The sequence below is a fragment of the Moschus berezovskii genome, chromosome 7 (assembly GCF_049115385.1).
Source record: "Moschus berezovskii isolate FMDL1 chromosome 7, NW_MosBer_1.0, whole genome shotgun sequence".
NCBI classification, from domain to species: Eukaryota; Metazoa; Chordata; class Mammalia; order Artiodactyla; family Moschidae; genus Moschus; species Moschus berezovskii.
The window spans coordinates 108,504,914-108,559,464 of record NC_142466.1 but is presented as its reverse complement, the minus strand read 5'-3'; the positions used below and the strand labels follow the sequence as shown (position 1 = coordinate 108,559,464).

General features: G+C 39.6%; 1 long non-coding RNA gene across 2 annotated transcripts; it reads right to left on the bottom strand.

Moving 5' to 3' along the window:
• Positions 1-6,424: 6,424 nt before the first annotated feature.
• On the bottom strand, positions 6,425-52,190 carry LOC129557051 (uncharacterized). 2 transcript variants are annotated; one of them, XR_008686160.2, is made up of 3 exons: positions 52,085-52,190; positions 48,755-48,813; positions 6,425-7,714 (listed from the first exon to the last, which is right to left on the bottom strand). It is a non-coding gene; the product is annotated as an uncharacterized LOC129557051 (long non-coding RNA). The 2 variants fall into 2 exon arrangements; XR_008686159.2 differs by lacking the exon at positions 6,425-7,714 and adding an exon at positions 23,225-23,357.
• Between the last annotated feature and the right edge of the window lie 2,361 nt (positions 52,191-54,551).

The window sequence follows — 54,551 nt, the reverse complement described above, 5'->3', positions numbered from 1 at the left end:
ACTTCACTTTCACACATTGGAGAAGGAAGTGGCAACCCACTCCAGTGTTCTTGCCTGGAGAATCCCAGGGATGGGGGAGCCTGGTGGGCTTCCGTCTATGGGGTCACACAGAGTCGGACATGACTGAAGTGACTTAGCAGCAGCAGCAGCAGCAGCAGATAGACGGAGAAGGCAATGGCAAGCCACTCCAGTACTGTTGCCTAGAAAATCCCATGGATGGAGGAGCCTAGTAGGCTGCAGTCCGTGGGGTCGCTAAGGGTCGGACATGACTGAGCGACTTCACTTTCACTTTTCACTTTCACACATTGGAGAAGGAAATGGCAACCCACTCCAGTGTTCTTGCCTGGAGAATCCCAGGGACGGGGGAGCCTGGTGGGCTTCCATCTATGGGGTCACACAGAGTCGGACATGACTGAAGTGACTTAGCAGCAGCAGATAGAAGATTGGTGATGGACAGGGAGGCCTGGCATGCTGTGATTCATGGGGTCGCGGAGAGTCGGATGCGACTGAGCGACTGAACTGAACTGAACTTTAGCCTATTTAAACTTAGTCTGTCCAAGCCTGGTTGATGATTTTAAAGGAGTAGAGTTAGAATGTGTAATCCTAAGGTTATATAGGCTTCCCAGGTGGCGCTAGTGGTAAAGAACCCACCTGCCAACGCAGGAGACTTGAGATCCGGGTTCAATCGCTGAGTGGGGAAGACCCCCTGGAGAAGGTCATGGCAACCCACTCCAGTATTCTTGCCTTGAGAATTCCAGGGACAGAAGAGCCTGGCTGGCTACAGTCAATGGGGTCACAAAGAGTTGGACACAACTAAGTGACTAACACTTATTTCACTTTTAACATTCTTTAGGTATGGTAAAAGTATAAACTTCTTCCATGTAGCATAGCAGCATAGAAGTTTAGTAAAAACTCCGTCCGCTGATCTTACTTTTGGCAGTTTACATTGTTTTGGTTGCTTGTCTAAAGAGCTCTCCTGTCTCTTTGAACACCAATTCTACCAAGTTCAGGGCCTCTGATTTTTTTCAGTGGCAATTTAGTAGCATTAGTGATTTGAATATGTATATTTTTAAGGAGCAGTGTTTTTAGAGATAAACAAAACCCAAATTTGACTGTCATTTAATGACCATGAATAGTTTAAAAACCTTAACAAGAAAAGGATTTAAAATGTCTAGTTCAACCACATAGTTGGAACACATTTTTGGTTTGAACAAAATTCAGACCAAAATAACTGTAGCCGATTCCAACTGAAATGAAATTATACTGGTTCTAGTTCTATGTCCCAGAAAAGACAAGAACAGAGGCTGGGAGAATGTAGGTATTTAAGTTAACTTAGCAGTGTTCTCGGAGAAGGTAATGGCAAGCCACTCCAGTACTCTTGCCTAGAAAATCCCATGGATGGAGGAGCCTGGTAGGCTGTCCATGGGGTCACTCAGTCGGACACAACTGAGAGACCTCACTTTCACTTTTCACTTTCATGCATTGGAGAAAGAAATGGCAACCCACTCCAGTGTTCTTGCCTGGAGAATCCCAGGGACGGGGGAGCCTGGTGGGCTGCCGTCTGTGGGGTCGCACAGAGTCGGACATGACTGAAGTGACTTAGCAGCAGCAGCAGCAGCAGCATTCTTGCCTGGAGAATCCCAGGGATGGGGGAGCCTGGTGGGCTTCCGTCTATGGGGTCACACAGAGTCGGACACGACTGAAGTGACTTAGCAGCAGCAGCAGCAGAGCAATGAAACAAACTTTGGCAAGTTGATTGTTACACTGCACCCCAAATGCCTATATTTAAAAGTACATTTACATTTTTAAAAGTTGCAACATTTTCAATAATCAGGATTCTTAATTTGGATTGTGTCTAAGAAAAAAATCATATTTAGTTGAGATTTCTAAAAAAAAATCATGTTTAAAATGTGACACAAAAGCTATGCCTACAGAAAAAAGACTAAAAGATAGTGCATCAGACAATCAGTTATAACTACTTGTCTTTGAGAAGTGAAATGTGTTGACTTTTTAAAATCTACCTTTTTATATTGTTGACTTTCTATATTGAGCATTACTATTTCCACAGAGAAAAATGACTATTTTCTATTTTATAAATGAGTTAATCAATGATGAAAAACGTCACATGAAAATTTGAAAATTTTTAAAATAAAAATTATGAGTGATACAATCACTTTGGAAGATAGTTTGACATTTACTTACAACATTAAACATACTGTTAACCATACAATCCAGCAGTCACATTCCTGTTGTTTAGTCAAGTGAACTGAAAACATACTCATACAAAAACCTGCATGCAGATGTTCATAGCAGCTCTATTCCTAATTTCCAAAACTTCGCAGGTAAAGAACCCACCTGCCAATACAGGAGACATAAGAGATGTGGGTTTGATCCCTGGGTCAGGAAAATCCCCTGGAGGAGAGCATGGCAACCCACTCAAGTATTCTTGCCGAGAGAATCTCATTGACAGAGGAGCCTGGTAGGCTACAGTCCATTGGGTTGCAAAGAGCTGGACATGACTGAGGTGACTTAGCATAAATGCATGCACGCCAAAAGTTGGAAGCAACCAAGATGTCCATCTGTAGATGAATGGATAAATCTATTGTCCAGCCCATCCATACAGTGGAATATTTTTAAGTGCTAAGAAGAAATTAATTATCAAGTCATGAAAAGACATGGAGAAATTTAAATGCATTTTACTAAGTATAATAAAATAAGCCAGTCCGAAAAGGCTACATCCTGTAGGATTACAACTATATAACATTCTGGAAAAAGCAAAATTATGGAGGCAGTAAAAATGTCAGTGATTGCCAGAAGGGAGTGAGTTGGGGGGGGGTTCTCCCTTCCTGCAACAGAGGCAGGTCACAGAGGATTCTTATGGCAGTGAAACTATTCTGTAAAATAGTTCCTGTATAATGGTAGATACATGTATTACACATTTGTCAAAAAACCATAGAATGTACAACACCAAGGGTGAACCCTAATGTAAACTATGGACTTTGGGTGACTGTGATGTGTCAATATAGGTTCATCAGCTATAACAAATATACCAGTCTGGGGCAAGATGTTGACAGTGGGCAACTGTGCATGTGTTGGGCAGGAAGGATAAGGGAACGCTGTATTTTCTGCTCAGTTTTACTGTGTACCTAAAACTGTTTTAAAAAATAAAGTCTATTTAAAAAATAAAATTAGTGAGTCTACACACACACACACAAAAGTATTGGAAACATTCCAAGTGTCTGAATTCATGAAATAAACTAGTTTGTCATCACATCCCAGGGCTTCCCATCTTCTAGGCAGTCAAATATTTGTTGAACAAGTGAATTAGTTTATTTAGACAGATCTGCATTGAGAGAAATCACTAGAAATGTTGCTCAACTTTCTCCTTTGTTTGCAAATGCTTTAAACATGTGGTTTTTTTTTTTTTTCCCCCGCTTTGTGGAAAAGAAATACACATTAACTACCCATGCCCTTCCTTCAGATTACAAAGCTAGACCATAGACTTAGGGTGAGAGTAACTACATATTAGTTCACCTAATCGCAATCTGAAGACCTGCCCCAAAGCCCATGCTCTACTTGGCAGAGTCAACAGCATCATTTTTATGTCAATATTGGACATTCAATACTGAACAATAGGGGTCCACTTAGACACAGATTTCTTTTTTCAGTAAATACTACTACAGTGCTACATGATCTGATGTTGTCTGAATGTGGTTAATGTGTTATTTTTAAAAGATAGGTTTACTGTAAATCTTCAACCCTATTTAAAAAACTTTAAAAAGTAAAAAGTGATCCTCCAGAAATTGGGTAAATTTGAAGTTTCAAAAACAAACTTAGAATCAATTGATTCTACGAATTTGTGGTGCTAATGCCCAAAGAAACAGTTTAATTCTTGACCTTCCCCCCATCCCCTAATCCTGTTTGAAATTAGTAGAAAAAATGCCTTATCTACTTATCAGCTCAGGTGCTTAACCTACAGTCATTTTGTTACCCATTAAATGGTAACTTCGTAAAGGCCTTCAAATCCTAAGATACTGTGTCACTACAAATAAACTTCAAATGTACAAAGGTCCTAGGCAGATTGTCAGTTCAGGGCCTCATCTTGATGAACCACTGGTATAGTGTGTTTGTATGTTACAGGTGTGGTCCAGGGTAGAGCCAAGAGTTTACTAGAGTTCATTTCATTCTCAGCTGTTTTGCTAACTGGTACCCAAATGACTAATTAAAATGTTAATTATACTCATTTCCTTTCAAATGCCATACTTGATTTTGTTTTAATCCATAGTGTGCTAGGTTGAAGCACCAATGCTCATTCCTAAAGGCAGCTAAATTCTAAAGATTTCCAAATGTATCCCATGTAAATATAAATTATTTTTTCAAAATGTTTTTAAATTTGCTTTTTTTTAGATAGAGATTCATGACTCAGTTCAATTATTTATTTCAATGTACAATGTCAAAACCTTCTCCTCGGCTTCATGTGTGTGCATCTGTGTGTGTGTATGTAAATCAACTTGGTAGATTTATTGGAGCATGAGACAGAGACTGAGACTGAAATCGACTCCTCCCCTGGTATCAGTGGGTGATTATTTCTAGGACCCCCCAGACACCAAAATCCACAAATGCTCAAGTCCCTTATATAAAATGACATAATGTTTGCATGCAACCAAAGCACTATAGCTATGTATTATATAAGCATATACCCTTGTATGGGCTTCCCAGGTGGCTCAGTTGGTAAAGAATCCGTCTGCAATGCAAGAGATGCAGGCAGACTCGGGTTCAATCCTCTGGTCAGGAAGATCCCCGGGAGGAGGACATGCAACCCACTCTTGTATTCTCGGCTGGAGAATTCCATGGACAGAGGAGCCTGGCAGGTTACACTCCATAGGGTTGCAAAGAGTCGGACACGACAGAAGAGACAGTAGCAGCAGCATACTCTTGAATACTTTAAATCATCTATAACTTATACTACCTAATGCAATGTAAAATGCTATGTAAATAGTTGCCAGGACATACAGCAAATTCATTTTGCTTTTTGAAACTTTCTGGAAATTTTTTCCAGATATCTTCTATTCTAGGTTTGAATTCCAGTTGGTTGAATCCGTGAATTCAGAACCTATGGGTACAGAAGGCAACTGTATTTATTGAACACAAAAACATAAGTTATGTGCCAGGCAAATTTGAAAATATTAACTTGATTTTCACAAATGTCATGAAAGTGGAAGCCAAAAAGATAAAGGAAACTACTGAGTGACACATCTGATAAGTGAGGGAGCTCGAGTTTGGACCCAGGTCTGTCAGATTTCAAAGCCAATGCTCTTTATATTTAAAAAAAAAAAAAAGTACAATATTAAGTTAATTTAAACAAACTATAGTAGATGATCAGTCCTCAAGTTTACACAGCAAAGTATTGATAGATTTTGGTTTAGTATTATTTAATTTGCTAACCAATATTCTGTAGATGTCAATTTCAACATCTGAGACCTGGAAAAGTGTGTGTGTTAAGAATAGATCACATATTTCATGCTAAATTGCACTGACAATTTAAACGTCTTCCTCTTTAACCACGGCTTTTTCTTCAGTTAAAAGGAATTTCACGAAATACATTGTCATTTCAGAACAATTCATCTAAGAGAGTAAACAACAAGTAGATGAATTTAAAAGATCAGGAAAAGGCCAATAAAATTTGTTTCTTGTTATATTATTTCATACTATTAATGGCAATATAACTTAAGTGTGAGTTTAACTTTTACTGAGGAACAAAGGCTGTCAAGATAACCTAGATCTTTTGAGTTCAGGATCTCTACAAAATGCTTTGTTTGAGGATACAGTGAAGACTATAGGTTAAGCACATACATACGTACATTGTGAATGTCAAATTGGCTGGGTTTAAATTCCAGTTCTACCATTTACCAGCTACATGACCTGAGTTGTGAGGGCTGAAATTAACATATATAAAATATTCAGAATGGTTGCAGGTGCATGAACATTTCATGGAAGGTTTATTATTATTCCTTAATAGAAAGCGTTCATTCATTCTAATTTCACCTAGATCACTAATTTTTTATTTTCTCAATTTATTCCTTTATGATTTTTACCCATGAAAAATAAAATTAACACTTAAAAGCATTTTCTTTTTAAAGCAAATTGGTCTCTCTGTAAGCAGAAGCATTCAACAACCCCCAATTTTTGCTTATTACACAAACCATGATGTTCTAAAGATCTCATCTTTTTCCTAACATAACTGGCTTAGTCAATCAGAAACAAATGCAAATAGATAATTATATAGAATAGGAATAATATTACATAGTAGAGAGCAAACAAAGATACTTTTATTCCATGAGAAAAATAAATTTCAGGTTTTGAAATATTCTTACAAGCAAAGAATAAGATTTAAAAGGTATTCAGACACACATGGGGTCTTCTGACATGTATGAAATGATATTGAATAAGTGTTAATATTTTCGCTAATAAATACCTTTAAAATAGAATAAAATGTGTCAGGATATCAGGATTAATAGAAGGCAGTTTTCAGAGTCTAGTTTATATGACAATTTTTTTTTAAAACTCTAAAAAAATTTTTAAAGTAACATTCTATATGAATGAGACCAAATTAACATGAAGAAGATGAGCCCTCCACTCATTTTGGTAATTTAATTGTTCAGAAATCGTATCAGATAATTTTTAAGGTTTTATTTCATTGTGGATATAATATATTTGAAGTATTATCTCAAATACGGGAAGCATAAAACAGTTCATTGTGCAATTCAAAGAAACAGGACCAACTATTGAGGGGTCCTATATATTAAGCTCATCCCTAGATTCAATTACCCATTAAAATTATTTTGAGATCATTTGGACTTGGGAGACATTGTGAATGGTTATTTGCTATACAATGGAAAATATTGAGCAAAATTATTTGAACAGACTGTTAAAAATGACAAATGAATGACTTTCCTTCCATTTATTCTGCAGCAAACATCAAAAGAAACTATGTTCCCCGAGTACCTCGTTCTCATGCTTTGGATACAAAGTTTAAAATGATAAAATCCTTTTTTCGGGGGAATTTCACAGTTGGCTATGGAAGGTAAACACAAGAACAGATCATGGTAATGCAATGTTACAAGTGTGGATAAAGAGGGATGAGGAGAATTGTGTGGGAGTTGGGAATAATTACTTTTATTTAGAAAAGTCTAGCAAGACTACATGGAGAGGTCCTGGGTCCTGAAGAAAGAGTAAGAAGAAAGCAGACTGTCTCGTGCGGTTACTTTTAAAAATCTAGACAACTAAACAGCCTCTGGGAGGATGCTGGGAGGCAGTCAGAAAACAGTCCAAATAAACACAACTTGAAAAACAGTTCACCTTGGTTAACTGCTGAGTTAATTGATATGTAATTGAAAATCCATTTATATTGAGGGTGACCATATAAATGATTGTCCAGACTGGGACACTTTGAGAAAGAAAACTATCAAGCTGAAAAGCTGGTGCAAACTGAGACTGTCATAGGCAAATCAGCCATCTGGTCACACAGAAGTATTTAAAAGATTGTTTAAAGGCCACCGGAGTCCAGCAAGGCTCACGCAGGGCTCTGACCCCATTGTTGTTGTTCTTCTCTTTTGAGAGTCTTGGCTCTCCTCCTCTGTGTGTCACTGCAGTCTTCAAGCTGGCTTCTCTCGTGGTTGGAAGGTGGCTGCTAACCTGTACCTCATGGTTTTCCCTTCACAGGCAGGAAAAGAGAAAATGTGTTAGTTACTCACAACCTACCTAACAAAAAACTACCTTCCCCCCACCCCAGCCTCCCCACAGCTGGAATACCCTTGATGCCACTTGCATACTGGCTTCTATTATGGCAAAGAAGACCAGAATGGTTAAATTAGGACCCATTGAAGCTGGTAGTAATGATAATCACACTCAGACTGCATGGCAGCTATGTAATGGATGGGGAAAGTAGAACTGGAGAAGTAACCCTCATCCCCATTACACTGAATTTTCACAAAATAATGAGAGATTTCTAGGAAGTTTTAAATATGAAAGATCCTAGTTAAGCTCTTTCAGGTTTTTTGTTGTTGTTGTTGTTTATAATAACAGCTTTAAAATTTTATTTATTTGGCTGCATTGAGTCTTTGTTTTGGCATGCAAACTCTTACATGTGGCATGTGAACTCTTAGTTGCAGTATGTGGGATCTAGTTCCCAGATCAAACCCAGGCTCCCTGTATTGGGAGTGCAGAGTCTTCGCCACTGGACCACCAGAGAAAAAGTCCCTTAATAACAGTTTTATTGAAATATAGGCATTCCATAAAATTCACTCTTTTAAAGTATTCAATTCAGTGACTTGATGTATATTCACAAAGTTGTACAACCATCACCACCTAACTTCAGAACATTTTTGTCACTGCAAAGAAACCTCATACCCATTAGCAGTCATTCCCCAGCTCCCCTTCCCCCTAGCTCATTGCAGCCACTCATTGAATTTCTGTCTATAGATTTGCCTACACTGACATTTAATAAAAATGGAATTATACAATAGGTAACCTTTGGTTACTACCTTCTTTCACAGCATAATGTTTTCAAAGTTCATTCCTGTCATAGCATGTATCAGTACCTCATCACTTCTTTATAGCTGAATGATGTTCCATTGTATGTATATAGTACATTTTGTTTACCTATTCATCAGTTGAGTTGGACTTAGGTTGTTTTCATTCTTTGATTATTATGAATTATGCTGTTATGAATAGTCAGGTACAGATTTTTGTGTTTATTGTTATTTAGTTGTTAAGTCATGTTCAACTCTTTGCAACCCCATGGACTATATAGCCCACCAGGCTCCTCTGTCCATGGGATTTCCTAGGCAAGAATACTGGAGTGGGTTTCTATTTCCTTCTCCAGGGGATCTTCCCGACCCAGAGATCAAACCCCACATCTCCTTATATTTTTATTTCTCTTGGCTCTAAGTCTGCAAGTACTGAGTTGTATGGGAACTTTAATCTTTTGAGGAACCAACAGAGTGTTTTCTGAAGTGGCTGCATCATTGTACAATCCCACCAGCACTTAATGTGGGTTCCCATTGCACCACTCCTTCATCATGACTAGGATATTCCAGCACCTAGTATGTGTGAAGGGTATCTCATCATGGTTTTGATAGTATTTTCTTAATAGAAGAATGCTGAGCACCAAAAATTTGATGCTTTTGAACTGTGGTGTTGGAGAAGACTCTTGAGAGTCCCTTGGACTGCAAGGAGATCCACCCAGTCCATCCTAGAGGAGACCAGTCCTGGGTGTTCATTGGAAGGACTGATGCTAAAGCTGAAACTCCAATACTTTGGCCACCTCATGTGAAGAGTTGACTCATTAGAAAAGATCCTGATGCTGGGAGGGATTGAGGGCGGGAAGAGAAGGGGACGACAGAGGATGAGATGGCTGGATGGCATCATCGACTCAATGGACATGAGTTTGGGTGGACTCTGGGAATTGGTGATGGACAGGGAGGCCTAGCATGCTGTGATTCACGGGGTCGCAAAGAGTCGGACACGACTGAGTGACTGAACTGAACTGAACTGAATGGCTAATAATGTTGCCATGGTATGACATAACTCCCCAAAATTCATATGTTGAAATCCTAACTCCTAAAAGTGGGTGTTATTATTAAGAAGTAGGGTCTGTGAGAGGTCAGTAGGTTATGAGGGTGGAGTTTTCATAAATGCAGTTAGTGCTCTTATAAAATAGATCCTATAGGGATTTCTCTGACTGTCCAATGGGTAAGATTCTGTGCTTCCAATGTAGGGGGTGTGGGCTCAATCCTAGGTTGAGGAACTAAGATCCCACATGCTGTGTGGCCTGTCCACAAAAAAAAAAAAAAAGAGAGCCCACAATGCTCTCTAGCCTCTTCTAGCATCTTCTAGCAGATGTGAACACAGTCAGAAGGAACTAGTTATATGAACCTTGAAGAGGGTTCTCATCAGAATACAACCATGCTGGCACCTTGACTGTGGCCTCCTCAGCCACCAGAGCTGTGAGAAATAAATTTCTGTTATTTGTGAGCCCCTTAGTTTGTGGTATTTTGTTTTCACAACCCAAATGGACTGAGACAGATGTTGAGCACATTTTCATGTGCTTATTGCTCACTTGTATATATTCTTTAGAAAGATATTTATTAAAAACCTCTGCTGATTTAAAAAATTTAGTTTATATCATTTTATTATTGAAATTTAAGAGTTAATCAGGGCTTCCCAGGTGGCGCTAGTGGTAACCCATCTGCCAATGCATAAGACAAGAGACGCAGTTTCTATCCTTGGCTTGGGAAGATCCTCTGGAGAAGGGCATGGCAAACCACTCCAGTATTCTTGCCTGGAGAATCCCATGGACAGAGGAGCCTGGCAGGCTATAGTTCATAGTGTCACAGAGTTGAACAGAACTGAAGCGACTTAACACAAAGTTATTTATGTAGTCTAGCTACAAGTCCCCCATCAGATATTGATTTGCAAATATTTTTCCCATTTTGTGGGTTGTCTTTTTCCTTTTCCTGACAGTGTCCTTTGGAATACAACATTTTATATTTTAAATGCCCTATATATATATATTTTTTTTTTCTTTTGTCACTTGAGCTTTAGCATCTTATCAACAAAACCACTGCCTAACTCAAGGTCACAAAATTCACTCCTATGATTTCTTCTAAGAGTTTTATCATTTTGGCTCCTAAGTTTAGGTCTTTGATCCAGTTTGAATTAATATCTGAATACAGTGCTTGGCAGGCATCCAATGTCATTTTTTGCACATAGATATCCAGTTGTTTGGGCTTCCCTAGTGGCTCAGATGGTAAAGAAGCTGTGCAAAATGCAGAAGACCTGTTTTTGGTCCCTGGGTTGGGAAGATACCCTGGAAAAGGGAATGGCAATCCACTCCAGTATTCTTGCTTGGAGAATTCCATGGACAAAGGAGCCTGGAGGGCTAACAGTCCATGGGGTCACAGAGTCAGACACAACTGAGTGACTAATACACACACACACATTCAGTTTGGACACCATTTGTTTAAGAGACTAGTCTTTCCCCCATTGAATGGTCCTGGCACCCTTGTCAAAAATCAGTTGACCATAGATATATGGATTCATTTTTAAACTCTTAATTGTATTCCATTGATCTATATTTCTATCCTTTTGCCAGTATCATATGGTACTGTAGATTTGTAGTAAGTTTGAAATTGGGAAGTGTGAGTCACCAACTTTGTTCTTTCTTAAAGATTGTTTTGTTTTTTGTGGCTCTCTTGAGTTTCAACATGAATGTTAGGAACAGCTCATCAACTTCTGCCAAAAAGATGGCTGAGATTTTGACAGGTGAGGTACTAGATCAATTTGGATATAATTGCTATCTTAATCAAATGTCTTCTGATCCATGGACATGAGATAACTTTCCATTTATTTAGATCTTCTTTAAGTTCATTCAACAGGGCTTTCTAGTTTTTAGTGTACAGGTCTTATGTTTCTTTTGTCAAATTTATTCCAAGTATTTTGTTCTCTTTGATGCTATTATAAATGAAATTACTTTCTTAATTTTATTTATGGATTGTTCATTGCTAGTGTATACAAATAAAATTTGTTTTGTATGTTGATCATATTGAAGTCATCTCAAACTGGTTTGTTAGTTCTAATAGCTTCTTTGAGGATTCATTAAGATTTTCTATATATAATATCATGATTTTCCAAAAGAAATAACTGTATTCCTTTCTTTTCAATCTATCTTTTATTTCTTTTCCTTGCCTAATTGCCCCAGCTAGAATCTCCAGTATAATGTGACTATGAATGAATAGCAATGGCAGAATTAGATATTGTTGTCTTATTCCTGATTATAAAGGAAAAACTCTCAGTCATTCACCATTAATTACAATATTAGTTGTGAGTTTTATCTGGGTGAGGAAATTCCTTTCTTTTCACAGATGATTAAATATTTTTAGCATAAAAGTGTGTTGACACTGCTATATTAAAAATGGATAACCAACAAGGACCTACTGTATAGCACATAGAACTCTGCTCAGTGTTATGTGGCAGCCTGGATGGGAGGAGGGCTTGGCGGAGAATGGATACACATATGTGTATGGCTAAATCCCTTTGCTGTTCACTTAAATCTGTCACAACATTGTTAATTGGCTAGACCCCAATACAAAAGTTTAAAAAAATGGTTATAAAGGGCGTTGAATTTTACCACATACATTTTCTACTGAGATGATAATGTTGTTTCTGTCCTTTATTAATGTGATGTATAATATTTCTGATTTTTCAGATGTTAAAACAACCTTATATTCTTGGAGTAAATCCCACTTGTTCATAATGTATAATGAAGTGAAGTCGCTCAGTCATGTCCGACTCTTTGCAACCCCATGGACTGTAGCCTACCAGGCTTCTCAGTCCATGGATTTTCCAGGCAAGAGTACTGGAGTGGGTTGTCATTTCCTTCTCCAGGGGATCTTCCTGACCCAGGGATCGAACCTGGGTCTCCTGCATTGTAGGCAGATGCTTTACCCTCTGAGCCACCAGGGAAGCCCTCATAATGTGTAATCCCCTTTATATAGTGCTGGATTCAACTTACCAGTATTTTGTTGAAGATTTGTGTACTCACTTTCACAAGTGATACTGGTCTGTAGTTTTATTTTCTTGCATATCTTTGGTTTTGGAATCAGCAATATTGGCCTCATAGAATCGTTGGGAAGTAGTCCCTTCTGTTCTAAAATTTGGAAAGTTTTTGAGGGATTTGTGTTTATTCTTTTTTAAGTGTTCAGTAGAATTCACTATCAAAACCATTTGGGTTGGGGTTTTCCTTTGGGATGCTTTTAAAACCCTAAAAACACTACCAGAAATTACTAGAACTAATCAGTGAATATAGTAAAGTTGCAGGATATAAAATTAATACACAGAAATCCCTTGCATTCCTATACACTAATAATGAGAAGACAGAAAGATAAATTAAGGAAACAATCCCATTCACTATTGCAATGAAAAGAATAAAATACTTAGGAATAAATTTACCTAAAGAAACAAAAGACCTATATATAGAAAACTGTAAAACACTGATGAAAGAAATCAAAGATTACACAAATAGATGGAGAAATATACCATGATCATGGATCAGAAGAATCAATATCATAAAAATGAGTATACTACCCAAAGCAATCTATAGATTCAATGCAATCCCTAACAAGTTACCAACAGTATTTTTCACAGAACTAGAACAAATGATTTCACAATTTGTATGGAAACACAAAAAAACTCAAATAGCCAAAGCAATCTTGAGAAAGAAGAATGGAACTGGAGGAATCAACCTGCCTGACTTCAGATTATACTACAAAGTTACAGTCATCAAGAGACTATGGTACTGGCACAAAGACAGAAATATACATCAGTGGAACAAAATAGAAATCCCAAAGATAAATCCACACACCTAGACACCTTTTCTTTGACAAAGGAGGCAAAAATACACAATGGAGAAAAGACAATCTCTTTAACAAGTGGAGCTGGGCAAACTGGTCAACCACCTGTAAAAGAATGAAACGAGAACACTTTTTAACACCATACACAAAAATAAACTCAAAATGGATTAAAGATCTAAATGTAAGGCCAGAAACTATAAAACTCCTAGAGGAAAACATAGGCAGAACACTCTCTGACATAAATCACAGCAATAGCATATTAAAAAGCAGAGACATTACTTTGCCAACAAGGTCCGTCTAGTCAAGGCTATGGTTTTTCCCGTGGTCATATATGGATGTGAGAGTTGGACTGTGAAGAAAGCTGAGCGCCGAAGAATTGATGCTTTTGAACTGTGGTGCTGGAGAAGACTCTTGAGAGTCCCTTGGACTGCAAGGAGATCCAACCAGTCCATCCTAAAGGAGATCAATCCTGGGTGTTCATTGGAAGGACTTATGCTAAAGCTGAAACTGCAATACTTTGGCCACCTCATGTGACGAGTTGACTCACTGGAAAAGACTCTGATGCTGGGAGCGATTGGGGGTAGAAGGAGACGGGGACGACGGAGAATGAGGTGGCTGGATGGCATCACCGACTCGATGGACATGAGTTTGAGTGAACTCCGGGAGTTGGTGATGGACAGGGAGGCCTGGCGTGCTGTGGTTCATGGGGTCGCTAAGAGTTGGACACGACAAATGAGCGACTAAACTGAACTGAACTGATCCTCTATGACCCCCCTCCCAGAGTAATGGAAATAAAAGCAAATGTAAACAAATGGGACCTAGTTAAACTTAAAACTTTTTGCACAACGAAGGAAACTATGAGCAAGGTGAAAAGACAGCCTTCAGAATGGGAGAAAATAATAGCAAATGAAGCAACTGATAAAGGATTAATCTCAAAAATATACAAGCAGCTCATGCAGCTCAATTCCAGAAAAATAAATGACCCAATCAAAAAATGGGCCAAAGAACTAAACAGACATTTCTCCAAAGAAGACATACAGATGACTAACAAACACATGAAAAGATGCTCAAAATCACTCATTATCAGAGAAATGCAAATCAAAGCCACAATGAGGGATCATCTCATGCCAGTCAGAATGGCTGATATCAAAAAGTCTACAAACAATAAATGCTGGAGAGGGTGTGGAGAAAAGGGAACCCTCTTACACTGTTGGTGGGAATGCAAACTAGTACAGACACTATGGAGAACAGTGTGGAGATTCCTTAAAAAACTGGAAATAGAACTGCCATACGACCCAGCAATCCCACTGCTGGGCATACACACCGAAGAAAAGGAAAGGAAAGTCGCTCAGTCGTGTCTGACTCTGCAACCCCATGGACTGTAGCCTGCCAAACTCCTCTGTCCATGGGATTTTCCAGGCAAGAGCACTGGAGTGGGTTGCCATTTCCTTCTCCAGGGGATCTTCCTGACCCAGGGATTGAACCTGGGTCTCCCACATTGCAGGCAGATGCTTTACTGTCAAAGCCACCAGGGAGCAATACACACAAAGGAAACCAAAATTGAAAGAGACGTGCACCCCAATGTTCATCACAGCACTATTTTCGTTAGCTAGGACATGGAAGCAACCTAGATGTCCTTTGGGAGGAGAATGGATAAGAAAATCATGGTATGTATACACAATGGAATATTACCCAGCTATTAAAAAGAATGCATTTGAGTCAGTTCTAATGAGGTGGATGAAACTGGAGCCTATTATACAGAGTGAAGTAATTCAGAAAGAAAAACAACAATACAGCATATTAACACATATATATGGAATTTAGAAAGATGGAAATGATGACCCTGTATGCAAGAGACACAGATGCAAAGAACAGACTTTTGGACTCTGTGGGAGAAGGTGAGGGTGGGATGATTTGACAGAACAGTACTGAAACATGTATAATACCATATGTGAAATAGAGGACCAGTCCAAGTTCGATGCATGAATCAGGGCACTCAAAGCCAGACCACTGGGACAAACCAGAGGGATGGGATGGGGAGGGAGGTAGGAGGGGTTTCAGGATGGAGGAACACATGTACACCTGTGGCTGATTCATGTCAATGTATGTCAAAAACCATCACAATATTTTAAAGTAATTAGCCTCCAATTAAAATAAATTAATTAATTTTAAAATTACTATTTCAATGTCTTTACTTGTTATGGATATATTTAGATATTCTATCTCTTCTTGAATCAATTTCAGTAGTTTGTTTCTTTTTGGGAATTTCATCTAGGTTATCTAATTTGTTGACAAAGTGTTGTTAGTATTATTCCCTTGTAGTCCTTTTTATTTCTGTAAACTTGGTAGAAATGGCCCCATTTTCCTAGCTGACTTTAGTAACATTAATCCTCTTCTTTTCTCTTGGTTAGTCTAGCTGAAGCTTGTCAATTTTATCTTTTCAAAGTACCAGCTTCAGACTTTATTGATTTCTCTATTTTAAAATTCTCTATTCCCTTTATTTCCGCTTTAATTTTTATAATTTTCCTTATGCTTACATTGGGTTTAATTTTAGAAAATTTTTTATTTTGGTCACACTACACAGTCTGTGGGATCTCAATTCCCTGACCAGAGATTGAACCTGGGCCATGGCACTTCTAAGCAGTTTTAAGTTCTAAGCACTGAGTTCCAACCACTGGACCACCAGGGAATTTCCTTGTTTCCTCTGTTGTTGTTTTTTTTCCAATTTCTTAAGGTGGAAGCTTAAATGACTGATGTGTGATTTCTTCTTTTCTAATGCAGGTGTTTACAGCTATCAGTTTCTCTCTGCACTGCTCTAGCTGTGTCCCATAAGTCTGGGTGTGTTGTCGTTTGCTTCCACTCACTCAAGGTAAGCAAATAAGGTACATATGAAAATGTCAAAAACCTAAGTGTTTTTACCTAGATTTTGCCATTTTTCTTAAATAAAGTCTCCTCAGATAGTTGCAAATATTTGGGTAATTTTTATAGTTAGTTAAATTTGACCATTTTTGCTAGTGTTTACATTGCTTTTAGTGTTTCAAAAATATAAAATTTAATATTTTTATGTTCAGTTCAGTTCAGTCGCTTAGCTTGGAATATTTTACTAACCACTTAGAATATGTGGTACAATGGGGCTCAGGCTATGTCCTTACTTAACATTGACTAGGAAAGGGAAATTTTTACCAGTACTAATAACCTCCTATGTTACAGCACCATTCTCATATCCTTCTTAAGTCTATGCCATCACTCACCTTGACCAACTCATCTGGTCCATGGGCCTTGATTGACTCCATGATTTAGATCACTGGTTAACCTTGACTAGGGTACATACATTTATCAGTGGAACTGGAATACTGTCAGAGCATTATAAAATGTATACACCAGAAAGAGACAGGAAATAACCTAATATTCTAAAGGAGGAACAAAAGGAAAGTAATTGCATTAATGTTTGGCAATTCATAACTCTTCCAAGAGGTACTATTATTGTTAGGTCCTTAGGAAAAATAAATGAGAAGCAGCTTCAAAAATGTTATGCCTTTCTTTGATTTGCAATGGAATCCCCTCATTATTACCATTACGGTTGATGTTGGATACTTTGAGCCAAATTATCCCCAAGATTTTAGTGAAAATCTGGCTCCTATTGGATCACCCAACTGGCAGACTAATCACATTTACTGATTATTTCATTCAACAAATGATTATTGAGCACCTGTTAACATAATAGGCACTGTTATGAGTGATGGGGAAACAGCAGTGAGCATCACTAAGTTCCTGTTCTCTGGGTTTATATTCTTTTATAAAAAAAATTATTTATTTATTTGGCTGCACTGGGTCTTAAGTCACAGCATGCCAGATTTTTGATCTTTATTGTGTCATGTGCAATCTAATTCTCTGATGAAGGATCAAACCCAGCCACCTGCAGTGGGAGCATGGAGTCTTACTACTGGACCACCAGGAAAATCCCTTGGGAGCCTATATTCACATAAAGCCAGCAGACAATAAAGATAAACACATAGTGTAGTGTGAGAGAGAGAATATGCGTGCTGCCGTAGGAGAGGGCTTCTCTGAAGAAATGACAGTTGAGCAAAACCCAAACACAGCAAAGGAACAAGCCATGCAAATGTGTAAAGAAGGAGGGTTCCATTTAAGGGAAGTTCATGTGGAAAGGCCCTGTAGAGGAGCACATTTGACTTCTTGGAGGAAGAGCAGTTAAACCAGTGGTGCTAAGTAGAGTAACTGAAGGGAAGAAAGAGAGGAAATCGGTCCAAGTCATGGTCAGAGGCTGGGCAATCTAAGGTTCCAAAGGTCATAGCGAGGACTTTGGATTTTACTTTGAGTCGTGAAGTCACTGGAATATTATGAGCATGTGGGTGACAGGATTGACTCATAGTTTAAAAAGATCTCTCTGGCTATTGTATAAGGAAGAAACCATGCGGATATGAGTTAATCATCTACTTGGGAGACTATTAACATAGTTCAGGGGAAAAATGGTATGGATGGTGAGGGTATATTTATTTTTATTGCTTGCCTGTTTCATTAGAATATAGGATCCATGAAAACAAGAACAATGGAGGTGGAAAGAGTGAGCAGCCAGATTCAGGATATATTTTGAAGATGGTGCCAACAGGACTGGTGAATATAATAAAGCTAGATTCAGAATATGAAGAAAAGGAGAACAGTTGTGTCTGCTCTAAGATACAGAGCCTGAGTAACTGGGTGCATAGTGGTCCAGTTTTCTGGGCTGGTGATCACCAGAAGGAGGAGATTTGGAGAGGAAATTGAGAGTTTTGCTTGGATGTGTTACAAATAAGATATTTATTAGACATCTGTGGTAGATTAAAGATGACCATGAATCCTTTGCTTCTCTTCCCCTTTAAGAGTTACAACCTAATTCCCCTCTTCTTGAATCTGGACTGCTTTAGAGACTTGTTTGATCCATAAAAGGTAGAGAAAGTGGCATCTTGGAAAACCTTGGGTTAGGCCGTGAGAAACCTTGCAGTTTCTACCCATGCCTGTTACACACTCTGCTGCTGCTGCTAAGTCGCTTCAGTCGTGTCCGACTCTGTGCGACCCCATAGACGGCAGCCCACCAGGCTCCCCCGTCCCTGGGATTCTCCAGGCAAGAACACTGGAGTGGTTTGCCATTTCCTTCTCCAATGCATGAAAGTGAAAAGTGAAAGTGAAGGCGCTCAGTCGTGTCTGACTCTTCACGACCCAATGGACTGCAGCCCACCAGGCTCCTCCATCCAAAGGCATTTTCCAGGCAAGAGTACTGGAGTGGGTGCCATTGCCTTCTCCATTACACACTCTAAAGTGCCCCAATTCTCAATGTGAGAAATCTTTCTGCTTTCAGTCTGGAGACATGCTGGAGAGGCCACAGTAAGTTTGTCAGTTAATGGGCTCAGATAGATAAGCTCAGCTTTCTCAGCCATCACTGCCAGGGTGAAGCTATCTTTGACTCTCTGGACCTGGCCGTCTGCCAGTCGAATACCAGTGAACGATCTCTGTCAATATCAAAGTCCTTCCATAAAAAATGATGAGCTATAATAGAACGGTTGTTGTTTTATGCCACAATGTTTTTCGAAGGTTTGTTCAGTTCAGTTCAGTCGCTCAGTCGCCTCCAACTCTTTGTGACCCCATGAATCACAGCACACCAGGCCTCCCTGTCCATCACCAACTCCCAGAGTTCCCTCAAACCCAGCTCCATCGAGCGGTGATGCCATCCAGCCATCTCATTCTCTGTCGTCCCCTTCTCCTCCTGCCCCCAATCCCTCCCAGCATCAGAGTCTTTTCCAGTGAGTCAACTCGTCGCATGAGGTGGCCAAAGTATTGGAGTTTCAACTTCAGCATCAGTCCTTCCAATGAACACCCAGAACCGATCTCCTTTAGAATGGACTGGTTGGATCTCCTTGCAGTCCAAGGGACTCTCAAGAGTCTTCTCCAGCACCACAGTTCAAAAGCATCATTTCTTCGGCGCTCAGCTTTCTTCACAATCCAACTCACATCCATACATGACCACTGGAAAAACCATAGCCTTGACTAGACAGACCTTGGTTGGCAAAGTAATGTCTCTGCTTTTAAATATGCTATCTAGGTTGGTCATAACTTTCCTCCAAAGAGTAAGCGTCTTTTCATATCATGGCTGCATCACCATCTGCAGTGATTTTGCCGCCCAAAAAAATAAAGTCTGACACTGTTTCCACTGTTTTCCCATGTATTTCCCATGAAGTGATGGGACCAGATGCCATGATCTTAGTTTTCTGAATGTTGAGCTTTAAGCCAACTTTTTCACTCTCCTCTTGAACTTTCATCAAGAGGCTTTTTAGTTCCTCTTCACTTTCTGCCATAGGGTGGTGTCATCTGCATATCTGAGGTTACTGATATTTCTCCTGGCAATCTTGATTCCAGCTTGTGCTTCTTCCAGCCCAGTGTTCCTCATGATGTACTCTGCATATAAGTTAAATACGCAGGGTGACAACATACAGCCTTGACGTACTCCTTTTCCTATTTGGAACCAGTCTGTTCCATGTCCACTTCCAACTGTTGCTTCCTGACTTGCATACAGGTTTCTCAAGAGGTAGGTCAGGTAGTCTGGTATTCCCATCTCTTTCAGAATTTTCCACAGTTTATTGTGATCCACACAGTCAAAGGCTTTGGCATAGTCAACGAAGCAGAAATAGATATTTTTCTGGAACTCTCTTGCTTTCTCAATGATCCAACAGATGTTGGCAATTTGATCTCTGGTGCCTCTGCCTTTTCTAAAACCAGCTTGAACATCTGGAAGTTGACAGTTTACATATTGCTGAAGCCTGGCTTGGAGAATTTTGAGCATGACTTTACTAGCATGTGAGATGAGTACAATTGTGCGGGAGGTTGAGCATTCTTTGGCATTGCCTTTCTTTAGGATTGGAATGAAACCTGACCTTTTCCAGTCTTGTGGCCACTGCTGAGTTTTCCAAATTTGCTGGCATATTGAGTGCAGCACTTTCACAGCAGCATCTTTCAGGATTTGAAATAGCTCAACTGGAATTCCATCACCTCCACTAGCTTTGTTCGTAGTGATGCATTCTAAGGCTCACTTGACTTCACATTTCAGGATGTCTGGCTCTAGGTGAGTGATCACACCATCGTGATTGTCTTGGTCGTGAAGATCTTTTTTGTACAGTTCTTCTGTGTATTCTTGCCACCTCTTCTTAATATCTTCTCCTCTGTTAGGTCCATACCATTTCTGTCCTTTATCGAGCCCATCTTTGCATGAAATGTTCCCTTGGTATCTCTAATTTTCATGAAGATATCTCTTGTCTTTCCTATTCTGTTGTTTTCCTCTATTTCTTTGCATTGATCACTGAGGAAGGCTTTCTTATCTCTCCTTGCTATTTTTTGGAACTCTGCATTCAGATGCTTATATCTTTCCTATTCTCCTTTGCTTTTTGCTTCTCTTCTTTTCACAGCTATTTGTAAGCCCTCCTCAGACAGCCATTTTGCTTTTTTGCATTTCTTTTCTATGGGGATGTTCTTGATCCCTGTCTCCTGTACAATGTCACGAACCTCCATCCAGAGTTCATCAGGCACTCTATCTATCAGATCTAGTCCCTTAAATCTATTCCTCACTTCCACTGTATAATCATAAGGGATCTGATTTAGGTCATATCTGAATGGTCTAGTGGTTTTCCCTGCTTTCTTCAATTTCAGTCTGAGTTTGGCAAGAAGGAGTTCATGATCTGAGCCACAGTCAGCTCCTGGTCTTGTGTGTGCGACAGTTTGTTACAAAGCAGTAAATAACAGGAATAAAATTTAAGTGTTGAAAATATAAATCTGAGGGCCATCTCAATGTAAACAGACATTAAAGTCATGAAAGAAATAGTATAGTGTGTTCTTAATCTTTTCTATGCCATAGAACTCCTTGGTAATCTAGATTTTTATGAATTCTTTCTTTTAAAGAAAAGTTTTTAAATGCAAAATATAAATTGTAACAAAGGAAGTCATTTTGAAATACCATTCTATCCACAGACCCAAAAGATGAAAAAGTTATCGACATTAAAAGGATTGATAAAACAGACTGATAAAGTCATGAGTATTGATTTTTAAAAGAGGCCTGAGGACTGAACTCTGAGATACTCAGACTCAGACATTTAAAATTAGCAAAATAAATTAATCCAACAAGGAAAATTGAGATAGAAAAACTAGTGAGGTAGGAGGAAAATCAGAAGACTTTAGTGTTATAGAAGTCATATAAAGAAAAGGGTAAGGGATTTTCCAGGTGGTCCAGTGTTAAGAATCTGCCTTCCAAAGGAGGGAATGTGAGTTTGATCCCTGGCTGAGGAACTACGGTTTCACATGTGATAGGGTGCATCCAAAAAAAAAAAAAAGTTAAAAAAAGAAAGTGGTAAAAGGGAAAAACATGATTAATTATGATATATGAATATGAGTAATTGTGATTGGGCTTCCTTGGTGGGGCAGATGGTAAAGAATCCACCCTCAATGCAGGAGAACCAGGTTCCATTCCTGGGTCAAGACAACCCCTGGAGAAGGGAATGGCAACCGACTCCAGTATTCTTGCCTGGGAAATCCCAAGAAGAGCCTGGTGGGCTATAGTCCATGGGGTCACAAAGAGCTGGATCGACTGAGCAACTAACACTTTCACATTCAATTACGATTAATTATACCAACATTTGCAGAGGTTCAATAGAATAAGTCCTGAGAAATGACCATTAGATTTGTGACTAATTAGACCATTAGTCTAATTAGATCATTAGTGACCTTGACTGAGTGGTGCCACCTTTTCTGGAGAGGACATAGATGATACTCTGCTATAAAGCAGAGCAGAAAAACTGGGAACTACATAAAGGGGACATGCAGTCAAGGAAGATTTTGGGAATTTTTTCCCCCCAAGAAATAAAATACTGCAGCAAGTTTTTAGACTACCGCAAGTGATCTGGTAGAGAGTAGTGGAGCAACAGGAAAATGCTAAAGTGGAGGTGAGTGTTTGGGATCCAGGTGGCAAATGTCAGGATCGACCTTAATAAGTGCTTTGCTGTTGTTTTTTAGTCTTAAAGTTGTGTCTGACTCTTTGCTTCCCCGTGGACTGTAGATGTGAGACGCCTCTGTCCATGAGATTTTCCAGGTCAGAATACTGTAGTGGGTTGCCACTCCCTTTTCTAGGAGATCTTACTGAGCCACAGATCAAACCTGTGTCTCCTGCATTGGCAGACAGATTCTTTACCTGTGAGCCACAAGGGAAGCCCTAATAAGAGCTTGCTGCTGCTGCTGCTAAGTCGCTTCAGTCGTGTCCGACTCTGTGTGACCCCATAGATGGAAGCCCACCAGGATCCCCGGTCCCTGGGATTCTCCAAGCAAGAACACTGGAGTGGGTTGCCATTTCCTTCTCCAATGCATGAAAGTGAAAGTGAAAGCGAAGGCGCTCAGTCACGTCCGACTCTTAGTGACCGCATGGACTGCAGCCTACCAGGTTCCTCTGTCCATGGGATTTTTCAGGCAAGAGTAATGGAGTGGGTTGCCATTGACTTCTCCAATAAGAGCTTCAGTTCAGTTCAGTTCAGTTCAGTCGCTCAGTCGTGTCCGACTCTCCGCGACCCCATGAATCACAGCACGCCAGGCCTCCCTGTCCATCACCAACTCCCGGAGTTCACTCAAACTCATGTCCACAGAGTCGGTGATGCCATCCAGCCATCTCATTCTCTGTCGTCCCCTTCTCCCGCCCCCAACCTTTCCCAGCATCAGAGTCTTTTCCAGTGAGTCAACTCGCCGCATGAGGTTGCCAAAGTATTGCAGTTTCAGCTTTAGCATCAGTCCTTCCAATGAACACCCAGGATCGATTTCCCTTAGAATGGACTGGTTGGATCTCCTTGTGGTACAAGGGACTCTCAAGAGTCTTCTCCAACACCACAGTTCAAAAGCATCAATTCTTCGGCGATCAGCTTTGGTCTAGAAAAATGGAGCACCAGAAAACAAAAACAATTAATTTAAAATTTTTTTATGTTAATATTTTTTTAAAAACTCAAGATTGTCATCATAAGGAAAACCTAGAATTTGTTTGACTTCCTGAAATAATATAATTTATGATTCATTATTTCTCACTTTGAAAAATTATTTCTCACTTAATCAAATCTTGCTGCTCTCCAAATGTGAAATCAGGTATATCATCCACCAAGAATTCTTAGAACATGTGTGATATGGAAGACCCAGTTTGACCAAGTGTGATAACAGGAGTGTGATAAGGGGTGGACATTAGGAAGCTGAAGTGAAATGAGCACCTTTCAGTTTCATGTCTGTCCTGTGAAACTGGAAATAGTTTTACTGGCACTCCTTTGGGAGAAGCTTCATCCTGTTTAACTTTATAGCTCTATGCCCTGACTGCCTCATATCAAAGAAACAACAAATGGTAAAATTTGTCATCTTGTCTCCTAGCTTGAAAAATGATTTCAGCAAATATTAAGAAAAGGATAAGCTTGTAGAGGCCTAATGAATTGAGTTTGAAGATGGGAATTCTGAAAAATTTACCACAATTTTATGCTTGAGAATGTGGATAGTTAAAGAAGGCTCAAGATATTTATTTATATTTTGAAATAATTGATTTGGATCTTTTCCTTTTGTGGATGCACATGTGAAATTTTACTAGGCAAAACTCTTCTCTCAAACAAATCTCAGTTCCTTATAAGCAGAAACTAAAAGAGTCAACTTGAGAGTGTCTGAAGCTCATTCTGAAGCATACAAACTTTTTCAAGGGCTACCAGATATAGTTATGCTAAGGTGGTTCAGTTTTAATGTCCTTAATATTAATCCTCCATAGACAGTGAAAACTAATAGTGATTTTTACAAGGAGATCCAACTCAATTGTACTGAAGAATCTTTATGCTGTTTCAATGTCAACTTTGTCATCATTTTAGAGCGCTGAAATAGAAAAGTCTAAAGTAATGTGCTGCTCCAACCGGAACTTATTACCAAGTCTCCAGAGTTCTTGATATTTTTAATCATTCAAGCAGTTTTCACTGTCATTAAAAAAATTACAACCAAACAATGTTTTTTCAAGGAGTGCTGTAAAGGTTAATCAGTATTTATCTCCAGAGTATCACCAATTCTCTGTTTCTACTCCGATGTTTCTGAAGTCCCCAGCAAACTTTCGTTTCATTCTGACAGTGTGCAAGTAACAAAGGCTGTTCCACAGTTTTAAGTGATGATTTGAGAACAAGTTGGTTCTCACTGGAGCAAGTCTATCTAGTATCTAACCGGTGGCAGGCTGTGCTCTGGAAAGGAGAAATGAAAGAGAGAACATCCTGAAGGGTAAAAGAATGTGCACTTCTGAAAGGGGAACAGAGTGACGCAGTGAGCACCAGGCTACACATACTAAATCTGGTTACGTATATTTTTATGCCACCTGGTTTTCACGTACAATAAAAAAGAAAGACATATAGGGTATATTGCTTTCTTAGACAGTCACTAAATTAACAAAACCCAAAACCTACTACATCCCCAACCAAAGAAGGAAACTTTGTATGCACATGAGGGGTTTACTTTCAATATGAAGAGAGAACAGTATCATGTGACAGAATGCATGACCCTAAACCAGTGAAATTATTTTTCTAATTATAGCAGCAACCTGACTCAAAGTTCCATGTTTCTCTTTTTGCTTCTTTTTCTTATTGTTTAGGTCTCAGCTTACATATTACTTCTTCAGAGAGGCCTGCTTAGACCATCAAGTCTAAAGTCACTTGGTTTTCATTTTCTACCAAGTACTTATTACATCTGATTTTTAAAATATATCAATTTACCTTTTTACTTCTAGTCTACCCTACTTTAGAATGAAAACACTATTTCCTGAATGTAGGAACCTTGTCTGTCTACTGATATAACCTCAGAACCTAAAATTAAGCTCAACATGTCATAAATATTTATTGACTGAATGTATTAAGAATGAGCCTTGAAAAATGAATAAACTTTCCAATTTATTATGTAAACCCAGCATAATCCTCACACGACAACTAGAGTTAGCACATACAAAAATAATACTGGCCAGAAGAGATTAATTAGTGAAAACAGATGTGAAAATTCTAAATAAAACACTAGAATAACAAATACAACTACAAATTAATAGAACTAACCATGATCAAGTCGGGTTTCTCTCAAGGTTTTGGTACTTTACTTTAAAAAAAAAAAAACTATCAAAGTAAACAAAGATGTGACCTAATTTTTCATATTAGGATAGAAACATAGAAAATTACAAGTGAACATATTTTACAGATTCTTACTGCCAAATCTTGTTCCACTTTCTATATTTGCTCCATTACCCCTACCCCTCGACTTCCCTACTTTGGCCAGATACAATGACATTGCCAAGGCTAGTGAACACTTTATCCTCTTCATTTATCATAAATAAGACTTCTATGTTCTGTGGCAAAAGGAAAGATTGGTTCAATACAAAATCATAGTGCTAGACAGTGGTCAGATCACTTAAGGTGTAAATAACTTTTAATCTAAATTTTAATATAGATCTGAAAGTTCTAGTCAATGTTGCAACATGCAAAATAGGAATAAAGATATGATACTGGAAAAGGATCAGAAATAGTTTAAATTATCTGTTTAAAATACATATAAGGGTACAAATCACATACTTAGTAGTTCAAACAAGTTTATTTTTATCTAAATTTTCTAATCTTCTTTATTTTCTGTCTACTTAATGTTATCAACTGGTAGAGTTGAGTGAAAATTCCTATTATACTTTTTGCTTCTTTCCATTTTATTTTATATTTCTAATAGCTTTTTATTTATGCATTTTGTACAGTTATATAGAACGTGAAGTTCTAATGATCACATTTGAATATAAAACTAAATGTCTCACATTTATTATTTATCAATGGAGATACTTTTATCTCATTCACTTCAATTTTTAGACTGCTATATAGTTTTTAGTATATCAGTGACCCATAATTTATTACAACCAGTCACCCATAATCAAGGGTATATATCAGACCTTAGTTCTTGCTCTTCTCTTTGCCTGAAATGTTCTACACTCAGATACCTGTGTGGTTGACTCACTTCCTTCAGACTTTCTGGTAAAATGCCATTTTGTTAGAGATGCATTTTCTGACTGCTGTTCACTAAGATGGTGTACATATGTACACTTATGTGAACACACACATACTCACACACATACTATTACTCTTTAGTTCCTCTTTCAAACATACATATATGCACAGTAGAAACCATTTTATCCAATGAATTCAAGACTATCAGTGGATATTTAATAAAAAAAAGTCATACAATAGGAAATCATGAAAATATATATTTTTGAACATATTTTAACAATTGAATTTTATTTTCTTTGGGTAAAATTTATTAATTAGCATTTCAGGTTGTCTTTCTTGAATAAACTACATCCAAAGTACATTTTTTATGTTTTTCATTTAAAGCAAGCCTGTAATTTTTCAAACATTATTTATATCTAAGTAAATGAAGTCACACACTAGTAAAGTAATGCTCAAAATTCTCCAAGCCAGTTTTCAGCAATACGTGAACCGTCAACTTCCAGATGTTCAAGCTGGTTTTAGAAAAGGCAGAGGCACCAGAGATCAAATTGCCAACATCTGCTGGATCATCTAAAAAGCAAGAGAATTCCAGAAAAACATCTCTTTGTGCTTTATTGGCTATGCCAAAGCCTTTGACTGTGTGGATCACAACAAACTGTGGAAAATTCTGAAAGAGATGGGAATACCAGACCACCTGACCTGCCTCTTGAGAAACCTATATGCAGGTCAGGAAGCAACAGTTAGAAGTGGACATGGAACAACAGACTGGTTCCAAATAGGAAAAGGAGTACGTCAAGGCTGTATATTGTCACCCTGCTTATTTAACTTATATGCAGAGTACATCATGAGGAATGCTGGGCTGGAAGAAGCACAAGCTGGAATCAAGATTGCCAGGAGAAATATCAATAACCTCAGATATGCAGATGACACCACCCTTATGGCAGAAAGTGAAGAGGAACTAAAAAGCCTCTTGATGAAAGAGCAAGAGGAGAGTGAAAAAGTTGACTTAAAGCTCAACATTCAGAAAACTAAGATCATGGCATCTGGTCCCATCACTTCATGGGAAATAGATGGGAAAACAGTGGAAACAGTGTCAGACTTTATTTTTTTGGGCTCCAAAATCACTGCAGATGCTGATTGCAGCCATGAAATTAAAAGACGCTTACTCTTTGGAAGGAAAGTTATGACCAACCTAGATAGCATATTGAAAAACAGAGACATTACTTTGCCAACCAAGGTCTGTCTAGTCTAGACTATGGTTTTTCCAGTGGTCATGTATGGATGTGAGAGTTGGACTGTGAAGAAAGCTGATCGCCAAAGAATTAATTGATGCTTTTGAACTGTGGTGTTGGAGAATACTCTTGAGAGTCCTTTGGACTGCAAGGAGGTTCAACCAGTCCATCCTAAAGGAGATCAGTCCTGGAAACTCCAATACTTTAGCCACCTCATGCGAAGAGTTGACTTATTGGAAAAGACCCTGATGCTGGGAGGGATTGGGGGCAGGAGGAGAAGGGGACGACAGAGGATGAGATGGCTGGATGGCATCACCGACTTGATGGACATGAGTTTGAGTAAACTGTGCGAGTTGGTGATGGACAGGGAGGCCTGGCGTGCTGTGATTCATGGGTTCACAAAGAGTCAGACTCAACTGAGCGACTGAACTGAAATGAAGTTCAAACTTAACTTTGCAGCAATCTCATCACAAAATCCTTCTTGATTTTTCAGTTTCCCCCAATGATTTTTAGTTGTTTCTCCCATAGCTAATTTTTTTTAAAAAGATGTAACGTTTAGCAAGTCTTCACAAAGAATTTACATAAAATGATGGCTTCTTTTGCACTCAGTTTTTAATTAGCTTATATAATATTTAATTGAATTAGTTAAATATCATAATAGCCACAACTGAACTGGTATCAGTTCGGTTCAGTTGCTCAGTCATTTCCAACTCTTTGTGACCCCATGGACTGCAGCACACCAGGGTTTCCTGTCCTTCACCATCTCTGGGAGTTGCTTAAACTCATGTCCATTGAGTCAGTGATGCCATCCAACCATCTCATCCTCTTTTGCCCCCTTCTCTTCCTGCCTTCAATCTTTCCCAGCATCAGGATCTTTTCCAGTGAGTTGACTCTTCAAATCAGGTGGCCAAAATATTTGAGCTTCTATAAAAAGGCTTAAAATAAATACAACTGAGTTTTTGTAAGCATGTAACTTAACTGGTAGAAGCTGTCATGTGGATGCTGTAGGTATTCATTGTGTGCTTCACAGGAAGAGTGAAGAGTGTTGGTTAATCTTATGAGTCAGTTAAGTGGAGGCTTGTTTAAGAAAGCATCTATTTTGAGTGGAGGTATGTGTTTATGTGTGTATAAGTTACTATACAGAGAGAAACTTTGTGATTGGAAACTCAAGAAATTGCTCACAATAGTTGCCTCTGTGGAAGATGACTGGAGTAAGATTTGGGAGAGAATGGCATCTCACTGTAAAGTTTGAATTTTTTGCCATGTGCGTGTTTTCTTCATTAAAAACAGTTTTAGAAATTATCTGTGCTTATCACATTTCAGACTACTGTTTTTGTCTGTTAGGCATTCATTCTACCCCTTCTGGCCAGAGAGCCTGACTCCTTTGCCAGGTGAGGCAAATTAGAGAACTATGCCTTGTGATCAGTGACTGGTAAAAGGAAGAGCATGTGACCAAGGCCAGTGCAAGAGACATTAGGTTCTTCCTAATATTTTTTGCCCTAATGGAAGCATCTTCCTGGTGAAGAAACTATAAGAAGAGAGTTCTGCTTCTACTTAGGAGGTCAGTTCAGTTCAGTTGCTCAGTCGTGTCCAACTCTTTGCAACCCCATGAATCACAGCACGCTTAGGAGGTAGAAAGGCTCAAAAAATTAGTTTCTGTTTTGGTGTTTCAAAACACCATTAGTCCCTCTCTAACTATACAAAAATGCCAGATAATTGACAAAAACTTAACTTTTTTGAGCCCATCACAAAACTTAAGTCTTGAGGCAGTGAAGTAGGAACTTCCCTGGTGGCTAAGATGCTACATTGTCAATGCAGGGGGCCTGGGTTCAATCCCTGGTCAGGGAACCAGATCCCACACACCACAACTAAAGATCCTGAATGCTATAGAAGAAAAAAAGTCCCACATGCTGCAACTAAGACCTGGCACAGCCAAATAAATAAATAAACAAATATTTGTTTTAAAAGAAAATTAAATTAATTGAATTCCAAAGAGTGACAAGCTACTCCAAAGAGAGACTGAACACATAACACTCTCACCTGTGGCAGATCATGCGAGGAAAAGGTTACCAAAATAAAAATGGATAAGAAGAAACTGGCCAAAATGTTGAAGGCCAAGTATGATCTAGTGTCATTTTGAAATTGCTGCAATCCATTCCAGACAGAAGAAAATTTTGCTATCACTAGCAAACTCTATTCCTTGGCCTCCAATGGCCACTCAGGATAAAGACTAGGAGCAGGACAGAAAACTTGTGAGTGCCTCCCCCAGGGGTGCAGGTATGAAGAAGGTAATCAGCTGCTACTGGGGATCAGGCACAAAATCCCATGCAATTTCCCAGGCCCTTCTCTTAAAGGAAATAAAAGCCTTAAGCCACTGGGCAGAAGCAACAAATCTTTTCATTCCCAGAGCCAGGTAAAACTTCATGGCTGGTGGGAGAGGAGTACAAGCAAAACAGTCTAGCACCAAACAACACAAGTAATATCTGTCTACTCATTGGTGGCAAGAATATGGACAGACCCCATCTGTGGTACACGTATACAGGAATTGCTGAAAGCTGAGAGTGAAGCAAGAAAACATGTGTTCTAGGACCTCAGGCCCTACTATAAGCATAAGGTAATAGAAACCAGCTGCTTGGGGAATATGAAGATGGTGCAGCAGTGAATGTAATCAAACAACAAAACCCAAGCAGCTCAATTTGTGACTGGGCCGACTCACTTCTCACAGTATTAGTCTGACAGAAGGAGAGGGGTACTTATTTCTGGGCATAAATACTGTTAACTCATGCTGTTTCTGCTTTGCTATACATACTATCTTTTGTTGTTGTTGTTTTTCAGTTGCTAAGTCGTGTCCACGTCTTTGCTACCCCATGGACTATAGTCCACCAGGCTCCTCTGTCCATGGGGTTTTCCAGACAAGAATACTAGACTGGGTTGCCATTTCCTTCTCGGCCCAGGGATCAAACTCAAGTCTACTGCATTGGTAGGCACTTTCTTTACCAATGAACCACCAAGGAAGCCCACACTCTAATAATTTAAAAAAATGATGAGTTATAAAAGAATCAAGTAAAAACATATTACTTAGTGTGTGCATGTGTTCAGTCACTCAGTTGTGTCTGACTCTTTGTAACCCCTTGGACTGTAGCCCACCAGACTCCTCTTTCCATGGAATTCCCAGGCAAGAATACTGGAGTGGGTTGCCATTTCCTACTCCAGGGGATCTTCCCCACCCAGGAATCGAACCTGCATTTCTTGTGTGTCCCACATTCGCAGGCAGATTCTTTACCATTGGGCCACCTGGGATGCCCCTACTGCCCAGAGATAAACTTGATTAATAGAAACAGGCAGAGATGACTCAGATGTTGAAATATCCGATAGGGACTTTAAAAACAACTGTGATTAATATGTTAAAGGATCTAGTTTTTTTTTTTTAAAGGTGAACAATAAAAATAGATAGTAAATTTCATTAAGAGATAGAAACTATAAAAAACAGTCAACTGGTTGTGCTAAGGAAAAAACATGAAATAAAGAATTCCTTCAATTGTCTTGGCAGCAGACTGGATACAACTAAAGAAAGAATTAGTGAGTCAGGTCAGTAGAAATTGTCCAAAATGAATCATTTTGAGAAAAAAAGAAAAATACAGAAAAGAGCATCCAGAGTTGTGGTATCAGTCTGATAAATGTATAATTGGAGTTACAGAAGGAGAATAGAGAACAAAGTAGAAGATACAGATCTATAAAGCCCAGAAAAACCACAAGCAGGATACAGACACCTCATAGTCAAACTTCTGAGACTAAAAAGTGAAAGAGGACAGGAAGAAATAGAAAATCTTAACAGACCGATCACAAGCACAGAAATCAAAACTGTAATCAGAAATCTTCCAGCAAACAAAAGCCCAGGACTAGACGGCTTCACAGCTGAATTCTACAAAAAATTTAGAGAAGCGCTAACACCTCTCCTACTCAAACTCTGCCAGAAAATTGCAGAGGAAGGTAAACTTCCAAACTCATTCTATGAGGCCACCATCACCCTAATACCAAAACCAGACAAAGATGACAAAAAAAAAGAAAACTACAGGCCAATATCACTGATGAACATAAATGCAAAAACCCTTAACAAAATTCTAGCAAACAGAATCCAACAACATATTAAAAAGATCATACATCATGACCAAGTGGGCTTTATCCCAGGGATGCAAGGATTCTTTAATATCCACAAATCAATCAACATGATACACCACATTAACAAATTGAAAGATAAAAACCATATGATTATCTCAATAGATGCAAAGAAAGCCTTTGACAAAATTCAACATCCATTTATGATAAAAACCCTCTAGAAAGCAGGCATAGAAGGAACATACCTCAACATGAAAAAAGCCATATATGATAAACCCACAGCAAACATTATCCTCAATGGTGAAAAACTGAAAGCATTTCCCCTAAAGTCAGGAACAAGACAAGGGTGCCCACTCTCACCACTACTATTCAACATAGTTTTGGAAGTTTTAGCCACAGCAATCAGAGAAGAGAAAGAAATAAAAGGAATCTAGATTGGAAAAGAAGAAGTAAAATTTTCACTGTTTGTAGATGACATGATCCTCTACATAGAAAACCCTAAAGACTCCACCAGAAAATTACTAGAGCTAATCAATGAATATAGTAAAGTAGCAGGATATAAAATTAACACACGGAAATCCCTTGCATTCCTATATACTAACAATGAGAAAACAGAAAGAGAAATTAAGGAAACAATTCCATTCACCATTGCAATAAAAAGAGTAAAATACTTAGGAATAAATCTACCTAAATAAACAAAAGACCTATATATAGAAAACTATAAAACACTGATGAAAGAAATCAAAGAGGAGACAAATAAATGGAGAAATATATCATGTTCATGGATCAGAAGAATCAATATAGTGAAAATGAGTATACTACACAAAGCAATCTATAGATTTAATGCAATTTTTCAGAGAACTAGAATAAATAATTTCACAATTTGTATGGAAATACAAAAACCTCGAATAGCCAAAGCAATCTTGAGAAAAAAGAATGGAATTGGAGGAATCAACCAGCCTGACTTCAGACTATACTACAAAGGTACAGTCATCAAGACAGTATGGTACTGGCAGAAATATAGATCTGTGGAACAAAATAGAAAGCCCAGAGATAAACCCATGCACCTATGGACACCTTATCTTTGACACAGGAGGCAAGAATATACAATGGAGAAGAGACAATCTCTTTAACAAGTGGATCTGGGCAAACTGGTCAACCACCTGTAAAAGAATGAAACTAGAAAACTTTCTAACACCATACACAAAAATAAACTCAAAATGGATTAAAGATCCAAATGTAAGACCAGGAACTAAAACTCCTAGAGGAAAATATAGGCAGAACACTCTCTGACATAAATCACAGCAACATCCTCTATGACCCCCCCCCCCAGAGTAATGGACATAAAAGCAAGTGTAAAGAAATGGGACCTAGTTAAACTTAAAATCTTTTGAACAAAGAAGGAAACTATAAGCAAGGTGAAAAGACAGCCTTCAGAATGGAAGAAAATAATAGCAAATGAAGCAACTGACAAAGAATTAATCTCAAAAATATACAAGCAGCTCAATACCAGAAAAATAAATGACCCAATCAAAAAATGGGCCAAAGAACTAAACAGACATTTCTCCAAAGAAGACATACAGATGGCTAACAAACAAATGAAAAGATGCTCAACATCACTCATTATCAGAGAAATGCAAATCAAAACCACATTGAGGTACCATCTCACGCCAGTCAGAATGGTTGCTATCAAAAAGTCTACAAACAATAAATGCTGGAGAGGGTGTGGAGAAAAGGGAACCCTCTTACACTGTTGGTGGGAATACAAACTAGTACAGACACTATGGAGAACAGTGTGGAGATTCCTTAAAAAACTGGAAATAGAACCACCATACGACCCAGCAATGCCACTGCTTGGCATCCACACCAAGGAAATCAGAATTGAAAGAGACACATGTACCCCAATGTTCACCGAAGCAGTGTTTACAATAGCCAGGACATGGAAGCAACCTAGATGTCCATTGGCAGATGACTGGATAAGAAAATTGTGGTACATATACACAATGGAGTATTACTCAGCCATTAAAAAGAATGCATTTGAGTCAGTTCTAATGACGTGGATGAAACTGGAGCCTATTATACAGAGTGAAGTAAGTCAGAAAGAAAACACCAATACAGTATGCTGCTGCTGCTGCTAAGTCGCTTCAGTCGTGTCCGACTCTGTGAGACCCCATAGACGGCAGCCCACCAGGCTCCTCCGTCCCTGGGATTCTCCAGGCAAGAATACTGGAGTGGGTTGCCATTTCCTTCTCCAATACATGAGACTGAAAAGTGAAAGTGAAGTCGCTCAGTCGTGTCCGACTCTTAGCGACCCCATGGACTGCAGCCCACCAGGCTCCTCCGTCCATGGGATTTTCCAGGCAAGAGTACTGGAGTGGGTTGCCATTACCTTCTCCTCCAATACAGTATACTAACACATATATATGGAATTTAGAAAGATGGTAATGATGACCCTATATGTGAGACAGCAAAAGAGACACAGATGTATAGAACAGTCTTTTGGACTCTGTGGGAGAAGGCGAGGGTGGGATGATTTGAGAGAATAGCACTGAAACATGTATATTACCGTATGTGAAACAGATCACCAATCCAGGTTCGATGCGTGAGACAGGGTGCTCAGGGTTAGTGCACTGGGATGAGCCTGAGGGATGGAAGGGGGAGGGTGGTGGGAGAGGAGTTCAGGATGGGGAACACATGTATACCCATGGCTGATTTATGTCAATGTATGGCAAAAACCACTAAAATATTATAAAGTAATTACCCTCCAATTAAAATAAATACATTAATTTTTTTTTTAAAGTGAAAGAGGAAATCTTGAAGGCAGCCAGAGGGAAAAAAGTTACACACTGAGAGTCGAAGATAATAGTTACAATAAATTTTAATGAAGAAACGATTATAGTATACTTAGAATTCCAGCCCAAAATTTCATAGTTCATAAAAATATCTTTCAAAAATTAAAAAAGTTTATTTTCAGATGAACAAAAGCTAAAACAAAACTGAAACATTTATTGTCAGAAATTCTGCACATTAAGGAATGTTAAAGTAGTTCTGTGGGCATAGTATGATACCAGATGGAAATTTAGTTCTATACAAAGAAATGATGCTTTCTAAGGCCCACTTGACTTCACATTTCAGGATGTCTGACTCCAGGTGAGTGATCACACCATCGTGATTATCTTGGTCTTGAAGATCTTTTTTGTACAGTTCTGTGTATTCTTGCCACCTCTTCTTAATATCTTTTGCTTCTGTTAGGTCCATACCATTTCTGTCCTTTATCAAGCCCATCTTTGCATGGAAAGTTCCCTTGGTATCTCTAATTTTCTTGAAGAGATCTCTCAGTTCAGTTCAGTTCAGTCGCTCAGTAGTGTCTGACTCTTTGCGACCCCATGAATCCTTGTTTTCCTCTATTTCTTTGCATTGATCGCTGAGGAAGGCTTATCTCTCCTCGCTATTCTTTGGAACTGGGCATTCAGATGCTTATATCTTTCCTTTTCTCCTTTGCTTTTCGCTTCTCTTCTTTTCACAGCTATTTGTAAGGCCTCCCCAGACAGCCATTTTGCTTTCTTGCATTTCTTTTTCTTGGGGATGATCTTGGTCCCTGTCTCCTGTACAATGTCACGAACCTCCATCCAGAGTTCATCAGGCACTCTGTCTACCAGATCTAGTGCCTTAAATCTATTTCTCACTTCCACTGTATAATCAGAAGGAATTTGATTTAGGTCACACCTGAATGGTCTAGTGGTTTTCCCTACTTTCTTCAATTTAAGTCTGAATTTGGCAATAAGGAGTTCATGGTCTGAGCCACAGTCAGCTCCTGGTCTTTTTTTGCTGATTGTATAGAGCTTCTCCATCTTTGGCTGCAAAGAATATAATCAATCTGATTTTGGTGTTGACCATCTGGTGATGTCCATGTGTAGAGTCTTCTCTCGTGTTGTTGGAAGAGGGTGTTTGCTATGACCAATGCATTCTCTTGGCAAAACTCTATTAGCCTTTATCCTGCTTCATTCCGTACTCCAAGGCCAAATTTGCCTGTTACTCCAGGTGTTTCTTGACTTCCTACTTTTGCATTCCAGTCCCCTATGATGAAAAGGACATCTTTTTTGGTTGTTAGTCTGGAATGTGAAGTCAAGTGGGCCTTAGAAAGCATCACTACGAACAAAGCTAGTGGAGGTGATGGAATTCCAGTTGAGCTATTCAAATCCTTAAGGATGATACTGTGAAAGTGCTGCATTCAATATGCCAGTAAATTTGGAAAACTCAGCAGTGTCCACAGAACTGGAAAAGGTCAGTTTTCATTCCAATCCCAAAGAGAGGCAATGCCAAAGAATGCTCAAATTACTGCACAATTGCACTCATCTCACACGCTAGTAAAGTCATGCTCAAAATTCTCCAAGCCAGGCTTCAGCAATACATGAACCGTGAACTTCCAGATGTTCAAGCTGGTTTTAGAAACGGCAGAGGAACTAGAGATCAAATTGCCAACATCCGCTGGATCATTGAGAAAGCAAGAGAGTTCCAGAAAAACATCTCTTTCTGCTTTATTGACTATGCCAGAGCCTTTGACTGTGTGGATCACAAGAAACTATGGATAATTCTTCAAGAGATGGGAATACCAGACCACCTGACCTACCTTTTGAGAAACCTGTATGCAGGTTAGGAAGCAAAAGTTAGAACTGGACATGGAACAACAGACTAGTTCCAGATACGAAAAGGAATGCATCAAGACTGTATATTGTCACCCTGCTTGCTGTTGCTGCTAAGTCACTTCAGTCATGTCCGACTCTGTGCGACCCCAGAGACAGCAGCCCACCAGGCTCCTGTCCCTGGGATTCTCCAGGCGAAAATATTGGAGTGGGTTGCCATTTCCTTCTCCAATACATGAAAGTGAAAAGTGAAAGTGAATTCCCTCAGTCATGTCCTACTCTTCGCGACCCCATGGACTGCAGCCTACCAGGCTCCTCCATCCATGGCATTTTCCAGGCAAGAGTACTGGAGTGGGCTGCCATTGTCTTCTCTGTCACCCTGCTTATTTAACTTATATGCAGAGTACATCATAAGAAACGCTGGGCTGGATGAAGCACAAGCTGGAATCAAGATTGCCAGGAGAAATATCAATAACCTCAGATATGCAGATGACTCCACCTTTATGGCAGAAAGTGAAGAAGAACTAAAGAGCCTCTTGATGAAAATGAAAGAGGAGACTGAAAAAGTTGGCTTAAAGCTCAACATTTAGAAAACGAAGATCATGGCATCCAGTCCCATCACTTCATGGCAAATAGATGGGCAAACAGTGGAAACAGTGGCTGACTTTATTTTTCTGGGCTCCAAAATCACTGCAAATGGTGATTGCAGCCATGAAATTAAAAGACATTTACTCCTTGGAAGGAAAGTTTTGACCAACCTAGATTGTATATTAAAAAGCAGAGACATTACTTTGTCAACAAAGGTCCATCTAGTCAATGCTATAGTTTTCCAGTGGTCATGTATGGATGTGAGAGTTGGACTGTGAAGAAAGCTGATTGCTGAAGAATTGATGCTTTTGAACTGTGGTGTTGGAGCAGACTCTTGAGAGTCCCTTTTACTGCAAGGAGATCCAACCAGTCCATTCTAAAGGGGATCGGTCCTGGGTGTTCATTGGAAGGACTGATGCTAAAGCTGAAACTCCAATACTTTGGCCACTGCATCAGAAGAGTTGACTCATTGGAAAAGACTCTGATGCTGGGAGGGGTTGGGGGCAGGAGGAGAAGGGGACGACAGAGGATGAGATGGCTGGATGGCATCACTGACTTGATGGACATGAGTTTGAGTAAACTCTGGGAGTTGGTGATGGGCATGGAGGCCTGGTGTGCTGTGATTCATGGGGTGGCAAAGAGTCGGACACGACTGAGTGACTGAACTGAACTGAACAAAGAAATGAAGAGCATCAGATACTAAAATAAATTTGAATACATGTGAAAGACATTTTTCTTGTTTTTAATCACTTTAAAAGAAGCTATGAGGCTATAAGTCTGCAACTTCTGTTCAGCTTCATTAGAGAAGTCTGCAAGAAAAAGTTCAATAAAGAGTATAGATGCAGAGAAGAGAGACGGGAGGGGAGTGCATACTAACAGCATTCAAATCCTTTGCTCTGGTGACTCCTAAGACAAATGCCATTCCTATCTATCTCAGATAATCTGCTTGAGCTAGCATGAATTGGGTTTCTCTCACTGTTAACTAAAGATGGTCCAACTCTCCATCTTCTGTGATTTCTACTTGTGCCAAGGTAACTCTGAGTGAGACTAGGCCCCAAGAGTTTTGACTATTCAGTAAAAACAGAAAAGTCGAGAAAAGGAATAAATTTTACATAGACTTAGAGATGACCCAAATGTTAAACATGTCAGATGACCAAACTTAACCCAAATTGAGTATCAATTTCCCCAAAATGACTTTTTAAAAAAGACTTAGAAACTATTAAAGTCATTGTGTGTTTGTATCTTGTTGAGTCCATAGAGTCAGATCACATGTCTATGACTTGGTTTCCTTGCAAGTAACACATATCCTACTGACAGTTATCTTAGGAAAAAGATACATTTTTGAGGAAAAAAATTAGAAGAAATGGAGAACATAAGTGGGTCTTGGAGTAACGTAGGAAGAAAAACGACCCTTCTTTCTGATGCTAGAGAGTCAGATTGGCTTGAACTCTGGTATGGAGGTACCAGGAGTAATTCTTGAAGTAGAATTGTGAACTAACCTTCCAGTCATGGAGACAGGTACTTGAGGAAAGCAAGACATTGGCCCTGTCAGCAAGAAACCTTAGGACAGAATTGTATTTGTGTGATGGTTATAAGTTGTTTTCAATTTTGCACTATTCTTCCATGGTCCCTGAACCATTAGCCATGTCCCATTAAAAGTTATAGGCTGATCTCTGAGCTGTGGTAAATTTCACAATTTCCAAAGTGTAAAACACACTTGGAAAAGTGGCCTTTACCCTGAGGGTCTACTGGTGATAGCAGGTGTAACCTCAAAGAAAGAATTCTGTAGTCAGTAGCTCAGCTATCTGAGTTGTAGGTAACAGAGTCTGCGTCAAGGCACATTCAGGAGGGGACCACGTGGAAGGCGATGCAGGGACAGTTCCTGAGCACGCATGAGGCAACCCTGGTGAATGCTTAGAAATTAATGAGGAATACATTTCCCTTTACTGAGTGCCCCTGGAGGCTGAGTTTGAAATAGGATTTTGATGCAGGTAGTTTATTTAGGATATGCTCCCAGGAAGCAAGAGGAAGGGAGAGGTAAAGTGAGACAGAGCAGGCTTATGTGTATAGTAGGTACAATTGATTTTAAACAGTATGGATATTTTCTTTTTCTTTTTCCCAGATCATTTGATTTTCCCTCACTATTCAAGGAGTGGGAAGAGACTTCTATACACACACACACACACACACACACACACACGCACAAACACAGGTTGTATTATTTGGATTTGAACTCTTGAGTAAACTTTTATAAAAGCTATAATGGAGACGATAATCTTGAAAGTCATGGTTTTCAACTTTGTAAGCCTGATGCTTTAGAGAGAAAGGAATGCAATATTGACTTTAAAAAATAAGGGGAAAACTGGAGGACTCAAGCATAGAATTCCTAGAAACTTTTTAGTCAATGTGGGATCAATGAAGGTTAACATAAGAGATGCTTTTCCACCTAAAGAGATTAAAAGTTTGACTGACTAGAAAAGAATAGAGAGGATGTGCTCAAACCCTAGGTGCTTAAGCCTTTGCGAAGGTTTCTAAAGCAATGTCTACTCAAGGTAGGATAAGGAGGCCCAAGGAAAGAAACTTCTGACAGGACGAAAAGACTCCAGAATCCAGAAGATGTGAGCCTCACAAAAAAGCCAAGTGTACAATGTGTGGCCTTAGAAAAATAGGAAGATGGGCTTGAGGTCAGTCAGCCTCAACTTCATCCTACTCTTTCCAGTGTAAACTAGGAAAATTAGGTCAGAGGTCCTGAGTACCCAAAGGTGTGGTGCATGAAAATGCTGAGTTGGACTTAGCACAAGAAGCTGTAGAATGTGTAGGTGGCCTCATCCTAGGTCAAGTCCACTTCCCAGGGCAAACCACATCCACTATCGATCAATTTGTAGATATAAAGACCCAGCCATCTCGCTCCACCTTAGGACAATTCTGATGGGTCATCCCAGTTTCAGATGGGAACATATTGGCAACTGAGGCTTCCGTTGAGACTACTTCACAGTTTAACTTCTTTTTCTGTTCAGCCTTGCTTCCTACATTTCCCTTTCATAGAGGTGGCACCAAGAGGACCCCTTAATAAAACTTCTGCCTCCTAATCTCCATCTGAGTGATCTTTCTGGGGAACCCAACCTGTAACAGCCTTTCAGCCTGCTTTCGGAATGAAAGATTTTGAAAATCAGGTTAAGAGTTTCGACATTATCTTGAGGAAAAGGAGGAGATATTGAAGGGTTTTAAGAAAGGATGATGTGATCAGCTGTGGTATCAAGTTCCCTAGAGAGTGAACCCAAGCAAAAGGGCTGGCAGAAACACTATATATGTGACTACTGAATTACACAAACACAAGGTCATAATGCCATGGATTTGGAGATGAGACAATAGAGATGGAGTTAAGCTGACAAATTCTAGAAATATTTAGGAGGTTTGATCAGAAGGACTAATTGATTATATGTGGGAATGAAGGAGTAGGAAGAGTCAGAAATGATGTCCAGTTGTCTGAATTGAGCAATGAATGATGTCATCACTGATTCCAATTCAAGACACAGCTCTTAAAACAGAGGAGGATACTTCCTAGTTCCTACTGCATCACAGCAGCACTGTAATTCAGTAAGCAACCCAATAATCTCCCAGGTCCTGTATATTGCAACTTTTTTCCTATTCACTCCTAATTGACTGTATAGCCAGGCATCCAGCTACCAAGACCTAACCACCACTAAAGGAAAGCTGGAGAACTGGGACCAAATAGTTACACCTCCAAAACATAGGTAAGAATATTTATACCTAGAAGAGAACATGGGGCTCCTCTGGTGGCTCAGAGAGTAAAGAATCTGCCTGCAATTCAGGTGATCCAGGTTCAATCCCTGGGTCAAGAAGATCCCCTGGAGAAGGGAATGACCACCCACTCCAATATTCTCGCCTGGGAAATTCCACGGACAGAAGAGAACATAAACTTAACACACGAAAACACTGAGGAGAAGTAATGCAGAATGAAGGTTCTAAGTATGTATTTGGAATTCCGACTGAGTTCATATCCTGGATCTACTTGTTATGACGTTTCAATTTGGGTAAGTTATTGACTTCTCTGTGCCTCTATTTCTTTATTCTGCAAAATATGGATAATGATGGTACCTACTCCAAAGGATTGTTGCAAAATCAGACAAGTTAGTACAAGTAAGATGGTTACAACAATGCCTGGTGTATAGTTGTTGTTGTTTAGTTGCTAAGTCGTGTCCGACTCTCTGCGACTCCATGGACTATAGCCTGCCAGGCTCCTCTGACCATGGGATTCTTCCAGCAAGAACACTGGAGTGGGTTGCCATTTCCTTCTCCAGAGTATCTTCCTGATGAGGGATCGAATTCAAGTCTAATGCATTGGCAGGCAGATTCTTTACCACTGAGCCACCTGGGAAGTCCCTGGCATATAGTAATCACTTATTAAATGCCATCAATTACCATTCCACTAGAATGCAAATTCTGTGCCTATTTCAACATGAACTCTTTCCTCCCTCCCTAGTGAAAGAATCCAGATTTTTGTGTGGGCATATTACCATCTGGAATTGTGTTTTGCAACCTCCCTTGCAGCTAATTTTGATGAATGGAATGCAAAATGAAACGTTTCGTGGAACTTTGGTGACTCAGTGGTAAAGTATCCACTGGCAGTGCAGGAGACGCAGGATATGTGGGTTTGATCCCTGGGTCTGGAAGATCCCCTCGAGGAGGAAATGACAACCCACTCCAGCAATCTTGCTGGAAAATCCCATGGACAGAGGAGCCTGGTGGGCTACAGTCCATGGGGTCACAAAAGAGTGACTAAACAACAATAAAGGAAAACTACCCCATCTGGAAGTGGTTCTTTATTGTCCACATGCCTTGTTTTCCTTCTGACAATATGCCATCCCGTATCATAAGGCACCTCGAGGATAGAAGCCCTGTGCTGAGACACTGGACAGAAATATAGTAGCTTGAAGCATTTGTGTTATTAGAGAGCTGCCGAGCCAACCCAGGAATGCCTACCTCCAAGACTCCTTTTGTATGAGAAATACATTTCTGTATTGTTGAATCATCATTTTTAGAGCTTTTGAGTAAATGCTGTCAAACTAATCTTAACTAATACATTTGTCAAACTGATGATTTTAAACTACAGTCAGTTATTCAATCTCTGAATCCCGTCCAATAATCTTTAACTGCATACAGTAAGAGAAACTTGGAAGATCAGAGATGGAATGAACAAGAATGAAGACACTTCCTACAATTCTTAGGGGTTACTTTTTTAATATCATGCATTACAGGGAGAAGAGGATTACTTCACATAATCAGGAAAGGCTGTAGGATAGGATTTTGAAAGTCAAAATCCTTACAGACGATACAATGGTATTTAGTTAAGTGGTCTGAGTAAGCCATTTTACCCTTTAGGACTTTTATATGAATTTAAAAGGGCTTCCTTGGTGGCTCAGTGGTAAAGAATCTGCTTACCAATGCAGGAGACATGAATTCAATCCCCAGGTCAGGAAGATCCCTTGGAGAAGAAAATGGCAACCCACCCCAGTATTCTTGCCTGGGAGATCCCATGGACAGAGGCGCCTGGTGGGCTACAGTCTATGGGGTCACAAAAGAGTTGGACATGACTTAGTGACCAAACAACAAGAAGTAGGGGATTTTCTTTGTCCATAATAAGAGGAAAGGGAAACCCATCTATTTGTAAACCCATAATGAATTGACTTCTTCCACATACATGGATTTATCTAAACATCATATCTGGGACAGTGTGTACTATTTGCTACACTTTCAAATAAACTGAGGCTATGTTTGTTCAGTTGACTTGCCCTCAGTCACAGAGTCGGACACAACTGAGCAACTGAACAAGGACAGTCAAAACACAAGCAAGTAGTAGAGACAGGATTTGAACCTGTATCTGTTTGGCCCCAGAGCTCTTGCCCCTCCCCTCAATCTTCATTCCATCCAATCAGCTACATAATCTCACTCTCAAAAGCACATGCTCTGTGTTCCTCCTAACATCTAAGGACTGTAGGTATATTTATTTCCTTTGGCATTATCTGCCTTTACATTTTCATTTTCTGGCATGTTGGAAACTTGAGGCTGATTGCTTTAAACCCATTTTTATTTCTCATGGATCTTGTTTTTACAGCATAAATTTCTATTCACAAGGTGACAGCGGCTCCTTAACATCTCCCTCAGCCACTCTGACTAGCTAGAGCCTGTTCTTCCAGTGCCGACAAAATGTAGGTGATTCAAACTGAGATTATGACCCTCTCATTACACCGGCTGGAGAGAGTGGATGGCCTACCTAGTCCACACCTAGTTCTTCCCAGAATTTTCATCATTTACTGAACATGACCCCAAGTCTACTCCACCTTCTGTGCTCTCAGTCTCAGCAAATGTCACCACCATCCAGCCTGTTGCCTACGCCAGAATCCCCTGAATAATTCTTAACACATCCTTCTACCCTCATCTACCAACACACAGGAAGTACTCAGTTCTCTTTTCTTTACCTTTCATGTGTCAAATTAATCCATCTCCTATTTCAGGCCACCACTGTTTTAGTGATATTATTGACATATTTTCTTCTTGCCTTCACTCTGTTTCATAATTAGAGTGGTTCCTCCAGAATACAAATCTTGTTGTATCTCTTCCTCTTTTCAATTTTTACTGAGGTATAACTTAATAAAAGTATTAACCTAGTAAAATGCCCAAACCTTAAATACATGACTTGGCATGTTTTTAAATATGTATACTAGATTAAGATACAGAACATTCTGGCACTCCAAAGGTTTCCCTCATACCCCCATTTGAGTCATACTCCACCCCTAAGGTCACTATATACCAATTTCTGTCATCACATATTAGTTTTGCCTGCTTAAACATTCATATAAATGGAATAACACAACACGTTCTTTTCTGCATATGAATTTTTACTCAGTGTTTGTGATATTCATCCAGTATGTCGCATGGATAAGTATGTCATTCTTCTTTACTGCTATATAGTATTTCATCATGTGAGTACATCTCAATGTGTTTATTACTGTTGATGGACATTTGGGTCATTCATAGTTTTTAGATATTTTGAGTAAAACTCTTGCAAACATTTTTGTACAGATCTTTTGGCTGACACAAGCACTTATTTCTGTTGGCACATAATCTACAGTGGAAATGCTGAGTCACAGAGCTTTAGTAGGTATCCTATACAAGAATCCCAGTTACTCCATAGCCTTGTCAACTCTGGGTGTTGTCAATCTCTTTGATTTTAATTACTCTTGGAGCTTTAGGAATCCTTCTGTAACACCCCACGTAGACAAAGCCTAGGCTCCATAATTAAATGGACAGAGTCCTTCATAATCTGCCTTTTGTTTATCTGGGATTTAAAACACAATGAGTATTAAATAATTACTTGCGCTGTAGAACTAGATAGTTAATTTAAAATTATCTCATCTTATTAAATGTCTCAAGTGATAGGAGAGGATGAGGATTTTTCAAAATACACATGCCTCCAAAGATTCGGTTCCTGGAATTTGTAACTAAAGCAGAACATAGAATAATCCGAAGAGCATTAAAAAAATACTGGTGCCGGGAGGTCCAACTCTAATTTGGGCCAGAGTGAGTTTTTTGGAGGCTTGCCTACCGTAAAACAGAATTGGGCTATAGTAAAAAACTTCTGGGAAGGAAAGTGATTTATTGACAAGAAACTAGTACAGAAAAACCAGTAGAGAGTTATCTTCATTCTTCTTGAGTGCTAGGAAAACATAGAGTCTGTCATGGTTCATATTAAACTATCATTTTCCATAGGAAACCTCCTTTAATGAGGGAAGGTTAGCAGAAAGAAAATAATATACATATATAAGGTAGTGTTGTAAACATCTGCTCTTCAACTGGAACATTTATTAGCAAAATAAGAAATGTGGCTATATAGCTGAGATCTAGAGGTTGATATAGGTTCTAATACCTTATAACCCCTTGGAATGTGCAAAGTAACAAATTTAAGTATGAGTCTTAGAAAACTGGGCCCCAGGTATTTTCATTGAGTCTGTTGAAGCAATGTTTGGTGTCACTCCCATCTATTCTTCCTTCCCTTTAGTTACAAGTGGAATGTACCAGCAAGATTCTCCCCACTCCTCCTGGGTTCACAATGACCCTTCAAACAGGATTTAACCCTGCTCAACAAATATAATCCTATCCTGAATCTCAGATGTGGCTTCTCTGACCCTTGAGAGATAGATTAAGCTGACTCAACTCTTCAAGTCCATGACCTATAAGGGCTCAGAGCCCTTTGTAGGGTGTATGCGAAGTCTAGGGAGTTTACATCTTATAGTCTCTTCTTTATCCTGTGCTTCTGCCTCCTTTGTTCCATTTTTTACTCTTAGCAGGTCAACCTAGTCATGAAAACCAGTCTTTCCACTGGTTTGCACACAAACCCCTACTCACACATCTCATACATGTAGATTTTATTTAAGCGCCAGGGTTATAGGGGAGAAACTATATCACATAGCACCCATTAAACAACTTTTATTTTTTTTTTATTGCTGATTTTTATTTTTTTTAATTTATTTTTTTTTTATTGGAGGCTAATTATTTTACAATATTATATTGGTTGGTTCTGCCATACATTGACATGAATCCACCCCGGGTGTACATGAGTTCCCCCTCCCGAACCCCCCTCCCACCTCCCTCCTCCCTTTATCCTCCCTCTGGGTCATCCCCACACACCAGCCCCGAGCATCCTGTAACATGCATCGACCCTGAACTGGTGATTCGTTTCACATATGACAACATACATGTTTCAGTGCCATTCTCCCAAATCATCCCACCCTCACCCTCTCCCACAGGGTCCCAAAGACTGTTCTATATATCTGTGTCTCTTTTGCTGTCTTGTATACAGGGTTATCATTTGCATCTTTCTAAATTCCATATATATGCGTTAGTACACTGTATTGGTGTTTTTCTTTCTGGCTTACTTCGCTCCAGTTTCATCCACCTCATTAGAACTGATTCAAATGCATTCTTTTTAATGGCTGAGTAATACTCCATTGTGTATATGTACCAAAGCTTTCTTATCCATTTGTCTGCAGATGGACATCTAGGTTGCTTCCATGTCCTGGCTATTATAAACAGTGCTGCGATGAACATTGGAGTACATGTGTCTCTTTCAATTCTGGTTTCCTCGGTGTGTATGCCCAGGAGTGCGATTGCTGGGTCATATGGCAGTTCTATTTCCAGTTTTTTGAGGAATCTCCACACTGTTCTCCATAGTGGCTGTACTAGTTTGCATTCCCACAAACAGTGTAAGAGGGTTCCCTTCTCTCCACACCCTTTCCAGCATTTATTGCATGTAGACTTTTGGAGAGCAGCCATTCTGACTGGTGTGAAATGGTATCTCATTGTGGTTTTGATTTGCATTTCTCTGATTATGAAGGATGTTGAGCATTTTTTCTTGTGTTTGTTAGCCATCTTTATGTCTTCTTTGGAGAAATGTCTGTTTAGTTCTTTGGCCCATTTTTTGATTGGGTCATTTATTTTTCTGGAATTGAGCTGCAGGAGCTGCTTGTATATTTTGGAGATTAATCCTTTATCAGTTGCTTCATTTGCTATTATTTTCTCCCATTCTGAAGGCTGTCTTTTCACCTTGCTTATAGTTTACTTTGCTGTGCAGAAGCTTTTGATTTTAATTAGGTCCCATTTGTTTATTTTTGCTTTTATTTCCAGTATTCTGGGAGGTGGGTCTTGGAGGATCCTGCTGTGATTTAGGTCGGAGAGTGTTTTGCCTACGTTCTCTTCTAGGAGTTTTATAGAATCTGGTCTTACATTTAGCTCTCTAATCCATTTTGAGTTTATTTTGGTGTATGGTGTTAGGAAGTGTTCTAGTTTCATTCTTTTACAAGTGGCTGACCAGTTTTCCCAGCACCACTTGTTAAAGAGACTGTCTTTATATTCTTGCCTCCTGTGTCAAAGATAAGGTGTCCATAGGTGCGTGGATTTATCTCTGGGCTTTCTATTTTGTTCCATTGATCTATATTTCTGTCTTTATGCCAGTACCATGCTGTCTTGATGACTGTGGCTTTGTAGTAGAGCCTGAAGTCCGGCAGGCTAATTCCCCCAGTTCCATTCTTCCTCAAAATTGCTTTGGCTATTCGAGGTTTTTTGTATTTCCATACAAATTGTAAGATTATTTGTTCTAGTTCTGTGAAAAATATTGTTGGTAGCTTGATAGGGATTGTGTTGAATGTATAAATTACTTTGGGTAGTATACTCATTTTTACAATATTTATTCTTCCAATCCAAAAAGTCAGTTTAGATACTCTTGTTTGAAAAAGTCTTTCTGGTGGCTCTTTCCATTCCCTCATTCAGGGGTCTCCTCCTCTCTTGGCCATTCTGCCCACGCAAAATCCAATCTCATATCTTCCCTATATCCTTTCTTTAAAAAAATTTTTTTTAATTAATAAGTTAATTTGGCTGCTCCAGGTCTTACCTGCAGCATGCAGGATCTAGTTCCCTGACCAGGGATCGAGCTCAGGCCTCCTGCATTGGGAGCTCAGAGTCTCAGCCACTGGACCACCAGGGAAGTCCTCCCACATCCCCTCTTTTTCTTCTCCCATCACAATCAGTTGTTCTCTCATGTTCTACTGCCACTCCCGTCTTCTCCAGCTTAAGAGATTCCTCTCTTTGTGGTAGCAATGCTGCTCCCAGCAGACTGACCTTCAACTGACATGCATGTTTTTGAGTCCCGTTTTGTACTCCAAGAGTTTTGAGGCATCTTTCTCTCCTTAAGTTCCTCTCTTAGAAATCTGGGTACCAGTTGTGAGTTGAATGTTTTTTCCACCTTGCTACAAACCTTCCCCAAGGTTAGAGGTGGGCCTGGAACAAACTAGATAGACTTGTCTTCCTCTCTGCATTCAAGCTTAGCCTTCCTGTTCTTGCTTTCCTGTGTGCTACGCAGAAAAGAGAAGAAAGGGAAGGAACAGAAGCTGTAGGGCTGTTAAGAAAGGCACTCAGGGGAAGTCAGTGCTTGTGACTTGAGAAAGAGAAAGCAAAAACTACCAAAAAGAATCTTTCTCAAAGCACAATTTGTGGTCCTGACATCTGGAATCTGGTGCCCTCAGGCTTGGGTGGGTTCTAGTATGATCTTTGCTTTCCTTAAAATGTTGATATTTTGCTCATCATGAGTTTTTTCACATTAAATTTTAAACAATAGTTTATTGAAGTGTAAATCACATGCCGGAAAACTCACCCTTTTAAAGCGTACAGTTCACATTGCCATGTGTAAAACAGAGTGGGAAGCGTCTGTATAGCACAGGGAGCTCAGTCAGTGCTTTGTGATGAGGGGGATGAGGGGGATGGGAGGAATACACAAGGGGGAGGGGATATATATACTTACTGCTGATTCACTTTGTTGTACAACAGAAACTAACATAACACTATAGAGCAATTATACCCCAATTTTAAAAAAGCAAATCTAAAAATAAATAAAATGTACAGTTCAGTGGTTTTTCCATATATTTACATTTGTGTAACCACCATCACTATCTAATTTTAGAATGTTTTCACTACCTAAGGCATTCATTTTAATTTTAATAATATTACTTCAAACATGATTTATCTTGATTATTGAGTTTTTTGACACATCCTTAAATTCTGTCCCCAAGGGATACACCTTATTCATCTGATCCAAATCTTGGCCCTACTAGGCTCCACTGACAGATGAAATCTGAGGTGTCTCCTACCTTTAGTGATTCTACTAGACAAAGGTACTTCTCAGCATAGCAAGCAAAGGTCAAAGCATCTGTTGAGGAAGGAAATGGGAGTCATGTTCATTGACTGCTTGCTCTGGGCCAGGTATTTAGTGCATGCATACTACTTAATTTTTATAACTATACACAGTAGTCATCATTGTACTATTATAGCGATGGGGAAGCTGAGACTCAGAGAGATTAAGATATTTGCCCAGGGTCACACGGTGAAAGATGCAACGACGATTTTCAGAGAGATCAATTTGATTTTAAATTATGAGTTCTTTCCCATTGTTCTTATTTTTGATTGGTAAGCAAATAAACTTGAGATCAAAGAAAGCAAAAAGGAAATAACAGATAAATTTAAGGGGTTCAAAATATTATCTTCTGTAAGTTCTGTTTTCACAGGCAAAAAGGTGGGGTATTTCCTATTTTGTCTAAGAAATAGATTTCCTAGGTACACAGGATCATAATTTGGAAAGACCAGAGTGGTTTCTTAGGACAAACATTGATGCAGAAAAATTCTTTCTACACCATCTGATATTTTTTAGCCCATTATTTATTATGAATGTGTATTTCAAAAGTCTTATATCGGTCACAACTGCTCATCTTTCAGTTTTCACTGAAACTCATGTAGCATATTTATTATTTCCCCCAAGTCCCACATTATGCTGTTAGATCTTCATCTTTTTCTTACTAATTTCATTAAGAATTCTTATTTAGTTCAGTTGCTATGTTCAGGGTTGTACAGATGGAGCTAAATAAATATAGGCCCACCTGTGCATGCCAGCTTAGTCACTTCAATCATGTCCAACTCTTTGTGACCCTATGGACTTTAGCCCACCAGGCTCCTCTGTCCTTGGAATTCTCCAGGCAAGGATCCTGGAGTGGGTTGCCATGCCCTCTTCTAGGGGATCTTCCCACTCAAAGGATGAACCTGCATCTCCTGGATTGCAGGTGGATTCTTTACCAACTGAGCCATGTGGGAAGCCCATAAACCTACCTACAAAATGTTAAAGTCTGAAATGGGTAGCTCAGAGAAACTCAAGCTGGCAAAAATTACCGATTACACTGCTTTCACCTTGAGCAGGATTCTGACCTTTTTAGATCTTAAATTCCTCTTGTCTAATATAGAGAGGACTGGACCAGAGCAGTATTTCTCAGCTAGAGGAGGAAAGAGTATATCCACGCTCAGAGTACTGAACCACTCGACCATTCCCACTCTTTATCAAGGTCTAAGATTTCATATCTCTATGAAAGGTAGAGTCTAAGCCCATGTATCTCTGATCTACGGGTCTACAAATTTCAGGACAAAGGTGAATAAAATATTAATATTACATTTAAAGAATCTGCCTGCAATGCAGAAGACCTGGCTTCGATCTCTGGGTTGGAAAGATCGCCTGGAGGAGGGTATGGCGACTCACTCTAGTATTCTTGTCTGGAGAAATTCCATGGACAGCAGAGCCTGGTGGGCTACGGTCCATGGGGTCTCAAAGAGTCAAACACAACTGAGCAAATAACACATAAACAAAGAGGCTGACATGTCAGCCTCAGAGATGTGGCTCGACTCAGGGATGCTAAGAGGGTGACCTCACAAAACCCTCAGTGTGAACACATCTCGGGTGTACCCTTTTCACCTGGGCTCCAGGAGAACACGTTGAGGCCATGACCAGGGTATAACTTAGGGAGCACTGTACTGGAATCTCACCACCCACTTGTGTCTTAGACATGACTAACCCAAAGGGTGGGGACTAAAGGTCTTTTATTCACATTCAACCTGCTCTGAACCAGCACTTAGTGCATCTTCCTGGTACCTGGTGACAATGGAAACAGGATAAGCAGGTCAGATGGAAAAACTGCATAATGGTGACTTGGTGTTCCTTCTTGTAGGGTCTTACTGTTACCACAGGACCCACAGCACATACCTGCTAACCACCATACGCATGTGTCATAAATGTGCACATTGGGTTATATGCCAACACATCAGAGCTCCATCCAGTACAGAAATACTCTGTCCTGATAAAAACACACACACACGTGCCCTTCTCTTACCCTTGTCCAAACATAAACACATAATGTATCAATACACAAATAACTTAAAAAACATATCCTATGCATAAATAGGCATAGATGTCCCAAAGGTAGCTGCTTCTTCTCTCTCTGTCTCTCACAGCCACACACACTACCCACATCTAACCCTACCCTCTAAATATGCTGTCACACACTTCTACTTTATCCACACCACACACTTGGCTGTCACCAACCATTTTCCCATATACACCTGAACAGGCTCATGATCAGTCTATTCCCAAGACTTTTTCCTCTTTTACGTTACACAGTTAGGGCCCCACACCACACTTACCTCCACCCTCATATAAATCTTGACCACATACATGCATACGACCTTTGCCCTGTGGTCTGATCCACATCACGTATGTGGCTTCCACCACTCATCTTTGTTTTTGCACACACACAGCCTCTGCTCAGCCTTCACACCTGACACACATCCTGAGCCATCACAGACTCCCTATTCTGGCCCCAGGGGACAACACATAGCTTGCCCCTACTGTCCTTTATCTCCTCCCTCCTTACTCCCCTGCCCACCAGCACCACGGGCACTGCTCAAGTTACGCACAATAATGCTCCCAAATAGCTCGTCCTTTCCCTCACACAGTACCACATTGAAAGAACTGGAAGATATACAAGGATTCCAGGCTCACTGCGGGGTATGCTTATGCTTATTACACCTCCAAATAATTCTTTCTCTCAGGTTGAGGGACTAGCTTAGGATTCCATCAGTGCCTGTACTTTTGGGTAACATAACATTTCTTCCACGGACTTGTTTCCTGGCGGAGGAAATGGCAACCCACTCCAGAGTATTCTTGCCTGGGAAATCCCATGGACAGAGGAGCCTGGCGGGCTACAGACTATGGATTTCCAAAGAGTCAGACACAACGGAGCAACTGAACACACACGCACGAGCAGAAGGACATGTAGGCAGTTACTGCACGTTTTCAATGATTACATTGTTCTTTCTCAAAAAGGCCAAGGAAAGCCTGGCCACATTTAGACACTGAAACACATAAATCAGAGATAAACTGGAAAACTAAGGGCTTCTTACTTTCCATTAATAGAAGTAACTTTCTCATCTTTATGCCCTACAAAATCTGAAACTAAAAGGAAGTGGCGCATCATAAATGCTTGCCTGCAACCGGTATACCTGTTAGGTCTCAGAAGAGGATTCAATGACAAAGGCAAAAAAAGTGGAGAGAGTGCATTAACATCCTTGAATCTTAGAGTTAAAAGTAGTCTAATAATTCTCACCACAGTTTAGAAATTCTGTCTGTGGCACTAGTTCTTTGCCAGGTGAAAATTCAGCCTCCTTCTGAAAACTGCCACAGTTGGGCAGCTCTTGACTTCTCAACGCTACCGCTTGACCTCTGATAGTAGAAAATTGGGGGTGGGTGTTGAAGTAAAAGTGATTTTCCTTAACCTTAACGCTATTGGCCATAGTCCTTCCCGCTGGATTAAAATAGAACACTCTGTTCCATCTAATCTAGCAAACAGTCTGTAGGCAATTTACTCTTTAATTCACTCATTCAACAAATATTTATTGAACTCCACTGGTTGCCATGCACTGTAGTAGCTACTGGGAAAATAATGGTGAGAAAATGAGTTACAATCCCTGTTGCAAAATCTAATAAGTGTGAATTCTCTGGATTACTTGGCAATGAAATTGTGAAAGAGAACCTGAATAAATGTAAGGAATTACTAATGTGGATTGGGAAAGACAGATGTTTGTTCAATTAAACTCAGGATATGCTAGTGGTTCCTGCTCTCTGGTTGAAACAGGAACTAGAGAGGAGGGAGAAATTGCAGGAGCCAGAATTTGACATCAGACAAATCCAGGGGGAAGCTTTGGTTCATCAACATAAAACTGAAGAGATGCCAATGGACTCTGAGGAGGTTAGATGGTAGTCATATCTTGAATGACAGGGGCAACCCAGGATCTATGCAGACCCACAATGCTAGGCTTCCAAGATAAAATATAGGACTTTCAAACAAATTTGAATTTCATCTAGATAATAAACTTTTTATCCTAAGTATAGATTATGCAGTATTTGGAACATATACCAAAAAATGATACATTGTTTATCTAAAATTCTAATTTAACTGGACATCCTGTATTTTTATTTGCCAAATCTGGCAGCCTTTCGTGATGCCACTGATAGGTTAGGAAGACAAAGTTCTGCAGTTTGTGTAACTAGCCTTTTCAATTGGCTAATAAGCAGATAGGAAGTAAGTGGAGCCAAACTGAAGAAGCCAGGAGCCCCAGAGATGTCCAATGGGTGGAAAGAGACAGAAGAAGGAGGTCAGGGAAGTGATGATGAAGCTACCACCAGTGACCTAGGGTTCATTCCTTGTTGCCAAACCCAAATCCACTCAGGTCCTATGTGTATTTTACCTTATCATTTGGGGCAGCTGAAAATGAGTCACAAAGGAGTCATTAGCTATAGACTCTCTTAACTGTGTTCATAGCATTTTTGACTGAGTTCGAGTTCACTGTAAGATTAACCTGTAGTCTGAAAGTTCATTCTTTTCTAGGTATCAGTGGTGCTGTTGTTGTTCTGTCACTAAGTCATGTCTGACTCTTTTGTGACCCCATGGACTATAGCCCACCAGGCTCCACTGTCCATGGAATTTCCCAGGCAAGAATACAGGAGAGGGTTGCAGTTTTCTTCTCCAGGGGATCTTCCCAACCCAGGGACTGAACCCGTGTCTCCTGCATTGGCAGGTGGATTCTTTACCACCGAGTCAGTGTAACTAATATCGTTTGTTGGTTCACTTTCATAACAAAATTCCCTTTTAGAAAATTCCAACTGGTCTAAGAAGAAAAGAATGTTTTCTATACCCAAAACTGGCTACATAATTTATGAGACTCAGTGAAAAATAGTAATGCCAGTTCCCCTTTTTCAAAATTGTTATGAATTTCAAATGGGAGACATTAAACTGAGCATGGGATCCCTCTAAGTGCAGATCATACACCTGTGAAACCAACCCTTTCTGTACCTGAATCATGATAGTGAAAATCCATATACTTAGAACTAGGTACTATTATGGAAGAAGTTTGGACTCATTTCAGAACTCACAGAAATAAAATAAACCAAGCAGAGACAGGGTATGCAGACAGGACAGACTGATCTGGAATGGCCGAACTCTTCTAGCAGGCCTCCTTCTCCATGTTTCCTTCCAAGTTATTATTTTTTTAACATTTTCATGTGACATGATTTACTTACGGATCCTCTTAGTTCTGTTCCCTCTCACTGTCCTTTCCTTTCCATCTGCTTCTGTTCTGCCTCATCACAGAAAATCAGGTTTCATCTGCAAACTGACAACACGCCGTATAGTAAGGCAATTCCTCTCTGATCTGGGCTGTACTTGCTCTCAGAGTCTAACAATATGTTAACCTTTTCAATAGCTGTGTCATGCTTTGGGCTTATATTAACCTAAGAATCAATTAAAATCCTTCAATCTAGGCCACATGACATAATCTAAGTCAGGACCTGAGTTTCTGAAAATTCCCTTTAAATTTAATATGTCAGAGTTTTCATCTGCCTGACTTAAATTTCAGCTGGTTGCTTTCATTCAGCATTCCAGCCGATTGAGATCACTTTGGAAATGGATTCTGTCGTCTATGGTCTTAGCTGTCTTTCGTGGCTTTAATCCACCTGCTGCTGCTAAGTCGCTTCAGTCATGTCCGACTCTGTGCGATCCCATAGATGGCAGCCCA